Here is a 72,089-nt window from a genome sequence, read left to right as displayed (position 1 = left end):
GAAAGTCGAAAATTGTCAAATAGTTGTTCTGATCCATTCGTGTTAGTACGAGGCAAGTTCATAAGTAAATAAATATTGTTAAATTCGATTGTATATGCATTATATGTGCTGAATCGAATTATAATAAATATATGTGTATATGCCAAAATGAATTAAGCATTAGAGAAGTAGTTACGAGCTTGAACCGATCGAATTACGATGTCTGAAAGCCCCATACGAACCATAGGAATAGTTAGGATACATATGTCATGACATAGGATTTTGATATGTGTTATTGAGTAAGACACGTCTAGAACGTTGGCATTGATTTGAGATTTACGTGTAAGACCATGTCTGAGACATTGGCATCGTATATGATTTCATGTAAAACTCTGTCTGGGATAGTGGCATCGATATTTGATTACATGTAAGACCACGTCTGGGACGTTGGCATTGTACAAGCTTTGAGCTATCCAAGTATCCTTATTGATTCCAAACGGTTCAACAGGCATTCTAAAAAATGAATAACTATGTGAAAGTATATTCGATTCAGGTACGTATGTTTTGTTTATGAAATTCAGAAATGAAAGGTGAGTATGTATCTAATGATTATATGTGAAATACATGACAATGAATGATTAATGTATATAAATGAATTATGAGTAAGTGAAATAGATGTAATGTATGGGAATGATATGTGCTTTTGTGCAAGTGAATATGAACAAATGAGCTAGATGAATCAAGTATGTATGAGATTTATATGTTTATTGAGAAATGAGGTAAATGAGGTTACTTAATGTAATCTTATGAATTTATGGGTATGATGAATGTATATGTGGTTAAGATTTGTTAAATTTAGCCTAGTTAAATTGAATTATACATATCATTGAGTTGACTTTATTTGCTTATGGCTTACTAAGCTTTTAAAGCTTACTTTGTGTGTTTTTCCTATGTTTAGAGAGTTTCGGAGACTTGCTCGGGTTGGAAGTCGTAGGAGACCTCATCACACTATCCAGTTTTTGCTTCTGTAAATAAATTCTTTGAGATTTGGTTATGTGGCATGTATAGGCTAGTTTTGATATATTTGGTTTTGAAATTTATGTATATATATAGCCATGCGAAAATGGTTTGGTCATGAGGCTAATGTTGGTATATATATATATTGGTCATGTTATAAACTTAAATTGGGAGGTATATTTCATGGTAAATATGTTGTGATGATAATTATATGATTCGGCATTGAGAAATGGTAAGTATGATGTTTATTCGGCTTATTAGTTAGCTCATTTTAGAAGCATAAGAAGTGGTATAATTTGGATTGGTAATATGGTAAAATGATGATTATATTTTGGGTATTGTTGATGGTCATTTGAGTAACTATAAGTGACATATTGTTTTAATGTTAAGATATGAGATAGTATGTTTAGTTTAAAATTTGAGTGATAGAAATGTTATTACTTATTGAGGTTAAATTTGATAACCAAATGGTTATCTATTTCAATTGTTGAACATATGAAATATGAATACATATGCCTATGACATGTTTGCTTGTAGTTCGATTTTAAATAAAAATCAAATTGTTGGTTCAATAAGTAATTATAAAATGTGATATATATGTGGTAATAAATTCGACTTTGGTATGTGGTTCATGTGTGTGGTTGAATATAACATGGTCAAATATGTTAATTAGCTTGCGAATTAGGTATGGTATGACTTAACATTTGTGTTAAAAAATGGTTAAATTTGATTTGTTATAATGCACATAGGGTAATAATGTTTAAAATGTTATGATTGGTAATTGTAATTAGAAATGGCTTTTGGCTTTTGTGTGTTATGCGCACGATATGATAAATTTAAAAGTATAGTTGGTTATGTTATAAAGTTATCTAATGTTTTATGTGCAAATGAATATTTAAGCCATGAGATATGGCCAAATTGATTTAACAAACGCATGTATAATGTTTATTAGATGTTATGTTTGCTATTTAGCTAATGATATGGGTTGAAACAACTTAGTATGCATTGTACTTAGGTTTATAAAATGGCATGATCATTAATTTGCTATGAAATAGATGCATACAAATGGATGTTCTGATATATGCTTGGTATATGAAATGAAATATGTTTGGTTATGACTTGAGTAATCGAATGTTTTGGAAATGATGGCCATATGGTTCGAATTTTGTAATTATGAAATATGTTCAATTTGGTTTTGATATTTGATAGTTTGGTTCGAAATTTTTATATAGGCAAACGGAATTGAAATGGTTAAATATTGAAACATAGTTCATACAAGAGAGTGTTCGATAAAGCATGAGTTGTGTGGTTGGCTTTGTGTTTTAAATATACGAATTTGATTTTATGAATAAGAGGTTGGTTTATTAATTTAATTTAGAAAAAAATTATAAAGGAGAATGCATTACTGGGTGCATGAAGTGTAAAGAATGTTAGTTCTGAACTATGTTTCGATATGTCCGATAATGCCTCTTAACCCTAGTCCGGCGATGGATACGGGTTAGGGGTGCTACAATCCTAGTTCGGCGATAGATACGGGTAAGGGGTGTTACACACACGCCCATGTCTCTGCCCATGTGGACAAAAATAGGCCATTTACCAAGCCATTTTGCCACCCATTTTGCACATAACTATACAAGATCAATTGGTACCATTTCAAGACACAAATATGCAGCCAAAAGTCATCAACCAATACACAATCATACTATATCCATGTCAACCATTTCAATACTCAATTCAATGTCATTTACCTATTCAAGTACCTATCAACTCAACTTGTTTTACCAGACATAATTCACATTATAATTCATATGGTTAAACCATTCCAACATGCATTATCTATAACATCCCTAACCCATATCCGTCGCTGGATTAGGGTCCGGAGGCATTACTGGACAAGAACACAACTTTGAACATTCACATAAGTCATATTCATATGCATATACGAATGTCCAATTAAATATTAATCATACTTTTATTACTACATAATATACAAATACAAATCAAATAAATTCTAATTCATTTCATTTTAATCATTAGCATACACGGCATTCATAACTTCACAAATAGTCAAATATGTTTCATTAAACAAATAAACCTTATACACATTTTAACCTTATTGAATATGAACTATTATCTAACATCAATAACGAAACTTATCAAGCTTAGTTCACAAATTAAAATCATACTCAATCCTTTATTATAGTTGACTATTTTATAACACAAGTAACGACATGAAATGCCCTTATTTCACATGCCAAAAATGCATATACGCAACTAGTCTTTTTATTACCAATTCGGACATTTAAACATTACATAAAATGCATATAATATTGAATATCACTTGTCTAATACATATTATACCTTAGTTAGCTTATAACCATTATTTATCTTGTGGCCGAAGCATACAAACCAACCTCCACAACATTACATATCTTGGAGACACTTCCTATATAAGTCCAAATCAAAGTAAAATATATATACTCAACCATAAGCATTATAATCAATCGTATTCATTATCTCATTTTAACAAGCATATCAACAAACTTCACACATATTTTAATATATAAATACCATAGTCGAATCAACTAATATACTTATGAACATGTATATTTATTCGTACCATGACCGATATATCATATACTTAGATATAAAGATGCAATAGTCAAATCATCAATCAATTAATTCAAAACATAAATTCAACATCACACTGAATATACTTGACAACCAAATTTAACCATTACTATCATCATAAATCATAACCAAATCATTTTAACTATGAGGGACACAAGAACATAATTCATACCATATGTATACTATGTCTGACCCTTTCAAACCATATCCAAATCATCAAGTAATTCCAATGTACAGGCACATATCACATAAACTTCTATCCATAGATAACTTTAGTCGAACCATTCACATGCACTTCCTAAGTCATCAACCATTTTTAAAGCATATAGTACCTAACAAAAATATTATACATTCATAGTACATAACCTCATGACTAAGATGAACATAAAGCATACTTAGCATAACTGAAGTCAAATATAAAAGATTAGCCATTTTCACATGGCTTAGATTACACATCACCAAAATCCAACATTTCAAAACGTAACCTAGCCTATACATGCCATAGGTCCAAATATTTAGCTTATAAAATATCGAAGACAATCAATAGTGTGATAGACTTGGCTGACGATCCCCGAGCTCATAACTCGAATCCAAAATCTATAAAACAGAAACACGCATATACACAGAGTAAGCTTTTATAGCTTAGTAAGTCATAAGCAAAAAAACAAACTAATGATTTTATCAGCTCAATTAAACTAAACCATAATATGTTATCGTTACCACATTTAGTCCCAAACTACCAAGTCTCATAAATAATACATTTTCATACTCAAACATCACATTGGCTGAATACTCATATAATCAAAATAATTAATTATCATTCAACCTTCAAGCCAAAATGTCAGTATGTAACCGAATATACATACACTTATATACATAAGCTCAAAAATCATAATATAACATCATGTACATGTACTATCTATATGGCCGAATATACATGGTCTTGTATACACATATTCAAAAACTAATTCCATAATATTCATATAATTCATTCATAAGACCGAATACATATATCATAATCACATATATCCTTTATTTGCATCACACATGATTTGTAACAAATAATCAAGTTACTTACTTACCTTATTTTAGGTAGGTAACAAACTAATTCATACATGGTCATATCAACTCATTTTACACTTTTGATCACAACTTATCGGTGCCCGATGAACCATTTGGAATTGGATAGGACACTCAGATAATCACACATATCGTACAATGCCAACGTCCCAGACGTGGTCTTACATGTAATCACACATCGATGCCATTGTCCCAGATAGGGTCTTACTCGCACACATATATCAAAATCACATATCGATGCCATGGTCTTACACGCACATCACATATCGGAATCCTATGTCATGACATATGTATCCTAACTATTCCTAAGGTTCATACAGGGCTTTCGGACGTCGTAACTCAGTTGAAACAAATACATGAACATGGTAGCCAAGCTTATACACATTCGACAATAGAATATATATATTCTCATATTTCAATTCAGCATTATAATTTGCATTTAATTAAAATTTAGTACGTCTATTTGCTTATAAACTAACCTCGGACGATGTAAACCGGAACAGGATGACTAGTCGACAACTTTCGTTTTCCCCCAATCCAAATTCGATTTCTTTGGTTCTTGATCTAAACATATTCAAACATATTTTCATTCAATTTAGTCCAAAAACACATAAATAGGAAAATTACCGTTTTACCCCTTACATTTATACTTTTTATAATTTAGTCTCTATTGCAAAAAACACAAAATATGGAAAGTTTCAACACACCCATGTTAGGCTGAATCTTACCCATATTTATAGAATTCTATATATTTCATTTATTTCACATTTTAGTCCCTAAAATTATTATTTTTTCAATTTAGTCCTAATTACTCAAAATCACCAAAAACTTTGATACAAAACATTGTAATCGAAAACATATCTTTCATATTTCATCATCAAACGAAAAAAATCACAAGCTTTCAACAATGGCATAACTCAAAATATTCACCAAAATAAAAAATTCAAGCATGGGTTTGTAGTATTCGAAGCAACGATCTCAAAAACGTATAAATTATCAAAAACTGAGCTAAACACATACCTTAATCAAGCTTGAGAAGTAGTCAAACCCTAACTTCTTTTCTTTTTCTTTCTTGTTTAAATTTCGTTCAAGAGGAAAATATAATGAATATGGCTTTAGTTTATGTTTTATTATAATAAATGTTAACATATAACTTAATTACTTATTTATAATAAATTATCAAACAATTATAAACAAGGGCACAACCGTCCATCACACATGACTATGGTTTATTTACAACATAAATACATCAATTTAAAAAGCCACTAGAAATTCTGCCATTATGCTTTACACTATCAAGTTTTCAATTTACGCAATTAAGTCTTATTATTTAATTGGGCACTCAAACGATAAAATTAAATCACGAAAACTACACAGATATAAACTCACACATAATAAACATAGAAAATAATTTTAAAATATTTTTCTGACTTGGATTCATGGTTTCGAAACCACTTTTTTGACTGGGGTCTAAATCAGGTAGTTACATTTTCAATTCAACTTTATTCACTCAATATAGGTCAATTACCTAAATCAAAACAAAGCCATTTACGCAACTCAATACGTTAATAAATTCATTATCACAAGCCAACTCAAATGGCCTAGAAACACATGTTCATCAAACATTCTCAAAATGACTCAAGCTTATACATGCCATATACCATATATACATAACTTCAAAAGTACCAAAATAGATGTTCGATAGTGCGATGAAGTCTTTGACGATCCCCTAATCCGAGCTATCTTCGATATCACTATAAAACACGGGAAAATACACAAAGTAAGATACTAAGATTAGTAAGCTCGTATGATATAAACTTAACAAATCACAAATACAACATTCATCAATCTAAACATATTATCATGTACTTTATGATTACTAACAAACCTTTCACCTGCTTATTCATAAGCTTATATACAAACTTTAAAACTTCTTCGATTTTAAGCTCATAATATACATGTACATATCTGTACCGATCCATAACAAGTTCATACATACACAGAATGCTATTGAATACTCAATGCCTCGCACACAAAGTGCCATACTCGATATCTCGCACACTAAGTGCCACACTCGATATCTCGTACACTAAGTGTCGTACATAGCCGAAGCTATCTCAAATCGCACACTAAGTGTCATATATAGCCGAAGCTATGTCGAACTGCACACTAAGTGCCACAAATAGCTAATTCGTCGTCGAACATAATTGTAGTCCCGTATATACAATTTATGCAATATCAAAGCACTACAAGCATAACATTTACAATGCTTAATACATACGAACTTACCTCGAATGCTAAAATAGCGAATCGAGTCGATTAGTCGATAACTTTATCTTTTCCCCAATCCAAGTTCGTATTCCACTTTTCTTGATCTAATTATATTCAAAATTAACTTATTCAACCATCTATTCATTCAGTTTAGTCAAAAATATACTTTAAAACACATTTACACTTTTGTCCCACAGATTTCACATTTTTCACATTTTAGTCCTTATTTCACAAAATCACAAATTAATGAAATTCAAGACTAACCCATGCTAGTCGAATTACCATAGTGCCCCTAGCAGCTCATAATTTTCATTTATTCAAACTTTTAAACATTACATTTCACATTTTCTCAATTTAACCCCTTTTGGAATTTTTGTAAAAAATCACTTTACAAAAACTATCAGTCTAACATTAAACCTTCCAAATCTATCATTAATCATCAAATTACTCAAACATTCAACAATGGAAACATGTTAAATCTTTAAAATTTCAAAATCTAGGGTACGGGCGAGCTAGAATACGAAGCAACAATCTCAAAAAGCTTACAAATCATTAAAAATCAACAAAAATGGACTTACATGCTTGAGATTAGTGTAGCTGAATGTTAAAGCTCCTTCAATGGAGTTTTCCACCCTTATTTTTGGTAGAAAGATGAACAAAACAAAGTGATTCTTTTGTTTTCTATATTTTATTATCTTTTATTTATAAATTACCATATTAAGCTTAATTAAAAACCACCAAATTTCATGATATTATGCCCATTATTGTCAAATCAATTTAATTATGGTCTAATTAAAACATAAGGATGCCTAATTTAATGATCCATAGCTATTTAATACATTTAAGTAATAGAACTCAAGTTTTACGCTTTACGCGATTTAGTCCTTTTTACCGAATTAACCATTCAAATAGTAAAATTTCTTTACGAATCTTTCACACATACATACTATCATGCTGTAAAAAATTAAAATAATATTAAAATAATTTTTTAAACCTCAAATTTGTGGTTCCAAAACTACTATTCTGATTTAGCCAAAATCGAACTATTACACAATAGGTGCTGAATTTAAATGGCCATCCTAGGTGCTATATAAACTGTGTAAAAGGTCCTTTGTGAGGTTACCATACTTTTGAATTAAAATTTATCTTTTTGAGATTTTCACTCTAAGGTTCTTAACTAAACTTAATTCAAACTTATCAAACTTTCATGAGTTTGTGGCATTCACCAATTGTCTTATCATCCAGTAATCCATCCTGGGGTGTGCCGACTTCTATTATACCAAGGTTTGAGTATTTGTCAAGTTTAAGCGGGTCGAATTCTCTTATAAATTTAGTTCCTTAAAGCATTCAAGTGCTTCGGGTCAAGGTTTCCACCCTTTGTTTAACCATTCAAGATGATCCTTCCAATTCAAGCAATTTTTCGAACAATCCAAGTCCGAGAAATCACATCATATCTAGCATTTGCCAAATATGAGAAATTTACATGTCAAGTATAAAGGTTCTTTGGAGCCTATTCTATTCACCAAGTTGGGTGTACTCCTAATTTATATAATGGTTGTTTGGGATTACTTGGAATAATTTAAAATGTATCATCCATCAGAATAAGTTGTGATCTGGGCCAATTAAGACATAATCTAATTGGTACATTTGAAAACTTTCAATTTACTACGAGAATTCGCCAAAGGTATAATCCACATAAAGTTCATCTTAAGAATCCGCTAATATGAGTGTCCGCTAAGAGAAATCTCTATAAGTATACTATTCTAGAGTATGTAACACCCCTTACTCGTATCCAAGGCCGGAACAGAGTACGAGGCATTACCAAACTTAACAATACACAGACGAAAACGAGGCCATAAAATTTCATTTAATTCAAAACTTTTCGAACACATGCATAACAAACAAAGCTAACTATATCATCACATCAAAGCGTAGGACATGGCACGATTAATTAAACTTATAAACCACAATGGATAAGGACCACATCTCATGATCATATACGATAACTCAATGCAGACTGATACGTAAGGTCAAAATCATAATAAAATTACATATCACAAACCAACTTCCTATACATGTCACTCACTTGATATTTCTAATATTTGAATTAATTTTCCCAAAAATGATAGTTTGATAGTTTGATTTTACCTCCGACGATCTCCAACCCTGAGCCGACCTGCCAATACTAAAGAAATGGAGAGTATGGGTAAGCTCTACGCTTAGTAAGTTCATATGAAAATAATAAGCAATTACTAACATGCTTTTCAAGATAAAACACTACAATTGTACAATTACACATATTCAGGTTAAGATGTGTTATCGAGTTACAGTTACTAAATCATTCATATCTGAAGCTACAAAACTCCAAATTTATTTTTGTTAATTTTCCTTGAAACTAGATTCGTATATATTTCTCCCATAAAATTTCCAAAATTTTTGGTTTAGCCAATTAGTACAGTTTATTAGTTAAAGTCTCCCCTATTTCAGAGTATGACTACTCTGACCTCTGTGTACTACGAACCAAATTTCTCCCTGTAAAGAATTCCAACGACCATGAAGTTTGTTTCCCTTAAAAATAGACTCAATAAGGAATTCATCCATGTAAGGTATGACTCTTAATAATTTTTTTACAGTTTATGGTGAATTTCTAAAGTCAGAAATGGGAATATCAAATTCATTCAGACCCTGTTTCACAAGAATTCAGATATCACACAATATAGAATTCTTTCGCTTCCCCTGTTTCTTTCATGTGAAAATAGACTCATTAAGCTTTATTTTAATATATCATTTTCATTTTTATTCAACTTCCAAAATTTTTAGTGAATTTTCAAAGTCATGCAACTGCTGCTGTCCAACACTGTTTTACCACTAAAATTCATTCTTACATAATTCCACTTAATCCATTTTGTCTTATCGAAATTCACCCAATTATCGAGCACATTGCTCATAATTTTTCATAAACATATACCTACACTTATTCATCATATAATCATGTTCAATTGTATTTTTACTTAATCGATTTTCCCATTGAAGAACTCTTTGGAATAATAACTGATACTCAATTGCTTGCACATATTTTCACACTTGTAGCCAAAGCTATCTGGTACGCATAGTAGCCTGGTACGCATAGTAGCCTGCACATAGTACTACACATGCGACCAATTATCCGGTACACGTAGTAGCCTGCACTTAGTACTACACACGTGACCAATTATCCGGTACACGTAGTAGCCTGCACTTAGTACTACACACGTGATCACAGTTTTCGGGTACGCATAGTAGCCTGCACTTAGTACTACACATGCGACCTCACAATAGATCATTCGTATCGTTTTTATTCCGAAGGTTCAATCGGGAAATTCCTCACTTTTCAACATTTTACTAAATTTTTCGTAATCAATTTAAATTCATAATTTACATCAAATAACCATTTGATAGGTAGCCACATTTTATATGATATCAAAATATAATAACATAAAAAGAATCGATAGATTATTTATGTACGAATTTACTCGAAGTGTTGATCTCACTATCCATAGTACCAATTGTCCATTCATAGTATAATAAGACACAACTCAAATATCAAATCAGCTTTTAAGAATTTACATAACATATATCACATATTTCATATATCACTTGTCATGTATCTTCATTTTCTTGCATTTCATGTAACATTCTTTCATGCCATATTTCCACATCATAAACACCATTCCATCAACTTTTCCAATATATTAAATCATAAAATATATGCAATAATAGTAAGAAATATAATTCAAACATAACATTGCATTATTATTATCATACGAACTTACCTCGATCCGAAACAAACAATTTACCATTTTAGTCCATAACCTTGTATTTTCTCGATTTAAGCACGAATCTCGATTTACATCACCTATAATATCACATTTAGCCTAATAATTAGTCACACTATTCATACGGGTCCAAAATCATATTTTTTAAAATTTTCATTTTGACCCCTAAACTTTTGCATATTTGCACTCTTTCCCCAAGGTTCGGAAATTAAACTTCATCCTATTTTCTTATGTTTTATGACATGCTGATCATTTTTCCCTTCTATGGCAACATCAAATTCTCACTCTAACATGTACTTATGACTATTAGGTATTTTTACCGATTAAGCCATTTTTCTCGTTTTCACTTAAAACCGAGTAGCACAAGTTGTCTAACATAATTTAAAATCTCATATTCTATCATAAAACACCAAAATACACAAATTTCACCTATGGGTATTTTTCCAAATATGAACCCTAGGTTGAATTATTGCTAGCATAAGCTAAATCAAGTTACCGGGACTCAAAAAACGTAAAAATCATTAAAAACGAGGCTAGAACGGACTTACAATCGAGATTGGAAGCTTGGAAACCCTAGCCATGGAGTCTTACTTGGTATACACGTCCATGGTGAAGAAGATGAGCAAAATTGGCTTTTAATTTTTTATTTTAATTCATTTTACCCCTAAATGACCAAAATGCCCTTACTACTAAACTTTCCAAAAATTCCATTCATGTCCAATATTTGTCCATAAACTTTGAAATTGGTCAAATTTCTATTTAAGACCTCCTAATTAATACTTCAAAGCAATTTCATACTAGAAACTTCTAGAATGCAAGTTTTACAACTTATTCAATTTAGTCCCTAACTTCAAATTAAGCACTTTATGCATAGAATTTCTTCACGAAATTTTCACACAATCATGAAATCATATCATAGACCTCAAAATAATCATAAAATAATTATTTCTATCTCAGATTTGTGGTCACGAAACCACTATTCCGATTAGGCCCTAATTCGGGATATTACAGAGTAAGTGTTCAACAATAGTCTAAATGATGATCCCCAAAGGGTAAAAATGGTATTTGTGAGTACCCGTCTTGGGGAAAAGTATTCAACATTTGTTTGAAGGAGAATCTGTTGAAAGTAGGCTCTGTATAGATATTCTTTCTTAAAAGTACATTTGATTTTTTGAAAAAAAATGAGACCTATAGTGATTGATGAAATCTGTAATCAGTCCAAATAGGGACTAGTGAAAGGATTGGTAAGGTATGGAAGTTGGTGAATATGTATACGCCGATATAAGAAAGTATCCACCAAAGACTAAAACAAAATTTGAAACCTTCATGATGAGGAATTTATCTAGAAATGCTTCAAGGTAATCTGGGTTAAGACTCACTAAGTTCACTTGAACTTATAAGTGTTTGTTATGATGCAGGTTCTATTTAATGAATGGGTAATTTAAGAGGGACCAAGTTAGAAGTGAGCAAGGTAGCGGTTCGAGTTGTGATATTATGCATATTGAGGGCACCAAGAAGTATGGCATTTAGTTCACCATGCCATGTAGAGTCTATCTATAACAAGGGCTGAGTTGTCAAGTCGTTTACTGTTTTTGAACTTTGATGTAATTATATAATATATCCTTTCATTTTAAGAACATCATGAAAAGAAATAATAAATAATTTCTCTAGAATACTTGTATGCCAATTGTAATAATTCTGTTATATTTTTGGGGTGTAACATCCGGTATCTGGATCCAATGGTTCAGGTTGGGTAAAGGGTGTTACAATTAATTGGTAGCAGAGCTTTTGATTTAGCCAATCCTATGACAGTTAAGTGAGAGTCAACCCTATATGCATAATTCATTGAACTTGACTTAGTCCCTCAAGCAAGCTAAGGACCTTTGTGTAAAAAGCACTTTGGTAAACTATTAATGATAGGAAAGTGGCAACAAGAAAGTGAAGAAATTGCATGAGCTTAGGATGGGTTTGAGGGCAAATTTTGATAAGACTCATGCTTTAAATAATTATGATTTCTATATATTGGTAAGGTTTGGTTATACACACTATTAAACAAAGTTTTTACGGTTTAAGAATATGTTATTCTCATTTAAAAATTGTTCTGAGAAGTGAAGAAGAAGAAGAATTGGTAAACAAATGCTTAATTTGTTTATTGAAAACTGCTACCGAATGTTTATGGTATCAGCTTATAAATACTAAAGTAAAACTGCCTAAATGGTGAGTTTTGAGGTTTTAACTCCAATTTCCTACCTAAATCTGTGTCTAATTAGCATGCATCTCTCGACTATAGAGCATTTTGATTCAACTTCACATTTAGTTGGTCATTTTGACTTTAAACTATTTGTTGGTGTTGAATGAAGCTGATGCTACTTGACTTAATGATGTCCAATTATGTCTACTCAATTATGCTTATAATGTAACACCCCTAGCTTGCATCTATCATCAGATTAGGGTAACGGAGCATTATTGGAAGATAACATCATACAATAAACATTTATTCACCTTATTCAAAACACAACATAAAACATAGCAATGTTTTTCAAACTCATGCATATAGTCCATTTTTTGAGGCCCTAAGGCCCTTAAAACACATTAGAAGCAAGTCGAGATTAAATCGGGAACATAGAGAATTTTTTGAAAAAAGATACAAAAATTTGAAACTGCAGGGGTCACACAGGCGTGTGACTAGGCTATATGACTCACACAACTGAGACACACGCCCGTGTCTCTGGCCGTATGGGTATTCATAGTAAGGACACACAGCCGTGTCCCAGCTCATGTCCATTCCCGTGTAACTCTCTGAATTGGGTCACACAGCCAAGCCACATGCCCATGTGTAGGTCGTGTACCCCTCGAAATGGCCTTACACGATCGTGTGTCAGGCCATGTAACAACCTGACTTGCATCCCTTTGTAAGCTATAGGGGACACACGGTCGTGTCGCATGGCTGTATGTCACAAACAATTGAGACACACACCCGTGTCTTTGACAGTGTGGACGAAAAATAGGCCATTTCCAAGCCATTTGTCTCACCCAAAGTCTAGCCACTTTCAAAACCCAAATGTACCTATATTCATGCATTCAAAACACACCTAATATATGGATATACAAGCGTAAACACCATAAAAACTAACATTACAACCAATATGCCAAAATGGCATCTCAATCTCAACAATCAAACTTGATTAAACACTTATTAAATTCATCCATAATTCAATCAACCAATCGCACAACTTAAATACTACATTTACCATAATGTTCACATACCATTTCCATGCACAACAAATACCATTATGACCATTTCCATATCTAACATCTATCTTAATAAATTTACCAAATGCCAAAAACATTCAAGGCTACCAAAACTAGCCATTAACAACTTAATGTACTACCTCATTCCATAGCAATAAACATTTTGTAGCAAACCACTATAATCACCATTTCACTACCATCATTTCAGTACCTAAATGCCAAAATAACAACCATTTAAAATACCATATATAAATGATATCATATCAACTATTTCATCAACCAAAATAGCAAATTTACAAGACACACATAATGGCTAATTTCATCAAACAAAGACACCTATACATGCCATTATAACCTTTATTCAAAATCATCAAAATCTACCGATATAGCTGATAGATAGTGTGATGGATCTCTGACAAGCTTCCAAACCGAACGAGCTTTCGATTATCTAAAAAAATGAAAGAAATAACACAAATTAAGCATATAATGCTTAGTAAGTTTGTAAATCATAAACAATGCTTACCATTTCAATATATAAGCTTAAAAGTAAGTTTGAATTAATCCAACATAGCTTGAAACAAGCCTAAGCACCAACCACAACTCAAATTAGTGATAAACACATAACTTAGCCAAGTTGATCATACAACAATAAAGCTTTCATGTACTTAACATATAAGCATTCATACTATTATGAACATAGTTAGGCAATCATGAATCACCAACATACCATACCTTGTTCATGCTTTCATGGCATTACTAATTGAAGCATTCATCGATCCTTCCTTTTGTATACCTATTGAACCATTAGAATAATATCGGATACATGGGAATCTCACACACTGTGTGTTAACATATGGTCGAAACCATCACTTTCTCTTTTCTCATATATATGCTCTCTCTTGAGCCATAAGTGGCTCTGCTCACACAAGTTATCGGTTGGAACATAGCTACACGATGCTGCTCACACAAGCTGTCAAGTAACCGCAACACATGCCAGTAACTCAGCCACTGGTAGGACGTTCAGGACCAACATCTAAAACATGGCAACCCTAATGACATGTCATTTGTGTCCTATATATTCTTAAGGTTCAAACGGGGATCAATAATCATCATATGTCGTTGCACTTCCATCGTTTCTTGACAAAATAAATTAAAAAATAATATACATATTGATTCAATCATAATAGAATCACGTGCTAACATTCAATTAATCAACATTATATGGAATTCAGTTCATATGAACTTACCTCGATCACAAACGAAGAAATACGATCGGCTAATCCAACACTTTTTCTTTTCCTTGATCAAAATTTGTATGATGCTTTTCTTGATCTAAATAATTAAACTCAACTCATTCAAAAATCATTCTATTCAATTCAATCCAAAAAATCATATTTTTGGAAAAATTACATTTTGCCCCTACAATTTTGAATTCTTTACAATTTAGTCCATAAGCTTATAAAATGAAATTCATGCAATTTGGTGCCAACCCACTATAACTAAATTTTACTTAAGTCCTTAACAAGCCCTACATTTCATTTTTTTCACAAATTCACCATGAATATTTTTCTATTTTTCAATTTAATCCCTAATTGACATATTAATCAAAAATCTCTTAATAAAAGTTGTTTAACTAACAACAAACATTCATTTTCTTCCATCAAACATTACAAACAATACATATACATTCATGGTAAAACCCTATATTTTTAACATTTTTGCAAATTAGTCCCCAAGCTAGCTAGATTAAGCTACAATGACTCCAAAAACATAAAAATCATTAAAAACGAAACAAAAATGCACTTACATGCATAGATGGAATATGGCCGAACCTTTCAAAGTCTTTAATGGCTTCCTTAGGTGAAAAAAATTTGGTTGATGAAGAAGAAGAAATATGATATCTTTCTTTTACTTATTTTATTTTAAGTTGTTTATTAATTTACCAAATTAACCTTATACATTAATCTTATAAATTACATTAATGATGTCCAACTTTGTCCATCAATTATGTTAATGGTATAATTACATTTAAGGTCATTCATAGTAATTTGACACCTTTTACTATAGATCTCTAATTTTGCACACCTTATGCAATTTATTTATTTTTTTATCAAATTTAGCATGTAAACGATAAAATTTCTTAACGAAATTTTTATACGACACTACTAACATGCTATATGATGTGATCTGGCTCTGGCGGTTGAGTCGAATTCACGTAGTTGCCCGATCGTAGACGAAAAGAGTCGTTCATGCCTTGATTTTGGAAATAGAAATGAATGGATAGGTTTGAATAAGCGGAAGGTTTCAAATAAGTGTAAGAATAGTGATAGGTTCGGCTAAGGGTACAAAAGATGGTTGTTGGAAGGGTGGTTCGATTTTGGTAATGAAAGAAAGAAGTTTCAGAAAGTGGAGATGGATTAACGAACTTAACGTCAGGAATGATTCAACACTAAAAGTGTCACCCCGGCTCCTATATTGTTAAGGTGAAAGGATGGAATAGAAGATAGGTGAACGCCACACCAAGAATGGTGATAAGTTCAAACAAGGTCGATTGACGCCACTAGCACAAACTAGATAAGTCTTTCGAAACTTGTACGAGATATGAGAGGAAGCAACCTCACAAGAACAATGTTCATTAACAAATTGGCAAAAGTCCTTTTTACAAAGAAATAAACAAACTATTTATAGTCTAACAAGTGATAGCCGAATGGTCAAGTTATCTAGCTTAAAGGCTAAGTAATTTAGCTAAGAATACACTAGAATATTCTAGAAAAAATCATTAAAGGGCTAAGTCCACATTCAACTGATTGGAACTTCAATGGGTAGCTTCATGGTTAAACAAAATTGACTTGGATGAATGTGAATGAATGGCAGCTCAACAGCTTCGTCCATGGATTGATTGGAGCATTAAAGAAGTGTCTTTTGGCCGAATAGACACCTAGGGGAGTCATTTGGGCAACAAACGATTCATGTATCAAGAACTAGATGCATTCTCCAATTCGTTGTAGCTTGCTGTCCATGCATCTTCTTTTAGGCTTCATTCATGAAAATTCAATTAATTTGCAGCTACCCTTTGGCCGAATAAGCACTTAGGAACACCAATGGTTCATCCACATACATTCGGCCATGCATGGAACTAGAAGGGGGACTTAAATCTAGCCGTTCATGAACATTCATTAAATGCTTTCCATTCATGCATGTGTGACGTCCAAAGTGAATGTATCTTCATAGATTCGTTGTATCATCCAAGTGGGAATGTATGGCATTAATCCATATACATGTATCCAAGCCGTCCATGAACATGAACTTAATTCCTCCAAACATTGAACCGAAACATGCATGAATTTCCAATGCATTGAACTTGTTCGTACATGCACCTAGCTTTTAATGTACCTTCATAATCGGCTAAACCTACAAAGACATGAACACATTTAATTATATCATTTAATCATAATTAAACAGCAACTAACAACTTAAATAACAAGTTAACTAATTAGGACAAATTAAATTAAAATTAACTAGCTTATTAATTCAGCTAGCTCAAACTAAATGAAAACATTTAATGAACTTATTTGAGCTAGGATTTTCGTTATTGAGCTGTAGCAAACTAATGAGTATAAAACTATAACTTAGTTTAATTTATTGAAATAAAGAATGAGCTGAAAGTAAGCTCGGTCGAGCTCAAACGAGCTGAAATGAGCTCAAATGAGCTGAATTGAGCTGGGTGGAGCTCGAAAAGCTGGAAACGAGCTAGGATCAGCTTGCCAACAATGCCTGGGTTCTTTGGATAGTTGCTTCAAGCTAATTTTGTGAGCATTGGGCCTTTTTTTGAACCAAGGTGTTGCACTAGAAGCTAAAACAGCTTCTAGGAAATGCTTAGCACAAGCTCGAGTTATAGGTGCTTTTGGAAGCTCAATTGAATCTTGATATGCACTTGAGGGAGCCCCAGGCATGCATACATCACTATAGACATTAAAATATTAATAAAATAAATATTTTGACGTCGGATTTGTGTTCCTAAAATCACTGTTCTGATTTCATTGAAAACGGGCTGTTACATATAATGCGTTCAAACACAGTTGATAAATTATGTTTCTTAAATGAGTTTACGGTGTTAATTGGGTTGTTTATGCATGGTATTATAGTGTGTAAATCTGTTGCTTAAATATATTTAAATTTTTGTAATCATGTCGTTCCAAATGTTGTTAAAATGTTTCCCTTTTTTTGGTATTTATGCTATTCCGAAATGAGCTTAACATGTTGTCCAGTTTGTGTTAATTATACTATCCTAAAATAACATTTTTATTTTGACCATATTTTAATGTTGAAATGTAACACCCCGAACCCGAGACCATCGCCGGTGTCGGACACGAGGGGTTAACAAGCCAAGTTCATTGTTTTGCCCATCCATTTGACATTTCCAGTCAGGCTGGAAAACTGCATCACTGTCGCCTTAAAAATCATATCTCGAGTTTCAAAACTCGGAAACTGGTTTCGTAAATTTTCCCTGAATTTATACTCATATATCCATCCATGGATTTATTTCTAGAATTTTTGGTCAGGCCAATTGGTACAGTTTATTAGTTAAAGTCACCCATGTTACAGGGATCGACTGCTCTGACCTTCGCGCGGTATAACTTGAATATCTCTCTGTACAAGGCTTTAATGCTGGTGCCGTTTCTTTCTAATGAAACTAGACTCAAAATGGAATCTGTCCATATAAGGTATGTCTCCTAATTCTTTTGTGATAATTTATAGTAAATTTTTAAAGTTGCGACAGGGAACCCAGAAACCGTTCTGGCCCTGTCTCACAATAGCTTTAATATCTCTTAACATGTAACTCCTATGACCATTTCGTTTCTTCCATATGAAAATAGACTCATCAAGGTTCATTTACATAGCTTATTCACTATTTAATTCCATTCCTACGAATTTTGGTGATTTTTCACATTCACGTCACTGCAGCTGGCAGCATCTGTTTTTAAGGTAGGTCTTACCTATTTGGTAGTCTCCATGAACCAACTAGTCTTGCCATACATAGGTTCATATATGATCATTTTAACCATGCCAATGGCTGATCATATGACCAACATTCCCATTTCCAAGCCATAGCCACATCATGACACCAAATATATACATACAAACCACAATTAGTCTAAGTTGATACTTCACTATTACGAGCCATTTTCGCATGGCCGTACACATATACATCATAACATTTTTAAACCAACAAGGGGTAGTCCTATACATGCCATTTCAAGTTCAACCAAGAATTTATACCAAAATGGGGGGTTGATAGTGTGGATGACTTCGACTTCAATGATCCCGAATCCGATTGCTATCGAGCGAAATCTAGAAAACTGAGAGCCAAAGCAGCGGAGTAAGCATTTTTATGCTTAGTAAGTCTCAAGGAATATAATCAACTCTAATTACAGCAATACATTCACATAGTTAAATGCATCATTTCATTAATGCACATTCACATAATCATACTTACTTCACCATCCCAACTCTTATGTTCATACACAAATAACGGCTTCATTAAGGCCGATAACTCGTTCCATCATAGGAGCGGATATTCACACGCTCTTACTCCTAGCGCGCAAAGCACACACCGCACTTACCTTGTCATTGGGAAATTTCACAAGTGCATTAGCTGAAATTTTCCAGCAAGCTTATAATTTTCAAATCACATACCTTCGAGTTTAACCGGATGTCGCTACTCGATCAATCGCCGGGACATAGCCCGGTTATGGTAACCCGCACCAAGGCCTACGGGACTTAACCCGGATATCACGATTTGCACAAATGCCTTGGTCTTAGCCGGATAGAATGACTTCGCACGAATGCCTTGGTCTTAGCCCGGATGTAGCCACTAGCACAATTGCCTTCGGTCTTAACCCGGTTATAATTTCCAGCATAATTGTCTTCGGGCTTAGCCGGATATCATTCAATTTCTCATGCACACATACATCAATAATCATTGGACATACATATTTATTTTCGTTACTAAGGCTCAAACACAATTATAATCACTAACATAATCGCCTTGGGACTTAGCCCGGGTATCATTCAATACTCATACACACATAAATCAATAATCAATACATCCATATTTCATTCCACATAATTCAAGTAAGGTCACTTCTTGAGGACTTACCTCGGATGTTGTCGAACGGCTTTTACGGCTATTCGATTACTTTTTCCTTCCCCTTGTCCAATTGTGGCCCTCTTAGCTCTTGAGCTAATTCAAACAAATTCAATTTATCAAAACCTCATTGTGCTAGCTTATGGCCAAATATGACAAGGAATTTAAATGGTCATATGGCCACCCTTTAGCTAGAATACACAATGGTCATGCACATTTTATACTACATCAAGCAATTCAATACAATTTATTCGAGCATCAAGGAAAAGCTAAGGCCTTCAATAGGCTACCCAAGGCCGAATATACTTGTCCATGTTGAGGCCAATTATGCACTTAATACCACACAAAACAGCATGCATTTTACTAGTTAATGCTTTGCATATTGTAGCTCAAAACTTACAATATAGCATCAAGCACTCATATGTGTGCTAGGCGAATGTGCTTACAATTTCACAATTATTCTTCAACGTCTTCTTCCTTAAACAAACTTATTCATCACTTCCTTCATAACCAAAACATCATGTGCAAACATATATATACATATATGAGCATGGCGAATTTCAAGGTGTCCATAGCCATCCAAAACACAAATTTTAACTAACATGCAAGAAGCATGAACCATGCTCATGAATGCATCATGGCGAATATGACAATCATGCTCCTTTTCAACTTCAATCATGATAAAACAAAAGAAAGCTCAAAATCTTACTCAAGAGTAGACAATCCATCATTGCATGCATCATCATCAAGCTTCACACTTAGCATGCAATGGCTTTATCACCATAACAACTTTGGCCAAATACCATTTCCATGGCTTAACAAAGATTTGAGCCATGGCTAACATGCACATCAAGTTAGCAACCAAAACATGCATGAAACTCCTAATGTAACCTCATACATACCTTAATCTTGATGCAAACTTAGCCAAATCTCCTTCTAGATCTCTTCCAAACCAAGCATGAAGCAAAAATCCTCCTTCTTCCTTAGTTTTGGCTTAAAGAAAGGATGAACAAAATTTTTTCTTTCCTTCTCTACAACTCACGGCAATGGGGGGATTACCACACTCACACACATTTTTTTTTCATTTTTTATCACCCATACACCTTTGTTTATTATTTCACCCTAATGCACCAACAAAACATGTTTCATGACATGTTTAGCCCATCCTCCTTGTCATGGCCGCCACCACCTATAAAAGGGGAATTTGACATGCAAGTCCATTATTTTGCATGCATGCTTTAATTAGTCATCACACATTTCCTATCATACTTTCAAAGTTCATTACTAAGTCCTTTCTTGTGGAATTCACCCTTATAACACTAAATCAATCATCATAAAATGTCATACATGAGCACACACATATTATAGGCATCAAAATAAATTTTTAATTATTTTTATGCCTCGGTTTTGTGGTCCCGAGACCACCTTCCTACTAGGGTCTATTTTGGGCTGTCACAACTCTCCCCCAGTTAAGAAATTTTCGTCCCCGAAAATCTTACTGGTAAATAGGTTTGGATATCGCTCTTTCATAGAATTCTCGGTCTCCCAAGTAGCTTCTTCTATCCCGTGCTTGAGCAATAACACTTTCACTAGCGGAACCCGCTTGTTTCGCAACTCTTTCACTTCTCGTGATAGGATACGAATTGGTTCTTCCTCATAACTCATATTAGCTTGAATTTCAATTTCTGATGGACTAATCACGTGCGATGGATCGGATCTATAGCGTCGAAGCATCGAAGCGTGAAAGACATCGTGAACCTTTTGAGTTCGGGGGCAAAATCAAGCGATATGCCTTTGGACCGACTCGCTCGATATCTCATATGGCCCAATGAACCTCGGGCTCAACTTGCCCTTACGGCGAACACGAGTATCTTTTTCCAAGGCGATACCTTGAGAAACACTTTATCACCCACGATACTCGATATCCTTACGCTTCAGATCCGCGCACGACTTACGACGATCGGAGGCTATCTTGAGACTTTCACGGATTACTTTCACTTTACATTCAGCATACCTAATCAAATCCACCGAAAATCTTGCTTTCACCGAGCTCGGTCCAAAACAATGGTGTACGACATTTACGACCGTACAAGGCCTCGTAGGGTGCCATCTTAATACTTGATTGAAAGTTGTTGTTGTAAGCGAATTCAATCAACGGCAAATACCGTTCCCATGAACCACTAAACTCGAGGACGCAACATCTTAACATATCCTCAAGTATCCGAATTATCCGCTCGGATGGACCATCGGTTTGGGGTGAAAGGCGGTGCTGAAATGCAACTTGGTACCCAAAGCTTCTTGCAACTTTTTCCAAAATCGCGAGGTAAATCTCGGATCTCTATCCGACACGATGGAAATAGGCACCCGTGTAATCTCACAATCGAGAAGCGTACAATTACGCTAATTTGTCAATTGAAAAATCCGACGTCACGGGGACAAAGTGGGCCGACTTAGTCAATCGATCTACCACGACCCAAACCGCATCCTTCTTACTTGCGACAATGGCGATCCGGATACAAAGTCCATTGTGACTCGATCCCATTTCCACTCGGTATCGTGATTGGTCAAGTAATCTCAAGGCACCGATGTTCCGCTTTCACTTGTTGACATATTAAACATCTCAAACAAAGTCGGAGATGTCTCGTTTCATACCATGCCACCAAAACCGACGTTTCAAATCATTGTACATCTTCGTACTCCCGGGTGGATTGCCATTCGGCTACAATGGGCTTCATTGAATTATCGAAATGAGTTCAATTCTTTGGAACACACAGACGACTTTTGAACCTCAAACAATAGTCATCATCGATTTGAAACTCGAATCCTTGTTCGAACACACTCGGCCCGCTTTTGCGCCAACTCGTCGTCGACTTTCGAGCTTCTCGAATCGATGTATCAATAGTGGTTTGGCTTTCAATTCAGCTACTAACACACTATCGGATCGAGCAGACAAGTGCACGTTCATCGCTCGTAAAGCGAATAATGATTTACGACTCAAGGCATCCGCAACCACATTCGCCTTTCCCGGCGATAGTCAATGACCAGCTCGTAATCCTTTAACACTCGAGCCAACGTCTTTGTCGCAGATTTAAGTCTCTTTGGATCATCAAATATTTGAGACTTTTGTGATCCGAGTATACATGGCACCTTTCACCAAATAAGTAATGTCGCCAAATCTTTAAGGCGAATACGATGGCGCCAATTCGAGATCATGAGTCGGATAATTTTTCTCATGTGGCTTTAATTGCCTCAAGCATAGGCCACAACTCGACCTTCTTGCATTAATCGCAACCTAACCCAAGTAGAGAGGCGTCGCTATAGATGACAAACTCTTTGCGGACTCGGGTTGCACTAGAATTGGGGCTTCAATCAAATAAGTTTTCAGTTGATCGAAACTTTTTGGCATTTCTCCGTCCATTCGAACTTAACATCCTTTTGGAGTAAGCCGTCATCGGCGTGGCTATCGTTGAGAAGCCTTTACAAATCGTCGGTAATAACCTAAGCAAGCCCCAAAAAGCTCGAACCTCGAAATATTTCTGAGGCTTCCAATTAAGTATGGCTGAAATTTTATTCGGTCGACTCGAATACTCGATCTGAGATACCACATGACCCAAGAAGCTAACCTCTCTTAACCGAACTCACACTTGTTGAACTTAGCATATAATTGCTTATCCCGTAAAATTTGCAAAGCACTAACCGCGGTGTTCAGCATGTTCGGTCTCATTTCTTGAATAGACCAAGATGTCATCAATGAACACGACTACGAATCGATCCAAATCTGGTCTAAAGATCCGATTCATTAAATCCATAAATACCGTAGGGCATTAGTGAGCCCAAACGGCATCACTAGGAACTCATAGTGACCATATCTCGCTCAAGGCGGTCTTGGGTACGTCCGAATCTCGATTCGCAATTGATAATAGCCCGATCTCAAATCTATTTTCGAGAACACCGAGGCTCCCTTTAGTTGATCGAACAAGTCATCGATACGCGTGGCAGCGGATATTTGTTCTTTATTGTCGCTTTATTAAGTCGACGATAATCGATGCTGCAACCGCATGGTTCCATCCTTCTTTTCACGAACAACACCGGCGCACCCAAGGCGAAAAACTCGGCGAGCAAAACCTCTATCCACCAATTCTTGCAACCGAGCTTCCAACTCCTTTAATTTCGTTGGTGCCATACGATACGGAGCTATCGAAATTGGAGTGGTACCGGTACCAATTCGATGCCAAATTCTATTTCCGAACGGTGGTAAACCCGGCAATTCTTGGGAAAACATCCGGTATTCACAAACCACGCGCAGATTCGGGTTTCTTTTCGATTCCTTGTCATCGAAAGCACGACGCAAGGTACGCGCGCCCTTTTCTTACATATTTCTAGGCCAACATCGCCGATATTACGGTGGCAACCCTTTAAGTCCGTAGACTCAACCCGAATTATTTCATTATTCACGCACCTCAAATCGATAGTCTTGCTCTTGCAATTTACAACCGCATCGTGCATGGTCAACCAATCCAAACCAAGAATAACGTCGAACTCATCGAACGGCAAAAGTATCAAGTCCGCCGGAAAACAAGAACCTCGGAACACTAGGGGACTTTTCTTGCACACTTTGTTGACAAGCACGTAATGACCCAAGGGTTTGACACCGAATTACAAACTCGATGAGACTCAATGGGCAAAGTCTTACTGGATGCTAAGGTTTCACATATATATGAATGAGTAGAACCAGGGTCAATCAAAGCAATCACATTTGTATTGAAAAGAGTGAAAGTACCGGTAATAACATCTGGAGAGGCAGCATCCTCGCGTGCGCGTATGGCATAAGTCCTAGCAGAGCACGAGCCTCGGATCGATGGTAGCATCTCTAGATCCTCTCGACCGCCATCGACATTGCCCATATTTCTAGGTGGCCTACCTCGGCGATGGTAGCACCCGGGTTTCCACTCGACTCACATTCTGCTCAAGCATCCTCGGGCAATCCTTCATAAAGTGGTCGGCCGATCCACACTTATAGCGGGAGCGATCACGAAACCAACACTCCCGAATGCCATTTGCCACAATGTGGACACTCCGCCTCTCTCGGCGATCATTTCCACCATGGCGATCGAAGTGACTCGTGTGGTCACAGGGGTCGATCGCGTCCTCGTCTAGAAAAGCCCAAACGCCTCTAGACCGGCTCGCATCATCTCGAAATCTCTTCGATGCTTGTTGAAGAGACTTTCCGAGGACCTCTTCGAATCCTCCGTTCCCACATCGACTTTTTGTTTCTCCTTTCTAAGCTCTTGACTTTACAAGCTCGCTCAACAAGTACTACGAACTCTCGTATCTCGAGGATGCCAACAAACATCCTTATATCATCATTCAGCCCATCCTCAAGCGTTTACACATATGACTTGGACGAAATGCATTTGTCGGGAATGGAGGTTGTGGGACGGTAGTGTTAGTTCGAATGTATTGATTAAACCATTCGTTCATCACACTATAAAAGGCTTGCCTAGCCTCATCATTTGGATTGCTGGCCATAGGTTGAGAGTCCCTTGGCTGTCCCTTGTCTTGGGAGCAGCGCCACACTCTCCACATCATCAGCTATTGCTCGGTTGGGATCGGGATCCATTGCTATAAACAAACTCAAAGTCAAATTGTCGTAAATCACCACACTATCGATTCATCATTTAATGGCATGTATAGCTAGACCCCAAACACCTCACGGTAGTCCTAGAATCGACTAAACCTGGCTCTGATACCAATAAAATTGTAACACCCCGAACCCGAGACCATCGCCGGTGTCGGACACGAGGGGTTAACAAGCCAAGTTCATTGTTTTGCCCATCCATTTGACATTTCCAGTCAGGCTGGAAAACTGCATCACTGTCGCCTTAAAAATCATATCTCGAGTTTCAAAACTCGGAAACTGGTTTCGTAAATTTTCCCTGAATTTATACTCATATATCCATCCATGGATTTATTTCTAGAATTTTTGGTCGGGCCAATTGGTACAGTTTATTAGTTAAAGTCACCCATGTTACAGGGATCGACTGCTCTGACCTTCGCGCGGTATAACTTGAATATCTCTCTGTACAAGGCTTTAATGCTGGTGCCGTTTCTTTCTAATGAAACTAGACTCAAAATGGAATCTGTCCATATAAGGTATGTCTCCTAATTCTTTTGTGATAATTTATAGTAAATTTTTAAAGTTGCGACAGGGAACCCAGAAACCGTTCTGGCCCTGTCTCACAATAGCTTTAATATCTCTTAACATGTAACTCCTATGACCATTTCGTTTCTTCCATATGAAAATAGACTCATCAAGGTTCATTTACATAGCTTATTCACTATTTAATTCCATTCCTACGAATTTTGGTGATTTTTCACATTCACGTCACTGCAGCTGGCAGCATCTGTTTTAAGGTAGGTCTTACCTATTTGGTAGTCTCCATGAACCAACTAGTCTTGCCATACATAGGTTCATATATGATCATTTTAACCATGCCAATGGCTGATCATATGACCAACATTCCCATTTCAAGCCATAGCCACATCATGACACCAAATATATACATACAAACCACAATTAGTCTAAGTTGATACTTCACTATTACGAGCCATTTTCGCATGGCCGTACACATATACATCATAACATTTTTAAACCAACAAGGGTAGTCCTATACATGCCATTTCAAGTTCAACCAAGAATTTATACCAAAATGGGGGCTTGATAGTGTGGATGACTTCGACTTCAACGATCCCAAATCCGATTGCTATCGGCGAAATCTAAGCGAGAGCCAAAGCGGTGAGTAAGCATTTTATGCTTAGTAAGTCTCAAGGAATATAATCAACTCTAATTACAGCAATACATTCACATAGTTAAATGCATCATTTCATTAATGCACATTCACATAATCATACTTACTTCACCATCCCAACTCTTATGTTCATACACAAATAACGGCTTCATTAAGGCCGATAACTCGTTCCATCATAGGAGCGGATATTCACACGCTCTTACTCCTAGCGCATAAAGCACACACCGCACTTACCTTGTCATTGGGAAATTTCACAAGTGCATTAGCTGAAATTTTCCAGCAAGCTTATAATTTTCAAATCACATACCTTCGAGTTTAACCGGATGTCGCTACTCGATCAATCGCCTTCGGGACATAGCCCGGTTATGGTAACCCGCACCAAGGCCTACGGACTTAACCCGGATATCACGATTTGCACAAATGCCTTGGTCTTAGCCGGATAGAATGACTTCGCACGAATGCCTTGGTCTTAGCCCGGATGTAGCCACTAGCACAATTGCCTTGGTCTTAACCGGTTATAATTTCCAGCATAATTGTCTTTGGGCTTAGCCGGATATCATTCAATTTCTCATGCACACATACATCAATAATCATTGGACATACATATTTATTTTCGTTACTAAGGCTCAAACACAATTATAATCACTAACATAATCGCCTTGGGACTTAGCCCGGTATCATTCGAATACTCATACACACATAAATCAATAATCAATACATCCATATTTCATTCCACATAATTCAAGTAAGGTCACTTCTTGAGGACTTACCTCGGATGTTGTCGAACGGCTTTTACGGCTATTCGATTACTTTTCCTTCCCTTGTCCAATTGTGGCCCTCTTAGCTCTTGAGCTAATTCAAACAAATTCAATTTATCAAAACCTCATTGTGCTAGCTTATGGCGAATATGACAAGGAATTTAAATGGTCATATGGCCACCCTTTAGCTTGAATACACAATGGTCATGCACATTTTATACTACATCAAGCAATTCAATACAATTTATTCGAGCATCAAGGAAAAGCTAAGGCCTTCAATAGGCTACCCAAGGCCGAATATACTTGTCCATGTTGAGGCCAATTATGCACTTAATACCACACAAAAACAGCATGCATTTTACTAGTTAATGCTTTGCATATTGTAGCTCAAAACTTACAATATAGCATCAAGCACTCATATGTGTGCTAGGCGAATGTGCTTACAATTTCACAATTATTCTTCAACGTCTTCTTCCTTAAACAAACTTATTCATCACTTCCTTCATAACCAAAACATCATGTGCAAACATATATATACATATATGAGCATGGCGAATTTCAAGGTGTCCATAGCCATCCAAAACACAAATTTTAACTAACATGCAAGAAGCATGAACCATGCTCATGAATGCATCATGGCGAATATGACAATCATGCTCCTTTTCAACTTCAATCATGATAAAACAAAAGAAAGCTCAAAATCTTACTCAAGAGTAGACAATCCATCATTGCATGCATCATCATCAAGCTTCACACTTAGCATGCAATGGCTTTATCACCATAACAACTTTGGCCAAATACCATTTCCATGGCTTAACAAAGATTTGAGCCATGGCTAACATGCACATCAAGTTAGCAACCAAAACATGCATGAAACTCCTAACACAACCTCATACATACCTTAATCTTGATGCAAACTTAGCCAAATCTCCTTCTAGATCTCTTCCAAACCAAGCATGAAGCAAAAATCCTCCTTCTTCCTTAGTTTTGGCTCAAAGAAAGGATAAACAAAATTTTTTCTTTCCTTCTCTACAACTCACGGCAATGGGGGATTACCACACTCACACACATTTTTTTTCATTTTTTATCACCCATACACCTTTGTTTATTATTTCACCCTAATGCACCAACAAAACATGTTTCATGACATGTTTAGCCCATCCTCCTTGTCATGGCCGCCACCACCTATAAAAGGGGAATTTGACATGCAAGTCCATTATTTTGCATGCATGCTTTAATTAGTCATCACACATTTCCTATCATACTTTCAAAGTTCATTACTAAGTCCTTTCTTGTGGAATTCACCCTTATAACACTAAATCAATCATCATAAAATGTCATACATGAGCACACACATATTATAGGCATCAAAATAAATTTTTAATTATTTTTATGCCTCGGTTTTGTGGTCCCGAGACCACCTTCCTACTAGGGTCTATTTTGGGCTGTCACATGAAATTTCAAAATTTAAATTCTATGTTTTAAAGATGTTTTAAAGATGTTTCAAGCTTGCTGGAAAATGCTACATCTGTATACACTACTTGCTGGATATAATTAGTATTGGTAAGTTCTCTATTTTCTTCCTTAGTTGTTTTACTATATGTTTAAGTTGTTAAGAGTGATTGTATTAGGAGAATATGGGTAAAATGCTTGGTCATCGAGGAAGCTGCCAATGCATGCGGCTTGTGTGCATGCGGTCGATATCTTTAGCCCATTAATATGAGTTGCACGATAAATCTTATTGTTGTTCAAAAAGATTGTTCAATGCTTATGTAATTTAAAAAGGGACTGATTAATAAGAAGTTAATCGTTATATGTTGTAGATCGTGATGTTCGGTAGGTAGTTAAAGGATGCTCTAATGCTGAAATTTATTATGTTTGAAGTGTAACATGCTGTAAATAATAATATCGAAATGGTAAAATAATGATATTTGGATCCAGTGATTCATGTTGTGTAAAGGGTGATACAACATATCCTAAAATAAATGTTTTCACAGTATACTGAAAGATAACTGGATTGTGTGTTCTTCGACTTGATCCGATTGCCCGGTTCCGCAAAACAATATCTACAAGAAAACAGGAAAAACGACATGAGCAAGCTTCAAAGAGTTTAGTAAATTCATAGGTCGAAAACATATATATACATTATCTAACCCCCTAATGTAACACCCCACACCCAAGCCCTACGCCAGGACGGAATACGAGGCGTTACCACACTTAATCACATGCATACAATCATTTCGATGTCATTAAGACTTGGTCAAATTAAAAACTTTTTCAAACTTTGTCTAAACCCCTTAATATGGGCTTACGAGGCCCCAAACATCCATTGGAAACCATTTGGGACCAACTCGGGTCCTTTAACTAACCTAAGAAAAATAACTCTTAAAACAGGGCACACACCCATGTGGTCATTATAACATGGTCGTGCTAATGGCCCGTGTGACACACACAGCGTGTCCCATGCCGGTGTAATATCCTGAATTAGGGCCTAATCGGAATAGTGGTTTCGTGACCACAAATCTGAGATAGAAATAATTATTTTATAATTATTTTGATGTTTATGATATGATTGCATGGTTGTGTGAAAATTTCGTGACGAAATTCTATGCATAAAGTGTTTCAGTTGATATTAGGGACTAAATCGAATAATTTGCAAAACTTGTATTCTAGAAGTTTTTAGTATGAAATTGTTTTGGAATATTAATGAGGAGGTCTTAAATAGCAATTTGACCAATTTCTAAAATTTTGGAAAAAAATGGACTTGTACATAAAAATTTTCAAAGAAAGGTATTAAGGGTATTTTACTCATTTTGTAATTAAAATTAATTAAAGGGGAAAATAAGGCCAAAATGTGTTCATATTCTCCATGCCTTGGCCGAATCTTACCTCTCTCCATAGCTAGGGTTTCTTCAACTTCCAAGCTTCATAGTAAGTGATTTCAAGCCTCGTTTTTAATAATTTTTATGTTTTTGAAATCCCGGTAGCTCGAATTAACTTATGCTAGCACTAATTCAACCTAGGGTTCATATTTGGAAAAATACCCATAGTTAAAATTTGTGTATTTTGATGTTTTATGATAGAATATGAGGTTTTAAATTATGTTAGACAACTTGTGCTACTCAGTTTTAAGTGGAAACGAGAAAAAGGGCTTAATCGGTAAAAATACCTAATAGTCATAAGTGCATGTTAGAGTGTGAATTTGATGTTTCCATAGAAGGGAAAAGTGATCAGCATGTCATAAAACATAAGAAAATAGGATGAGGTTTAATTTACGAGCCTTGGGGAAAAAGTGCAAATGTATAAAAGTTTAGGGGCACAATGGTAATTTTGTCAAAGTTCGTACTAAGGGTTGTCTTGATGAATATATGTATTAAATGAAATTAATTTGGCATTATAGATCAAGAGAAATGAGATTCGAGTCGCGATCGAGGGAAAAACAAAGTTTACGAGGAATAGGCTCGATTGCTAATATTTTGTAGCGAGGTAAGTTCATGTGTAAATAAGGTAACATAATTTTATTTTAAGTGATTTAATGATATTTGTATGATATGATATTTATTATCATGAAATATTGTGCTTTGTGAACTATTATTTGGTAATATGCAAATTATGTGAACAACTTGACAAGTATGAGATGTTAGCAAGTATCAGTTTTTACATTTCGGAGAAGGCGATCAAAATGTGTAATTGAAAAGAATCCCATTTGAACCTTGGGAATAGATTAGGGTACAAGTGACATGTCACTAGGATGGTTGAGTTCTGAACTTGTTGAGTTGAGTCCGAGTTCGTGAGATGTAACTAGGCATCCGAGCTCGTTGAGTTGAGTTCGAGTTCACTTATGGATGCGAACGCCCGAGCTCGTTGAGTTGAGTCCGAGTTCGTTTATGGGCGGGTTGCATGGTAGCTTGGCTACATAGATTTCAAAAGTAATTGAGCTTGTTTAGCTATGAGTATAGCACTTATGTGCACATTATCCGTGTATCCAAAATCATATTCTGATGTGTTCAACGGGAGATCTCTAATAGAATAAGGAAAATGCCTAATACGAAGGTGATGTGTTGGTAAGTGTGATGAATAAGAAAATTTGACAGGTATGTGTTTAAACCCTCGGGTTGAGAACTTAGTATGATGAAATTGTAGTAAGATATTAAATGCAAATGTAACATGAATGTCTTGGTGTTGTTTATGCAAATAATGTTTATGTTGAATGGCATGATTATGTTACTTGTTATTTGCATGTGAACTTACTAAGCATTTATGCTTACTCCCTCCTTTTCCTTCATTGTAGTTTTTGACAAGCCGGCTTGAGAATCGGGATAGGTCGAAGGCTCGTTCACACTATCCGAAGACCTAAATTGGTAAAATGGCTTGTATGTTATGAGCGTGGCATGTATAGCAATATACTCACTTTGTACAAATGATCATATGATATGGTTATGGTTTGGCAAGAAAAGGGTTTGTAAATGATTAGCTATTGGAATGGCTAATCAACTTTATATATGATAACATGTATGCTTTATGTCTTAACTAAACCATGAAAATCCTTTGAATGGTAAAATTGGCCATAAAACAGAGTCATACAGCAACAGTGATGTGAATTTGAAAAATCACTAAAAATAGTATAAATGGAATTAAATGATGAATAAGTTATGAAATTTAAGCTTGATGAGTATATTTTCATATGGATGGTACAAAACAGGTAAATGAGTTATATTTTATGAGATATTTAAGTTTTGGTGGAACAGGGTCATAGTGGTCTCTGAATCCCCTATTTTGAATTTAAAAATTCACCATAAATTGTAAAAAAATAATTATAAGTCATTCTTTATATGTATAGATTCCTTATTTAGTCTAGTTTTATTATAAATAAACTTCATAATTATTGAAACTCTGTACAGGGAGATATCTGATTCATAATACACAGGGATCAGAGTAGTCAAACCCTAAAATAGGGGAGACTTTAATCAATGAACTTACTAATTAGCTTGACCAAAAATTCTAGGAAACACTTAGTAGATAGATTTATGAGTCTAGTTTCAGTGAAAATTTATGGATCTTAATTTCGAGTTTGGGAACTCGAGATATGAATTTTTAAGCGATTGTGACGCAGTTAGCCATCTTGTCTGGAAATTCTAAAATAAATTGTTTAAGCTGTTTAATTAATGAATTAAGTTTAGTAACACCTCGTACTCGACTTCGGTGACGGTCTTGGGTACGGGGGCATTGCATTTGGTGGTAACAGAGTAGGTTTAGTCGGTTCTCAGATCAACGTGTTGTATGTACGGGTTTTGCTATACATGCCATATATATATTGTGATAGTGTGACGACTTCTAACCTTTTAAATGATTTTTTTTATAGTAAATGGATCCCGATCCAGCTGTGGCTGATGATGTAGAGAGTAATGCACCAGCTCCAGCTGAAGGGGCGGTGCCAACTGAAAATCCACCTCCTACTGTTGGTCAAAGAGGAGGAGAAGGGGCTCGGGAAGCCTTTCTCCAGATGATGAATGTCTGGTATACTGAGTTCGTTCGTACGAACCCGAATGTACAACCTCCCCCACCTTCCCTGATTCCTCAACCTATACCCCCGATGCCTCAAAGTGTAGATCTGATGAAATTTCACAGAACTCAGTTGACAGAATATGTAAGCAAGGGGCCAAAGAATTCAGGGCAAATGTTGATGATGATGCTGAGAAAGCAGAGTTTTGGCTTAAGAATTATATTCGGATATTTGATGAATTGTCTTGTACAACTGAGGAATGCTTGAAATGTGCTATATCATTGTTGAGGGATTCAACCTATCATTGGTGGAAGACGTTGATTTCAGTAATACCGTAAGAGAAAGTAACTTGGGAGTTCTTTCAAGAAGAATTTCGAAAGAAATACATCAGTGAAAGATTTGTTGATCAGAAGCGTAAAGAGTTTCTTGAATTGAAGCAGGCAACAGGGGCGATTCTTGAATCTGAAAAGGAGTTCGTCAGGTTGAGTAAGTATGCTAGAGAATATGTTCTACAGAGGCTAAAATGTGCAGACAATTTGAAGACGGACTCAATGAAGACATCAAAGTATTTGTTGGGATTCTTGAGTTAAAAGAAATGGTAGTACTTGTTGATCGGGCTTGCAAGGCTGAATAACTACTTAAAAAGAAGAAAAAAGTAGAGGCTGAGACTAGAAATTGGAATAAAAGATCAACGAGCAGTTCATTCTCACAGAAATCTAGAAAATCTAGAAATATGAATCCTCGTTCTCAGGTTTCGGTCGAACAATCATATGGAAATTTGAGATTTGCTAAGCCCGAGTGCCAGCGGTGTGGTAGATATCATTTTTGTGACAACCCTAATTAGACCCTGGTCGGAATGTGGTTTCGAGACCACATTACTGAGCCAAAAATTTATTTTTGTGTTTTAATTAAATAAATTTTGTGTGACAGTGAATATATGAGAAATTAAATGCTTAATATTAGCTTTAGGAATATGAATTAATTGAAAAGGACCTAGTTGACGAACTTAGAAAAGATGATAGATGAATTATAAGGAGTAATTAATAATAGGGAGAGGAAGCATGGCTTTGCATGTCAAATTACCCATAAAATACATGGTGGCGGCCAAGGAGTGATGATGCTCCACTCATTCTAATTTAATATGTTTTTTTAGTTAACAAATGATGGGAATAATAATAGGAAAGTGAACAAAAAAAAGGGTGTTCATACTTGCCATCTCCTAGCCGAAAAACCAAGAAAAGAAAGGAGAAAATTTTGAAGAAGTTCAGCCATTGCTTGTATCTAGGAGGAGTGTTTGATGTTGTGGCATGAAAATGAGGGAGTTTGAATGCTTAATAAGGAGGGAAGAAGGAGTGTTCATGTTTTCTTTCTTTTGCAATTGTCGTAACTAGAGGAAGAAGAGGAAACAAGATTCGCCAAGGTGGTCCTTTAGATCAAGGTATGTTCAATGATATTTTGGAAGTTTACACAACCTTTGGGTGATGAGTCTAAATTCTATCTATCCCATGGTTGGATTTGGGGTTGTCGGAGAGTTAGGCTTTGACTAAGAAGCTTAAAAATTTTAGTTGATACCTTGATGCTATTAACATGTTAGTTATATGTTTGTGTTAAATTGCTTGTTATGTTAGCATGAAAGTTGAAGTTGTTAAGTCACTTTGTTGGAGGTGCCGAATTTAGGACTAAGAAGAGAATGAGTATTCGGCTAACATGGTTGAAAGGTGGATGTGCCGTTTTTTTTAGATTTAGACTATGAGAATGTCTATAATGGGCATTAAGATGTGGAACTTAAGAAATGTAGTTATATGTGGATTTACATGATGTTACAAATAGATGTGAAAATATGCTAGATTAGGAAAATTCAATCAAGTGTTCATGAGATGAAATTAGATGTTTAAATGATGTTATAGTTGACATTGTACATACATTCGGCCATCTAATTGAGTATGAAGGTGGTGTTAAATCTAATTGTGATGCCCATTCGTGAGGTTACCTTTGATTATGTGTATAATCGACTAAATGGGTAATTAGTGAGGATGGTTGCCGAATATACTAACATACATATGCATGTGTAATTGGATTATAAATATTTAGCAAGGTGGTTAAACTAGTTGATTTATTGATTAAGCTCAAGGAGTTAAAGGAGGAGAATCAAGCAAAGGCAAAGAAAAGATCATCGAGTAGCCGAGTTGGAACCGTCTTACCCAACACAAGGTAAGTCATTAAGCATATATTTTGTATTAATTTAAATGGTCATAACGTCTATGTAATGATGCTGAATGGAATGATAAATATATATATATACATGTATGCATGGGGTGATGAAAGTATTGAATGAAAAGAAAAGAGGTGAGATGTCTTGAGTTGTTGGTTTCGCACTAAGTGTGCGGTGTAAACATTCATGATCATGAGATTGGCACTAAGTGTGCGGGTTCAAATTGTATAGCACTAAGTGTGCGAGTTTGATTATATAGCACTAAGTGTGCGAGTTCGACTATTAAGCACTAAGTGTGCGGGCTTATTATACATTCTCTAATAAATATACATGCTCTAAGTGTGCGGCCTTATCGAGTCAATCATGGACAATGATGCGAGTAAACACCTTGAGCTCATGAGGAATAGACATTTTATTTATATTTGGGATTGAGCTTGGTAAGTCTTGAACCTATGTGGTGATTATACTTGAAGATAAATGCATCCAATGTCATATGGTGTAATGTATGAAATATCAAAGTAGGGCTTGGTATGAGATCGAACCGAAATGCCTAAGGAATTATAGCACGCTTTGGGTATGGATGGAGGATTTTAATCCGCATTATTTATTTTCTCTTATGATATATTATTACTGAACGGCAATGTAATGCTTATGACTTCTTGAGTTATATACTCGCTCGGTGTTTTCTTGTCACCTACTTTAGGTTTCTTGGACTCGTCTTTTTGCGTGTTTCGGATCATCATCGAAGTCATCACACCGCTAGCAACTTTTGGTATCTTCTTTTAGTCGGTCTAGGAGAACATTTTGGCATGTATAGGCTAATATGTTTTGTTGAAATTTGGTATGTAAACTTTTAGCCATGCGAAAATGGCATAAATGTTCGGTTGGATTTGGTTCTATAATGTTAGGTCGCAAGTCTTGGTAATTGATTTTTATGCCATATGTCATGGTTGATTATTTTGGTGTTAAAATTCATGATATGGCAATAGTGTAGTAGGGAGATGTTTGACAATGATTAGCCTTTGGCATGGCTAGTCATGATCATAATTTGTGATATGTATGATGAATTACTAGTTAGATCAAGGAGAAATCACGAAATAGGCATAGTTGCTTTAGTAACAGGTGCTGGCAGCAGCAGTGACGTGAGATTGAAAAAAATAACTAAAAATAGTAGGAATGGAATTAAATAATGAATAAATTATGTAATCAAAGATCGATGAGTCTATTTTCATATAAAAGAAACGAAACAACCATATGAGCTGTATGTTAGGACATAATTAAACTCTTGTGAAACAGGGCCAGAGCAATTTCTGGATCTCCTGTCCCGACTTTAGAAATTCACCCTAAATTAATCAGAGACAATTAGAAGTCATGCTTTATATGTATAGATTCCCTTTTGAGTCTAGTTTCATTAGAAACCAACAGCATAAGTATTGGAGCTCTGTAAAGGGAGATATCTAAGTCGTAATGCACAAGGGTCAGAGTAGTCGAACCCAGGAACAGGGACGACTTTAACCAATAAACTGTACCAATTGGCCCGGCCAAAAAATTCTAAAAAAATTCTACCATATAGATATATGAGTCTAGTTCCGGGGAAAATTTACGGAACTAGATTTTTAGTTTCAGAACTCAAGATATGATTTTTAATGCGACTCATATCCAGATTGGCAGCTTGTCTGGGAAATTTCTAATAAGTGGTTTGAAGTCTGTTAACACCTCGTGTTCGACTCCGGCGACGGTCTCGGGTTCGGGGTGTTACAATTTTGGCCCGTGTAGAGTGAATGAATGTTTTTGGTGTGGTTATCCGGATCATTTTATTAGAGACTACCCAGAGAGAGTTGAGAAAGAAAAATTTCAGAGTGTAAAAGCTAGTGGTGCAGACTCGAGGGGAAGATATTCGAGAAAAGCTGGAAATGAAGCAAGCAGCAAGAATGTAGTCAAAGATTTAGCAGCTAAACCTGAAGCAAGGGCTCCAGCTAGAACTTATGCCATAAAGGCATGTGAAGATGCTTCATCACCTGACGTGATTACTGGTATATTTTCTCTTTATGATGTTAATGTTAATGCTTTGATTGATCTCGGTTCTATTCATTCATATGTGTGCATGAAATTGGTGTCTAGTATGAATATACCTGTTGAGTACACAGAATTTATGATTAGAGTGTCGAATCTATTAGGCAGATGTGTGATAGTTGATAAAGTATGCAAGAAATGTCCTTTAATGATTCGAGTTCATTACTTTCCGACCGACTTGATGTTGTTGCCTTTTGATGAATTTAATGTTATTTTGGGTATGGATTGGTTAACATTGCATGATGCTATAGTAAATTGCAAAGAAAAGGTTATAGAATTAAAGTGTGAAAGTGGTAAAATTCTGTGGGTTGAATCAGGCAAATCAGAGGCATTATCTAGTTTGATTTCTTCGATGTCAGCTCAGAGATATTTGAGGAAGGGTTATGAAGCTTATTTGGCATATGTAATTAATACGAAAGAAATTGAAAAGAAAGTTGAATCAGTGCCAATTGTGTGTGAATTCGCGGACATATTTCCAGAAGAGTTGTCGGGTTTGCCTCTAGTCAGGGAAGTAGAATTTGGTATTGAGTTGATACCGAGAACAATTCTGATCTCAATTGCTCCGTATAGAATGGCACCAGCAGAGTTGAAAGAATTAAAGTCGCAATTGCAAGAGTTGACTGATAAAGGCTTTGTGAGACTGAGTTTTTCACCTTGGGGTGCTCCTGTGTTATTTGTGAAAAAGAAAGATGGTCCTATGAGATTGTGTGTTGACTATCGGCAATTAAACAAGGTGACAATCAAGAACAAGTATCCGTTACCGAGGATTGATGATTTGTTTGATCAGCTAAAAGGAGCAACATGGTTTTCAAAGATTGACTTGAGATCTGGATACTACCAGCTGCAAGTAAAAGAGTCGAATGTACCTAAAACTACTTTTAGAACAAGGTACGGTCATTATGAATTTTTAGTCATGCCATTTGGGTTAACAAATGCTCCTGCTGTGTTTATGGATTTGATGAATCGCATATTTCGGACATACTTGGACAAATTTGTTGTGGTATTTATAGATGACATATTAATTTATTCGAAAGATGAGACCGCGCATGCCGAACACTTGAAGATAGTTTTGCAAACTTTGAGAAATAAGCAGTTACATGCCAAGTTTAGTAAAAGTGAATTTTGGCTTCGGGAAGTTGGATTTTTGGGTCATATTGTTTCAGGTGATGGTATACGGGTTGATCCTAGTAAAATTTCAGCCATTGTTGATTGGAAACCACCGAAAAATGTAACCGAGGTTAGAAGTTTCTTGGGGCTAGCTGGGTATTATTGGCGGTTTGTAAATGGATTTTCTATAATTGCTGCTCCTATGACTAGACTACTCTGAAAGGATGTTAAATTTGAGTGGACGGAAGAATGTCAATGAGTTTTGAAGAATTGAAAAGTTATTAAGCTGAAGCACCGGTGTTGGTACAACCCGAATCAGGTAAAGAATTTGTGGTGTGTAGTGATGCTTCTCGAAATGGCTTAGGATGTGTACTTATGCAAGAAAGAAAAGTGGTGGCTTATGCTTCAAGGCAATTAAAATCTCACGAAAGGAATTATCCGACTCATGATCTGGAATTGGTTGCTATAGTGTTTGCTTTGAAGATTTGGCGACATTATTTGTATGGTGAAAAGTGTCGAGTATATACCGACCATAAAAGTCTTAAGTACTTGATGTCACAAAAAGACTTGAATTTGAGACAGCGAAGATGGTTGGAGTTATTGAAAGATTACGAGCTTGTTATTGACTACTATCTGGGAAAAGCGAATGTGGTTGCCGATGCTTTGAGCAGAAAGTTGCTATTTGCTTTAAGAGCTATGAATACTCAGTTAAAGGTATCAGATGATGATTTGATTCTAGCAGAGTTAAGAGCAAGACCGATGTTTTTACAAGAGATTTGTGAAGCTCAGAAAAATAACCAAGATTTGCAAGCCAAGAGAAAGTAGTGTGAAGCTGATATGGGAATCAGATTTCAGAATCGATTCTGATGGTTGCTTGATGTTTCAAAACCAGATTTGTGTACCGAAAAATGATGAATTGATTCAAAATATTTTGCATAAAGCACATAATGGTTGCTTGGCAGTTCACCACGGTAGTACTAAAATGTATAATGACTTGAAGAAAATGTATTGGTGGAGTGTAATGAAAAGAGATATCTCTGAGTTTGTATCAAAGTGCTTAATTTGTCAACAAGTGAAAGCTAAACACCAAGTACCTTCGGGACTACTCCAACCTATCATGGTTTCTGAATGGAAATGGGATCAAATTACTATGGATTTTGTGTCAGGGTTGCCGTTAACTCCAGGGAAGAAAAATGTCATCTGGGTAATAGTTGACAGACTAACTAAATCGGCTCATTTTATTCCGGTACGTACGGATTATTCTCTTAATAAGTTGGCTGCATTGTATATCAGTGAGATTGTTAGACTTCACAGAATACCTTTATCAATCATTTCGGATAGAGATCTGAGATTTACTTCGCGGTTTTGGCAAAAGTTGCAAGAGGCATTAGGTACGAAGTTGAATTTTAGTACTACCTTTCATTCACAAACTGATGGACAGTCAGAGAGAGTGATTCAGATTCTTGACGACATGCTCAGATGTTGTATATTGGAATTTCAAGGTAATTGGGAAAGATACTTACCATTGATAGAATTTGCTTATAATAATAGTTATCAGCCGAGTTTGAAGATGGCACCTTATGAAGCATTGTATGGTTGTAAATGTCGGACGCCATTGTATTGGACTGAACTCAAGGAAAATCAGAATTATGGAGTTATCTAATAAAAGAAACCGAAGAAAAAGTGAAAGTGATTCGAGATTGTTTGAAAGCTGCATCGGATAGACAGAAATCTTATGCGGATTTGAAACGAAAGGAAATCGAATTTCAAGTTGGTGATAAGGTATTTTTAAAAGTGCCTCTGTGGAAGAAAGTTCTTAGATTTGGACGGAAGGGCAAGTTAAGTCCGCGTTTTATTGGACCATATGAAATAATTGAAAAAGTTAGACCAGTAGCTTATCGGCTAGCATTGCCATCTGAATTACAGAAGATACATGACGTGTTCCACGTATCTATGTTACGTCGGTATCGTTCGAATCCTTCACATATAATTTCACCAACAGAAATTGAGCTACGACCGGATATGACTTATGAAGAAGAACCGATTAAGATTTTAGCTCGAGAGGTCAAACAACTAAGAAATAAAAATGTCGCTCTTGTGAAAGTATTGTGGCAAAAGCACAGGGTAGAAGAGACTACATGGGAACCTGAGGAAACCATGAGAAATTAATACCCACACCTGTTTATCAATAAGATTTTCAAGGACGAAAACCCTTAAAGGGGGGGAGAGTTGTAATATCTCGAATTAGGGCCTAATCGGAATAGTGGTTTTGTGACCACAAATCTGAGATAGAAATAATTATTTTATAATTATTTTGATGTTTATGATATTATTGCATGATTGTGTGAAAATTTCGTGACGAAATTCTATGCATAAAGTGCTTAAGTTGAGATTAGGGACTAAATCGAATAATTTGTAAAACTTGAATTCTAGAAGTTTTTAGTATGAAATTGCTTTAAAATATTAATGAGGAGGTCTTAAATAGCAATTTGACCAATTTCTAAAATTTTGGAAAAAAATTGGCTCGTACATAAAAATTTTCGAAGAAAGGTATTAAGGGTATTTTACTCATTTTGTAATTAAAATTAATTAAAAGGGAAAATAAGGCCAAAATGTGTTCATCTTCTCCATGCCTTGGCCGAATCCTACCTCTCTCCATAGCTAGGGTTTCTTCAACTTCTAAGCTTCATAATAAGTGATTTCAAGCCTCGTTTTTAATGATTTTTATGTTTTTGAAATGCCGGTAGCTCGAATTAACTTATGCTAGCAATAATTCAACCTAGGGTTCATATTTGGAAAAATACCCATAGGTGAAATTTGTGTGTTTTGATGTTTTATGATAGAACATGAGGTTTTAAATTATGTTAGACAACTTGTGGTACTCGGTTTTAAGTGAAAACGAGAAAAAAGGCTTAATCGGTAAAAATACCTAATAGTCATAAGTACATGTTAGAGTGTGAATTTGATGTTTCCATAGAAGGGAAAAGTGATCTGCATGTCATAAAACATGAGAAAATAGGATGAGGTTAAATTTATGAGCCTTGGGGAAAAAGGGCAAATATGTGAAAGTTTAGGGGCAAAATGGTAATTTTTCCAAAGTTCGTACTGAGGGTTGTTTTGATGAATATATGTATTAAATGAAATTACTTTGGCATTATAGATCAAGAGAAACAAGGTTCAAGTCGCGATCGAGGGAAAAACAAAGTTTACGAGGAATAGGCTCGATTGCTAATATTTTGTAGCAAGGTAAGTTCATGTGTAAATAAGGTAACATAATTTTATTTTAAGTGATTTAATGATATTTGTATGATATGATATTTATTATCATGAAATATTGTGCTTTGTGAATTATTATTTGGTAATATGCAAATTATGTGAACAACTTGATAAGTATGAGATGTTAGCAAGTATCGGATTTTACATTTCAAAAAAGGCGATCAAAATGTGTAATTGAAAAGAATCCCGTTTGAACCTTGGGAATAGATTAGGGTACAAGTGACATGTCACTAGGATGGTTGAGTTCCGAACTCGTTGAGTTGAGTCCGAGTTCGTGAGATGTAACTAGGCATCCGAGCTCGTTGAGTTGAGTCTGAGTTCACTTATGGATACGAACGCCCGAGCTCGTTGAGTTGAGTCCGAGTTCGTCTATGGGCGGGTTACATGGCAGCTTGGCTACATAGATTTCAAAAGCAATTGAGCTTGTTTAGCTATGAGTATAGCACTTATGTGCACATTATCCGTGTATCCAAAATCATATTCCGATGTGTTCAACGGGAGATCTCTAACAGAATAAGGAAAATGCCTAATATGAAGGTGATGTGTTGGTAAGTGTGATGAATAAGAAAATTTGAAAGGTATGTGTTTAAACCCTCGGGTTGAGAACTTAGTATGATGAAATTGTAGTAAGATATTAAATGCAAAGGTAACATGAATGTCTTGGTGTTGTTTATGCAAATAATGTTTATGTTGAATGGCATGATTATGTTACTTGTTATTTGCATGTGAACTTACTAAGCATTTATGCTTACTCCCTCCTTTTCCTTCATTGTAGTTTTTGACAAGCCGGCTCGAGAATCGGGATAGGTCGAAGGCTCGTTCACACTATCTGAAGACCTAAATTGGTAAAATGGCTTGTATGTTATGAGTGTGGCACGTATAGCAATATACTCACTTTGTACAAATGATCATATGATATGGTTATGATTTGGTAAGAAAAGGGTTTGTAAATGATTAGCTATTGGAATGGCTAATCAAGCTTATATATGATAATATGTATGCTTTATGTCTTAACTAAACCATGAAAATCCTTGGAATGGTAAAATTGGCCATAAAATAGAGTCATACAACAACAGTGATGTGAATTTGAAAAATCACTAAAAATAGTATAAATGGAATTAAATTTAATCTTGATAGTCTATTTTCATATGGATGGAACAAAATAGGTAAATGAGTTATATTTTATGAGATATTTAAGTTTTGGTGGAACAGGGTCATAGTGGTCTCTGAATCCCCTATTTTGAATTTAAAAATTCACCATAAATTGTAAAAAAATAATTATAAGTCATTCTTTATATGTATAGATTCCTTATTTAGTCTAGTTTTATTATAAATAAACTTCATAATTATTGAAACTCTGTACAGGGAGATATCTGATTCATAATACATAGGGGTCAGAGTAGTTGAACCCTAAAATAGGGGCGGCTTTAATCAATAAACTGTACTAATTAGCTTGACCAAAAATTCTAGAAAAAAATTAGTAGATATATATATGAGTCTAGTTTCATGAAAAATTCACAGATCTTAATTTTAAGCTTTGGAACTCGAGATATGAATTTTTAAGCAACTGTGACGCAGTTAGCCAGCTTGTCTAGAAATTCTAAAATAAATTGTTTAAGCTGTTTAATTAATGAATTAAGTTTAGTAACACCTCGTACTCGACTCCGGCGACGGTCTCGGGTACGGGGGCGTTATAACCCATGTGAATTAAATTCTAAATTTGAACCTAAAGGGGTTTTCACACGGCCTGACACACGCCCTACCTATGGCCCATGTCCCTCACACGGCCATGACACGTCCGTGCCCTAACCCGTGTCTAAAAACCTTGACATTCTGTTTCTAACGTCAGCATCCAATAAGGGGTACACGGTCAAGACAAACGTCGGTGGCCAGAGGCCATGTCCTCCACACAGTTGAGACACACAGCTGTGTCTCTGCCCGTGTGTTTACTACCATGCATACTGACTTGCAAATCTTACATGCAAGGGACACATGGCCAAGCAACACGCCTATGGGACTAACTGTGTGTCACACACAGCCTAAACACACGTCTATGTGTCTACTCGTGTGGACAAAATAAGGCTATTTACCAAGCCTTTTTGCCACCCTTACTTGAACACAACTTTTACAAAATGGTCTCTTAAGCCATTTCCATGAAAAACTACTTAGTAAAAGTTGTTTACTATCATTTAAACTCTCATATTCCTCCATAAATCATCAAAACACAAACATCTCATGCATGGGTAAATTTTTTAACATGAACCCTAGCTTGAAATATGGGTAGAAATAGAGAGAGCATGTTACGAGGATCTCAAAAATACGAAGAACATTAAAAACGGGGCTAGGAAGCACTTACTATTGAGCTTGAAAATGTTGAAAACCCTACCTATGGAGATCCTTTAATTTTTGGTAGCCATGGAGAAGAAATGGCTAAATTTTGCCTCCTTTTTCCCGTTTTATTAATTTTATTACCAAATGACCAAAATGTTCTTCCTTACTAAACTTTCAAATTTTTCCATGCATGCCCATTTTTGTCCAAAAACTTAGAAATTGGGAAAATTACTCTTTAAGGACCTCTAATTAACATTCCAAAGCAATTTCATACAAATTGCTTCCAGAACCCAAGTTTTGCAATTTATTCAATTTGGTCCTTAATTTCCAATTGGACACCTTACACATAGAATTTCTTCATGAAACTTTAACACATGCTTATTTTAATATCCTAGACCTCATAATGATCATGAAATAATTATTTTAACATCAAATTTGTGGTCCCGAAACTACTATTTTGACTAGGCCCTATTTCGAGATGTTACAGAGAAATATTGTTATAATATGAATATATGTGATTTGCATGTTAAGCATGCATATGTGATTTTAAGTGATAAGTAATATAATGAGCATTTCTTACATGCCAAAGTGAAAAATTGATTTTTAAGTGAAAAAGTGATTTTTGTGGTCATATCACATGTGTTATAGCTCGTTTTTAGTGAAATTGAAACAGTAGTTTAGAGACTACAAATTTGACAAGTATTTTATTTTGTTATCATTTTAATGTTTATGGGATTGTATTAGGGTCGTGTTAAATTTCATTAAGAAATTTTAATGTTTGCATGATTAATAAAGTGAAAAGGACTAAATCATAAAACGTGTAAAAGTAGAGTTCTATTAGTTAAAAGGGTCAAATGGCTATGAAACTTTAAATTGAATGGATTTAAATGGTAAATGTACCATTTTTTAAGGGTAGTGGACAAATATGGACATAAATTAAGTGAATTCTTATGTTAATAACAAATGTTAAACTAGTAATTTAATAAATAAAAGTAAATTAAAACAAAGTAAAGATGGCATCATCTTTCTAATTGGTTTCTCCCAATGAAATATTGAATAAAAACACCACTTTTTGTGCTTTAAAGGTTTGACTAGCTTTGTTCTTGCATGTGGCTATTTTTGAGGTTATTTTTAATTAATTTTATATTTTTGAGGTCGTTCTAGCTTAATCTAGCTAACCTTCTAACATCAGCCTTCTACTACTAGTAGATACAGCTAGCTATACAAAAGCTGGAGCATGGCTCTCGGCTCCCTCGGACTCATCTTGTGCTTGATTGGAAGACATTTACTAAATTCAAAACAATTTAAACAATTAAGAGATGTCACACTATCAACACTCGAATAATGGCATGTATAGCGAACTTTAACATCCTCTACGGTAGTCCTAGAACCGACTAAACAGTAGCTCTGATACCAATAAATGTAACACCCCTAACTCGTATCCAACACCGGGACAGGGCTCGAGGTATTACCGAAACTTTACACTTTCAGTATACGAACTCAGGTCACAAAATTTCATTTAAATTTAAAACTTTTCAATCATGAACATCACGTCACTTGTATAGGATTTCGATACCTACAACATATCAGAAGGTAATGCGAGACAAATACCGGTGCGTTCGATTAACCTTGGGCTTCTTACAAAATTTTTCTTAACATAAAGGGACACACGCCCGTGTAGATTGGGTCGTGTGGACTCACACGCCCGTGTATCTTGAGGCACGCCCATGCCCTTCAACCGTGGGCAACACTGACTTATCAACACGGCCATGGAAACACGCCTGTCCTGCCTGCCCGTGGACGAAACTGTCATTTTAACACGACCATGATGCACGCCCATGTGGCCTACCCGTGTACAACTTTGAGCTAAAATTTTAAGTGTAGGGGACACACGACCATAGCACACACCCATGGAAGGGAATCGTGTGTCACACACGGTCTAGACACACGCCCGTGTGTCCAACCATGTGGACTTTATTAGGCTATTTTCCAAGCCTTTAGTCACCCCTTTCTACTACTTGTGTTTAGTGGTTACCAAGTTTGAGAGAAAACATAATTTTACGCTTGTAAAAAACCTTAATGAAAATAGTTGTATGGAGACCTCATATCATTGGTTTCATACATAAATGGGTATTTCCTCTTTAGTATCATGGGTTCCCGTGTTACATTAATCCATCCGAAATTGGCTAATTCATGTGACTCATTTCCAATTGATAGCAACCCATCATTAGTAATTAAAACCATGCATAAAATCGTAGGTCATAGCCTACTTAAATTAAGCCAATTTTCATGGCCATGTACAAAGAGATAAACATATTTCTACATGCCTTTACTTGGCAAATCAAATCACACATATAATAAAATACTCAAAAGTACTATACATGCCATTTAACAAAATAAACAGAGTCTACCAAAGCTTGTTTAGTTGATAGTGTGTTGACTCTCCAATTTTTCTCCAATCTTTTCTAGTCCTCGAGCTCTATGAGACAGGGAAAAAGAGAGGGGTAAGCATTTACATGCTTAGTAAGCTCTAATAACCGGAAAGTAAACTTACCGAGTAATTAGCATACATCCATACTTAACTCATGAAATCATCCATTATGAAATGATTTCCTATCACATGCACTCAATTAATGAGTTAGTCACATAATCATATAATTTAACTAGATGAGCTTATCATTCAACATTTCATTCACATATATATATCCCATGTTAATCTCGTTGAGTTTCTAGGAAATCTCGATGGAATACCTATTATCCGTCAATTCTTACGAATGATCATTTCACATATATGCACTCCCGCGAACCTCACATCATATGGCGGGATTACTAGTCTAGGCTAAATCGCCATTATATGAACTCGTAAGGTGATGTCGGGATTACCAATCCAGGCTAAATCCTTTATAGCGACAAACACCCTTAATGAGTTCAGATCTGAATTACCAATCCAGGCTAAATTCAGACCCAATTCAAATTACCCATCCGGGCTAAATCCAGTGCACATATATTCTTCGGGAGGCTCGATCATTCAAGGAACACCCGTCCAGGCTAGATTCCTTTCCATATTTGAGATCATAGATTACCCGTCCGGGCTAAATCCTTACTGCAACACATGCAGGATCTCAATTCACATGTAAAACATGGTTTATCCATCAAATTCCCTTTTTAACCTTAACCGAGACAGTTATCAACAAGTCATTACCAAAGGTGCATTTCATGCATTTTCATACCATCAATAAATGCAAATATCATGTATTCATAAATCATACAATTATGTATATTAAGGGTTTACTTTAAGTTATCCGAACTTACCTAGTATTCTTTTCGGGATTGTGTTTCGGTTATTTCGAAACCTTGCGTTTACCACAATTGACCTCTGAAATTTCTTCCTTGGGGTCTATAATAGCAAAATCAACTCATTAATGCACTAATTATGCATTCCAAGTTTAATATCTACCCTGGTCCAAATGATCGTTTTGCCCCTAACCTTTCACATTTTTACGATTTAGTCCCTAGGCTCGGATAATGAAACACATGCACTTTCTATCTTACCCGAGCCTAGCCGAACACTTTTCCTTCTTATGGTAGCCCACATTATCCATTATTTTCTCATTTCTACCACACATTTACATCTTTTGCAAAATGGTCCTTATAAGGGTTTCTCATGAAAATCAACTAGAAAAAGATGTGTAACACACATTAATCTTTCATATTCCTCTATAGTCCGTCAAAACACAATCAAATCATGCATGGGTAAATTTTTAAACATGAACCCTAGCATGAAATATGGGTAGAAATGGAGAGATCAAGCTACCGGGATTTCAAAAATACAAAGAACATGAAAAACGGGGCTCGGGGGCACTTACTATTGAGCTTGAAAATTGAAGAAACCCTAGGTATGGTGTCCTCCAAATTTCAGCAGCTATGGGAAGAAGATGAGCCTATTTTTGCTCCATTTTTCTCTTTTTATTTCATTAAAATGCTTAATGACCAAAATGCCCTTATGCCCTTTCTTTAAAATTTCATCCATGCAAGCCCATTTTTGTCCAAAAATTTAGAATTTGGAAAAATTGCTCTCCAAGACCTTCTAATTCATAATCTAAAGCAATTTCATACAAATTGCTTCCAGAAACCAAGTTTTGCAATTTATTCAATTTAGTCCCCAATTTCCAATTAGACATCTTATACTTAGAATTTCTTCATGAAACTTTAACAAATGCATATACTCATACTCTGGGCCTCATAATAACCATAAAATAAATATTTTGATGTCGGATTTGTGGTTCCGAAACTACTATTCTGACTAGGCCCTATTTCAGGATGTTACACAAACAATACCTTCTCTCAAGGCCTCCGCCTCAGCCCACCATAAGAAGTACGCATCGATGGTGCTAGCTACTTCGGTACTCTCTCTCCTTCCAATCAAAGTGTGAGCCAAGATGGCATGAATGTAGTGTAGTGCTAGAGGTAGAGAAGTCGCCTTCGATTGACTTGCATCATATGGAACCGTGCTCGCCATAAGGTCAGTCCAATAGCAAGATGGTGAATAGTGTATGTAACGGTGAAGCTGTAGGAAATTCTCTGAAGCCATGAACTCCTCTGTGTAGAGGCCCAAAGTAGCTCCAAACTCAGGTACACTCATATGCCTAACAAGTCCACCAAGTCTAAAAATGATGATACCAGCCTCATCATGTGTATTCATCACGTGTTGTAGGTGGAAAGTAGTGCAGAATTTCAATGTCAACTCTGAATATCTGGGCTTGATGATTGCAAAGAACCAATCCCATGGCACGGTATCGATATGAAAGTGGACAAGGTGAGCTAGTTGGACCTGCTCTAAAGCGGCCCAATCAATGCATCGGCCCACTCCCAATGATCGTACTCGAAGAAGCTGGAACAAGTCATCCTGTGGGCTGAGGAGAATCAAAGCAGAGGATGACGAGCTTCAGTCGAGGCGCTCGAGGAGGTTGCGCCAAGACCCTTTCGCTTTTTCAAAACGGGGATAGCAGTTTTCTTACCTTGTCTATTTGTCATAATCAATCTGAAAAATGAAGAGCATCAAGCAATAAATAAGGAAGTATGTAATTAAAGGTTCTGGTATGCCTAGATCAATAGTCCTGAACAAAAAAACTTAAAACTAGAATGAAAATAAGATAGCAAAATAGTTCCTAGCTAAAAACTACTAAGAATAATAGACAAAATAATTGACTCATAACATATAAGCAAAGAATTGAAAATAGTAGCCTGTGATGAATCAAAACAGTGAAAGAAACACTATGGTTGTAACTAAACATGAAATGAAAGTAAACATAATTATATTGTAGAAAATAAAAGAGAATGGCATTATTAAAATATGGAGAACTAATTATAATTATCTAAACATCTCCTAATGCATAAGTTGGAAATCAAATAATAAATAAACAGTAAAGAAAGAAAATAAATGATGAATAAAAGAGTGGAAAAAATGAAGAAAGAATAAGGACCTGACGGGGCAGTGGTCGGTCGGAAAGGGGGCATGGTCGTGTGGAGTAGGCCGTGCGGCGCACGATGTTTAAGAGAGAAATGAGGAGAAAAGAGGAGGGAAGAAGAAAGGGAAAGAAGGAGGAAAGAAAGAAAGAAGAGAGAAAGAAAGAAAAGGAAAGGAAGAGAAGAGAAAGGAAGGGGGTTCAAACGGTGGTGGGTGATGGCTGGAGGAGGGGGAGGCACGGTTGTGGGGGAGGTTTTTGAAGGCTTGTGACGGCTAGGGTTTAGGGAGAATTTGGGGAAAAGAAAAAGAAAAGAATTTAGGGTTTGGGGGGACTTAAAAAGGGACACAGTCGTGTGAGACCCGTGTTGGGCCACACGGCCATGTCACACGCCTGTGTGGGTAGATTTGAGCCCGTGTTAATCGTGAAAATTTTATGACTATTCGTCACACGGCCTATGGATACTCCCGTGTGGTGTCTCACACACCCGTGTGTCTGAACACATGGCCGTGTGTCTCGCTTGTGTGGCTCTCTGACTTATTTAAATTTGAAAATTTGGCTCCAGTTTGCACACGACGTAGGACACGCCGGTGTGTCCAGGCCGTGTGCGTCACACAGCCATGTCGCACGGCCATGTGAATCAAGTTAATGACCGTGTGGCTCAATATTTTGGGGATTTTGTACCCCTATTTCCACAAGGCCAAGGACACGCCCGTGTGTCTAGGCCGTGTAGGCAACTGTACTTGCACAAAAACATTAAAAATAGCAAAAATGAACTAGTTAGTGGTGTTAGTGCTCGGGTTGCCTCCCGAGAAGCGCTTATTTAGAGTCTAAGCTTGACTTACCTCTCCGTTGCATGGTATGGTGGTTCGAGGAGTTTACACTCCTCATTCCTGCTATGAATCTTATCAAAATAAGGTTTTAGACGAGTATTATTTACCTTAAAAGTGCTGACTTTGGAATGAGTTACCTTGACTGTACCGTATGGAAAAATGTTAAGTACCGTAAAAGGGATTGCTCCATTAGGTTCAGAAGTGACAATACGAGGGTCTGCTGTATCTAATAGTACTTTGTCTCCACCCTTAAGTTGATTTGATAAAACATTGAGTCCATCATGGCATGATTTTGGTATATCGTGTGTTCTCGATTTCTGTGTCCGTCATTCATCTAGTTCCTCGATCTGTAGCCTTTGCTCTTCATAGATGGGTCCTTTGTTGTTACTTAAACATGGCTCATTTATGCTCTTCGAATGTGTTACCTGCAAAGAAAGTTGCACCACATGATCAGTATTAGTAGCTTGATTTATACAACCACCTTCAATATTCGATGTGTTACTAAAATTACAAGCTTGAAGAGTGATCGTTTCATCACCCACACGAAGTGTGAGTTCACCTGTACCAACATCAATAATAGTTCTAACAGTTGCTAAAAAAGGTTGTCCTAAAATCAAAGGCACGTCACTATCTTCTTCCATGTCTAGAATAACAAAATCAATTGGGAAGATAAATTTATCGATTTTTGCAAGTACATCTTCAATGATACCCCTAGGAAATCTAATGGTTTTATCTGCTAACTGAATGCTCATCCTAGTTTGTTTGGGTTTCCCAAGACCTAGTTGTTTAAACATTTTATAGGGCATGACATTAATGCTCGCCCCTAAATCAGCCAATGCATTATTAACATCTAAACTACCAATTAAACAACGAATCGTAAAACTCCCTGGATCTTTCAATTTGTTGGGTAGCTTATTCTGTAGAATGGCTGAGCAAACTATGCTTAACTCTACATGCGACGTATCATCCAACTTTCACTTATTTGCTAAAAGCTCCTTCAAAAATTTAACTGCGTTTGGCATCTGCGAAATAGCTTCAATAAACGGTAAGTTAATATGTAATTTCTTTACTAATTTAAGGAATTTACCAAATTGTTCGTCTGTGTGGTCTTTCCTTGTCGCATTGGGATATGGTACACAAGGTTTATATTCTCTACTTATAGATTTTTGCTCACTATGGTCCACCTCATCTTTACCTTTACTTACCACAAATCTGTGTTTCGGTTCTGGTCCAAGTTCAACTAACCCTTCTTCATCTCGAACAGTAATTGCATTAAGCTGCTTTCTTGGATTATTTTCAGTATTACCCAGCAAGCTACCTTGTGGTCGTTCGGAAATCATCTTTGCCAACTAGCCTATTTGATTCTCGAGCCCTTGAATTGATGCTTGTTGATTTTTAAGAGCTGTCTCAGTGTTTTGGAAACGTGTTTCAGATACCGCTACGAATTTCGTTAAGCTGCTCCTCAAGGTTCAGTTTCTTTTCCTACTGGTAAGGTGGTTGTTGAAAACCCAGAGGATGTTGTGGCCTTTGATTTCCTTGACCACCCCACGAGAAATAGGGATGGTTTCTCCAACCTGCATTATAAGTGTTACTATACGGGTTATTTTAAGGTCTAGAGTTATTACCCATATAGTCGACTTGTTCCTCCTTGGCGCCAGGGTTGAAGGGTGGGTAATCTGGGTTGTGCATTCCTCCATTTGAATCACACCTCAACACTGGATGTACCTGAGTAGAACCATATAAGCTATCAATCTTTTTATTTAAAAGTTCTACCTAGTTTGATAGCATAGTGACCGCGTCGAGGTTGAAAGCACCAGCTGCTTTTGTCATCTTTGTTCTCATGACTTGCCACTGATAGTTATTTAGTGACATCTCTTCAATAAATTCATAAGCCTCTTCAGGTGTTTTGTTGTTAAAAGTTCCACTGGTGGTTGCGTCGATAAGTTGCCTTGTTGAGGGGTTCACACCGTTGTAAAAAGTCTAAACCTGTAACCATAAAAGTAACCCATGGTGAGGGCACCTTCTCAATAGGTCCTTGTATCTCTCCCATGCATTATAAAGAGTTTCTAGATCCATCTGCACAAAAGAAGAGATATCTTTCCTCAATTTAGCTATTTTAGCCGGTGAAAAATATTTAAGTAAAATGTTTTCGGTCATTTGTTCCCAAGTAGTGATTGACCCTCATGGTAACGAGTTCAACCACTATTTAGACTTATTCCTTAATGAAAAGGTGAATAACCGAAGGTGAATGGCATCATCAGAAATGCCATTAATTGTAACACCCCAAACCCGAGACCATCGCCGGTGTCGGACCCGAGGGTCAACAAACCAAGTTCACATGTTTTTGCCCACCAATTTGACATTTCCAGTCAGGCTGGAAAACTGCGTCACTGTCGCCTTAAAAATCATATCTCGAGTTTCAAAACTCGGAAACTGGTTTCGTAAATTTTCCCTGAATTTAGACTCATATATACATCCATGGATTTATTTCTAGGATTTTTGGTCGGGCCAATTGGTACAGTTTATTAGTTAAAGTTACCCAAGTTACAGGGATCGACTGCTCTGACCTTCGCGCGGTATAACTTGAATATCTCTCTGCACAGGGCTTTAATGCTGGTGTCGTTTGTTTCTAATGAAACTAGACTCAAAATGGAATCTGTACATATAAGGTATATCTCCTAATTCTTTTGGATAATTTATAGTGAATTTTAAAGTTGCGACAGGGAACCCAGAAACCATTCTGGCCCTGTCTCACAATAGCTTTAATATCTCTTAACCTGTAACTCCTATGACCGTTTCGTTTCTTCCATATGAAAATAGACTCATCAAGGTTCATTTACATAGCTTATTCACTATTTGATTCCATTCCTATGAATTATGGTGATTTTTCACATTCACGCCACTGCAGCTGGCAGCATCTGTTTTAAGGTAGGACTTACCTATTTGGTAGTCTCCATGATTCAACTAATCTTGCCATACATAGGTTCATATATGATCATTTTAACCATGCCAATGGCTGATCATATGACCAACATTCCCATTTCCAAACCATAGCCACATCATGACCCCAAATATATATACATACAACCCACAATAAGTCTAAGTTCATGCTCCCTTTTTGAGCCATTTTCGCATGGCCATACATACTTACATTACAACGTATTTAACAAACAAGAGGTAGTCCTATACATGCCATCTCAAGTTCAACCAAAATTTATACCAAAATGGAGGCTTGATAGTGTGGATGACTTCGACTTCAACGATCCCAAATCCGATTGCCTCGGCGAAATCTAGAAAACTAAGAGCCAAAACAACGGGTAAGCATTTTTATGCTTAGTAAGTCTCAAGGAATATAATGAACTATAATTTACAGCAATACATTCACATAGCCAAATGCATCATTTCATTAATACACATTCTTACTTCATACTTCATCATTGTATAAGTTCGCAAAGCATCAATCAATTCAATAACTGAAATTCATTAGTCGATTGAGCGAATGTTGCTCAAACACGTCGACTTTCCAATGCACATATAACGTACCTTATCCTTTGGGCTGTCCGAGTGTACTAATTAAATTCATTTCAGCAACCAACACTCACCTCCAGCCCAAGATTCTTGAATATAACCGGATATAATCACGTGCACAAATGCCTTGGTCTTAGCCGGATAGAATAACTCGACGAATGCCTTGGGCCTTAGCCGGATATAACCACTAGCACAATTGCCTTGGTCTTAACCGGATATAATTTCCAACATAATTGTCTTGGGCTTAGCCCGGATATCATTCAATTTCTCATGCACACATACATCAATAATCATTGGACATACATATTTCATTTTCGTTACTAAGGCTCAAACACAATTAATATCATTAGCATATTCGCCTTGGGACTTAGCCGGGTGGAATTCAAATACTCATACACACATAATCAATAATCATACACATCCATATTTCATCTCACATAATTCAAGTAAGGTCACTTCTTGAGGACTTACCTCGGATGTTGTCGAACGGCTTTTTCGGCTATTCGATCACCTTTTCCTTCCCTTGTCCAATTGTGGGCCTCTTAGCTCTTGAGCTAATTCAAACAAATTCAATTTATTAAAACCTCATTGTGCTTGCTTATGGCGAATATGACAAGGATTTTAAATGGTCATATGGCCACTCTTTAGCTTGAATACACAATGGTCATGCACATTTTATACTACATCAAGCAATTCAATACAATTTATTTGAGCATCAAGGAAATGCCAAGGCCTTCAATAGGCTACCCAAGGCGAATATTCATGTACATGTTGAGGTCAATTTTGCACTTAATACCTCACAAAAACAGCATGCAATCTACTAATTTATGCTTTGCACATTGTGGCCCAAAACTTATAATATAGCATCAAGCACTTATATGTGTGCTAGGCAATTGTGCTTGCAATTTCACAAGCATTCTTCCACATTTTCTTCTTTAAATCAATATATTCATCACTTAGTTCATAACCAAACATAATGTGCAATCATATATATGCATATATGAGCATGGCGAATTTTCAAGGTGTCCATAGCCATCCAAAACACAAACTTTTAACTAACATGCAAGAAGCATGAATCATGCTCAAGAATGCATCATGGCCAAGTATGACAATCATGCTCCTTTTCAACTTTAATCATGATAAAACAAAGAAAACTCAAAATCTTACTCATGAGTAGAAAATCCATCATTGCATGCATCATCATCAAGCTTCACACTTAGCATGCAATGGCTTTATCACTATAACAACTTTGGCCAAATACCATTTCCATGGCATACCAAAGATTTGAGCCATGGCTAACATGCACATCAAGTTAGCAACCAAAACATGCATGAAACTCCCAACACAACCTCATACATACCTTAATCTTGATGCAAATTTAGCCAAATCACCTTCTAGATCTCTTCTAAACAAAGGAAATGAAGCAAAAAAAATCCCTTCTTCCTCTTAGTATTTTCGGCCAAAAAGGGAGAGAGCAAGCATGAACAAATTTTTTTGTTTTTCTCTTCTTGGTTGCACGGCAATGGGGTATGCTACTCTCTCACACACATTTTTTTTTTTTTCATTCTTTTCTTACCCATGCTTATTTGTTTACTATTTCTCCCTAATACCCAACAAAACATGTGTCATGACATGTTTAACCCATATCTCTTTGTCATGGCCGGCCATTACTTGTAGAAAGGGGGAATTTGACATGCAAGTCCATTATTTTGCATGCATGCTTTAATTAGTCATCACCTATTTCCCTATCGTACTTTCAAAGTTCACTACTAAGTCCTTTCTTATAATTTAGCACCTAATTAATAAAAATCGAGACACGAAATATTTACGCATACCAATTCCACATACAATAAGTACGGAATATAACACTTAATTATTCTTGTGACTCGGTTTCGTGGTCCCAAACCACTCTCCGACTAGGGTCACATTCGGGTGTCACAACTCTCCCCACTCAAGAGATTTTCGTCCCGAAAAGCTTACCGTAAATAGGTTCGGATATCGCTCTCTCATTGAGTTCTCGGTCTCCCAAGTAGCTTCTTCTATCCGTGCTTGAGCCATAACACTTTCACTAGCGGAACCCGCTTGTTTCATAACTCTTTCACTTCTCGTGATAGGATACGAATTGGTTCTTCCTCATAACTCATATTAGCTTGAATTTCAATTTCGATGGACTAATCACGTGCGATGGATCGGATCTATAACGTCGAAGCATCGAAGCGTGGAAGACATCGTGAACCTTTTGAGTTCGGGGCAAAATCAAGCGATATGCCTTTGGACCGACTCGCTCGATATCTCATATGGCCCAATGAACCTCGGGCTCAACTTGCCCTTACGGTAGAACACGAGTATTTTTTCCAAGGCGATACCTTGAGGAACACTTTATCACCCACGATACTCGATATCCTTACGCTTCATATCCGCGTCGACGACGATCGAAGGCTATCTTCAAACTTTCACGGATTACTTTCACTTTCATTCGGCATCCCTAATCAAATCCACCGAAAATCTTGCTTTCACCAAGCTCGGTCCAAAACAATGGTGTACGGCATTTACACCCGTACAAAGCCTCGTAGGGTGCCATCTTAATACTCGATTGAAATTTGTTGTTGTAGCGAATTCAATCAACGGCAAATACCGTTCCCATGAACCACTAAACTCGAGGGCGCAACATCTTAACATATCCTCAAGTATCTGAATTACCCTTTCGGATTGACCATCGGTTTGGGGGTGAAAAGCGGTCTTGAAATGCAACTTGGTACCCAAAGCTTCTTGCAACTTTTTCCAAAACCGCGAGGTAAATCTCGGATCTCTATCCGACACGATAGAAATAGGCACCCGTGTAATTTCACAATCGAGAAACGTACAATTCCGCTAATTTTTCCATTGAAAAATCCGTGCGTCTGACGGGACAAAGTGGGCCGACTTAGTCAATCGATCTACCACGACCCAAACCGCATCCTTCTTACTTGCGACAATGGCGGTCCGGATACAAGGTCCATTGTGACTCGATCCCATTTCCACTCGGGTATCGTGATTGGTGAAGTAATCTCAAGGCACCGATGTTCCGCTTTCACTTGTTGACATATTAAACATCTTGAAACAAAGTCGGAGATGTCTCGCTTCATACCATGCCACCAAAATCGGCGTTTCAAATCATTGTACATCTTCGTACTCCCGGGTGGATTGCCATTCGGCTACAATGGGCTTCATTCAGAATTATCGAAATGAGTTCGAATTCTTTGGGACACAGACGACTTTTGAACCTCAAACAATCGTCATCGTCGATTTGAAACTCCGAGTCCTTGTTCGAACACACGCAGCCCGCTTTGCAACCAACTCGTCATCGACTTTTCGAGCTTCTCGAATTTGGTGTGTCAATAATGGTTTGGCTTTCATTTCAGCCACTAACACACTTTGTCGGATCGGATAGACAAGTGCACATTCATCGCTCGTAAAGTGAATAACGATTTACGACTCAAGGCATCCGCAACTACATTCGCCTTTCCGGGTGATAGTCAATGATCAGCTCATAATCCTTTAATGACTCGAGCCAACGTCTTTGTCGCAGATTTAAGTCTCGTTGGGTCATCAAATACTTGAGACTTTTGTGATCCGAGTATACATGGCACCTTTCACCAAATAAGTAATGTCGCCAAATCTTTAAGGCGAATACGATGGCGCCAATTCGAGATCATGAGTCGGATAATTTTTCTCATGTGGCTTTAATTGCCTCGACGATAGGCCACAACTCGACCTTCTTGCATTAATCGCAACCTAACCCAAGTAGAGAGGCGTCGCTATAGATGACAAACTCCTTGCGGGACTCGGGTTGCACTAGAATTGGGGCTTCATCAAATAAGTTTTCAGTTGATCGAAGCTTTTTGGCATTTCTCGTCCATTCGAACTTAACATCCTTTTGGAGTAAGCCGTCATCGGCGTGGCTATCGTTGAGAAGCCTTTACAAATCGTCGGTAGTAATGTAAGAAGCCCCAAAAAGCTTGAACCTCGATAATATTTCTGAGGCTTCCAATTTAGTATGGCTGAAATTTTATTCGGTCGACTCGAATACCGATCTGAATACCACATGACCCAAGAAGCTTACCTCTCTTAACCGAACTCACACTTCTTGAACTTAGCATATAATTGCTTGTCCGTAAAATTTGCGGCACTAACCGCGGTGTTCAAAGATGTTCGGTCTCATTTCTTGAATAGACCAAGATGTCATCAATGAACACGACTACGAATCGATCCAAATATGGTCTAAAGATTCGATTCATTAAATCCATAAATACCGCGAGGGCATTAGTGAGCCCAAACGACATCACCGGGAACTCATAGTGACCATATCTCGATTCAAGGCGGTCTTGGGCACGTCTCGAATCTCGGATTCGCAATTGATAGTAGCCCGATCTCAAATCTATTTTCGAGAACACCGAGGCTCCTTCAGTTGATCGAACAAGTCATCAATACGTGGCAACGGATATTTGTTCTTTATCGTCGCTTTGTTAAGGTCGACGATAGTCGATGCATAGTCGCATGGTTCCATCCTTCTTCTTCACGAACAACACCGGCGCACCCTAAGGCGAAAAACTCGGGCGAGCAAAACCTCTATCCACCAATTCTTGCAAGCGAAGTTTTCAACTCCTTCAATTCCGTTGGTGCCATACGATCACGGAGCTATCGAAATTGGGGTGGTACCGGTACCAATTCGATGCCAAATTCTATTTCTCGAGCAGTGGTAAACCCGGCAATTCTTGGGAAAACATCCGGGTATTCACAAACCACGACGCAGATTCGGGTTTCTTCTCGATTCCTTGTCATCGAAGTGCGACGCAAGGTACGCCGCACCCTTTTCTTACATATTTACGGGCCAACATCGGCGATATTACGGTGGCAACCCTTTAAGTCCGTGGACTCAACCCGAATTATTTCATTATTCGCGCACCTCAAATCGATAGTCTTGCTCTTGCAATTTACAACCGCATCGTGCATGGTCAACCAATCCAAACCAAGAATAACATCGAACTCATCGAATGGCAAAAGCATTAAGTCCGCGGAAAACAAGAACCTCGGAACACTAGGGGACTTTTCTTGCACACTTTGTTAACAAGCACGTAATGACCCAAGGGTTTGACACCGAATTACAAACTCGATGAGACTCAATGGGCAAAGTCTTCTTGGATGCTAAGGTTTCACATATATAAGAATGAGTAGAACCGGGGTCAATCAAAGCAATTACATTTGTATTGAAAAGAGTGAAAGTACTGGTAATAACATCCGGAGAGGCATCCTCGGCGTGCGCGTATGGCATAAGTCCTAGCAGAGCACGAGCCTCAGATCGATGGTAGCATCTCTAGATCCTCTCGACCGCCAACGACATTGCCCATATTTCTAGGTGGCCTACCTCGGCGATGGTAGCACCGGGTTTGCACTCGACTTGCATTACATTCATGCATCCTCGGGCAATCCTTCATAAAATGGTCGGCCGATCCACACTTATAGCGAGAGCGATCACGAAACCAACAGCTCCCGAATGCCATTTGCCACAATGTGGACACTCGTCCTCTCTCGGCGATCATTTCCGCCACCGCAATCGAGGTGACTCGTGTGGTCACAGGGGTCGATCGCGTCCTCGTCTAGAAAATCCCAAACGCCTCTAGACCGGCTCGCATCATCTCGAAATCTCTTGATGCTTGTTGAAGAGACTTTCCGAGGACCTCTTCGAATTCTCCAATCCCACATCAGCTTTTGTTTCTCCTTTCTAAGCTCTTGACTTTACAAGCTCGCTCAACAAGTACTACGAACTCTCGTATCTCGAGAATGCCAACAAACATCCTTATATCATTATTCAGCCCATCCTCAAGCGTTTGCACATAATAGCTTTGGACGAAATGCATTCTCGCGTCTGGCTAAGCCTCACAAACTTTCGTTCAGTAGTCGGTAGCGGACATAGAACCTTGCTTAAGATCAAGGAACTCCCTCCGCTTTTGGTCGATGAATCTCGGTGATATACTTTTTGAACTCGGTTAGAAAGAATTCCCAAGTCACTTGCTCTCTAGGCACCACAGTCGAGTACTCCACCAATAGTAGGCGGACTCGCGTAGCAAGGAGATGGTACACTTTAAGCACTCATCGGGTGTGCAGGATAGCTCATCAAGCACCGGATAGTGTTATCTAACCATAATTCAGCTCGCTCGGCATCATCATCATCCGTAGCCTTAAATTCAGTGGCCCCATGTTTTGAATCCTATCGATTGGGGCTTACGACCTTATTGGGTCGATCACGGAGGTATTGTAGGTGCGGGGTTGCATTAAATCGGGAATGGAGGTGGTGGAACAGTAGTGTTGGTTGAATGTATTGATTAAACCATTCGTTCATCACACTATAAAAGGCTTGCTTAGCCTCGTCATTAGGATTGCTGGCCATAGGTTGAGAGTCCTTGCGGCGCTGTCCCTTGCGCGGAGCAGGCGCCACACTCTCCACATCATCAGCTATCGCTTCGGTTGGGATCGGGATCCATTGCTATAAACAAACATGAAGTCAAATTGTCGAATTCATCACACTATCGATTCATCATTTAATGGCATGTATAGCTAGACCCCAAACACATCACGGTAGTCCTAGAATCGACTAAACCGTGGCTCGATACCAATAAAATTGTAACACCCCAAACCCGAGACCATCGCCGATTGTCGGACCCGAGGGTCAACAAACCAAGTTCACATGTTTTTGCCCACCAATTTGACATTTCCAGTCAGGCTGGAAAACTGCGTCACTGTCGCCTTAAAATCATATCTCGAGTTTCAAAACTCGGAAACTGGTTTCGTAAATTTTCCTGAATTTAGACTCATATATACATCCATGGATTTATTTCTAGGATTTTGGTCGGGCCAATTGGTACAGTTTATTAGTTAAAGTTACCCAAGTTACAGGGATCGACTGCTCTGACCTTCGCGCGGTATAACTTGAATATCTCTCTGCACAGGGCTTTAATGCTGGTGTCGTTTGTTTCTAATGAAACTAGACTCAAAATGGAATCTGTACATATAAGGTATATCTCCTAATTCTTTTGGATAATTTATAGTGAATTTTTAAAGTTGCGACAGGGAACCCAGAAACCATTCTGGCCCTGTCTCACAATAGCTTTAATATCTCTTAACCTGTAACTCCTATGACCGTTTCGTTTCTTCCATATGAAAATAGACTCATCAAGGTTCATTTACATAGCTTATTCACTATTTGATTCCATTCCTATGAATTATGGTGATTTTTCACATTCACGCCACTGCAGCTGGCAGCATCTGTTTTAAGGTAGGACTTACCTATTTGGTAGTCTCCATGATTCAACTAATCTTGCCATACATAGGTTCATATATGATCATTTTAACCATGCCAATGGCTGATCATATGACCAACATTCCCATTTCCAAACCATAGCCACATCATGACCCCAAATATATATACATACAACCCACAATAAGTCTAAGTTCATGCTCCCTTTTGAGCCATTTTCGCATGGCCATACATACTTACATTACAACGTATTTAACAAACAAGAGGTAGTCCTATACATGCCATCTCAAGTTCAACCAAAATTTATACCAAAATGGAGGCTTGATAGTGTGGATGACTTGACTTCAACGATCCCAAATCCGATTGCCTCGGCGAAATCTAGAAAACTAAGAGCCAAAGCAACGGGTAAGCATTTTATGCTTAGTAAGTCTCAAGGAATATAATGAACTATAATTTACAGCAATACATTCACATAGCCAAATGCATCATTTCATTAATACACATTCTTACTTCATACTTCATCATTGTATAAGTTCGCAAAGCATCAATCAATTCAATAACTGAAATTCATTAGTCGATTGAGCGAATGTTGCTCAAACACGTCGACTTTCCAATGCACATATAACGTACCTTATCCTTTGGGCTGTCCGAGTGTACTAATTAAATTCATTTCAGCAACCAACACTCACCTCCAGCCCAAGATTCTTGAATATAACCGGATATAATCACGTGCACAAATGCCTTCGGTCTTAGCCGGATAGAATAACTTCATACGAATGCCTTCGGCCTTAGCCCGGATATAACCACTAGCACAATTGCCTTGGTCTTAACCGGATATAATTTCAGCATAATTGTCTTCGGCTTAGCCCGGATATCATTCAATTTCTCATGCACACATACATCAATAATCATTGGACATACATATTTCATTTTCGTTACTAAGGCTCAAACACAATTAATATCATTAGCATATTCGCCTTGGGACTTAGCCGGGTGGAATTCAAATACTCATACACACATAATCAATAATCATACACATCCATATTTCATCTCACATAATTCAAGTAAGGTCACTTCTTGAGGACTTACCTCGGATGTTGTCGAACGGCTTTTTCGGCTATTCGATCACCTTTTCCTTCCCTTGTCCAATTGTGGGCCTCTTAGCTCTTGAGCTAATTCAAACAAATTCAATTTATTAAAACCTCATTGTGCTTGCTTATGGCGAATATGACAAGGATTTTAAATGGTCATATGGCCACTCTTTAGCTTGAATACACAATGGTCATGCACATTTTATACTACATCAAGCAATTCAATACAATTTATTTGAGCATCAAGGAAATGCCAAGGCCTTCAATAGGCTACCCAAGGCCGAATATTCATGTACATGTTGAGGTCAATTTTGCACTTAATACCTCACAAAACAGCATGCAATCTACTAATTTATGCTTTGCACATTGTGGCCCAAAACTTATAATATAGCATCAAGCACTTATATGTGTGCTAGGCAATTGTGCTTGCAATTTCACAAGCATTCTTCCACATTTTCTTCTTTAAATCAATATATTCATCACTTAGTTCATAACCAAACATAATGTGCAATCATATATATGCATATATGAGCATGGCGAATTTTCAAGGTGTCCATAGCCATCCAAAACACAAACTTTTAACTAACATGCAAGAAGCATGAATCATGCTCAAGAATGCATCATGGCCAAGTATGACAATCATGCTCCTTTTCAACTTTAATCATGATAAAACAAAGAGAAAACTCAAAATCTTACTCATGAGTAGAAAATCCATCATTGCATGCATCATCATCAAGCTTCACACTTAGCATGCAATGGCTTTATCACTATAACAACTTTGGCCAAATACCATTTCCATGGCATACCAAAGATTTGAGCCATGGCTAACATGCACATCAAGTTAGCAACCAAAACATGCATGAAACTCCCAACACAACCTCATACATACCTTAATCTTGATGCAAATTTAGCCAAATCACCTTCTAGATCTCTTCTAAACAAAGGAAATGAAGCAAAAAATCCTTCTTCCTCTTAGTATTTTCGCCAAAAGGAGAGAGCAAGCATGAACAAATTTTTTGTTTTCTCTTCTTGGTTGCACGGCAATGGGGTATGCTACTCTCTCACACACATTTTTTTTTTTCATTCTTTTCTTACCCATGCTTATTTGTTTACTATTTCTCCCTAATACCCAACAAAACATGTTTCATGACATGTTTAACCCATATCTCTTTGTCATGGCGGCCATTACTTGTAGAAAGGGGAATTTGACATGCAAGTCCATTATTTTGCATGCATGCTTTAATTAGTCATCACCTATTTCCCTATCGTACTTTCAAAGTTCACTACTAAGTCCTTTCTTATAATTTAGCACCTAATTAATAAAAATCGAGACACGAAATATTTACGCATACCAATTCCACATACAATAAGTACGGAATATAACACTTAATTATTCTTGTGACTCGGTTTCGTGGTCCCGAAACCACTCTCCGACTAGGGTCACATTCGGGGTGTCACATTAATTTTAAATGTGTCGCAAAGTTCCAGAAAATTTGCTAAATGAGTGTTTGGATCCTCGTCCTGCAAACCATCAAACTGAACAAACTGTTGTATCTTTTGAATCGTGCTAGGTTTTAGTTCAAAATTATTTGTAGCAACAGCAGGTCTAACTATACTCGATTCAATTCCTGTTAAATTAGGTTTAGCATAATCATACATAGTACAAGGAGCAGGATTCTGATTTACTGGATCAACAGCAATCACAGGAGGTAGCAGATTTTCCTGATTTTCAACCATCTCCTCGGTTGTGGTGTGAATATCATCCTCTCGCTCTTGCTCTATGTATCTTAGGCTTCCCCTTATTTCTCTTCGATTTCTACGAGCTGTGCTTTCTATCTCACTATCAAAAAGTAATGGTCCCGACGGGTTTCTTCTAGTCATAAACTATAAAAACCTGTCAGAAGAAAATAAAAGAAAATTTAGTAAACTAAATTAAATAAAATTAAAAAATAATGGCTAAAGTAATAAAAATTAAGCGTTCCTAATATCTTAGTCCCTGGCAACGGCGTCAAAAACTTGATGGTCGTGTAACTAACTAAAACTTTGACTTAAGGCAAGTGTACCTATCGAACAGTAGTATAGTTATGGTGAGACCAAAAATATCGAATCCACGAGGACTAAAAGTACTAGTAATTACTATCTTTTTATTATCTAGCCTAAGAATTAAAATGTGTTTTTAAACTAAAACTATTTATCTAATTAACTAAGATTACGAAAAAAAATGAAGTTTAAAAAATACTTTGAGAAAAACCGATAGAGAAGACAATACCCAAGGAAGAATCCAACTAGACTTCACTAATTACTTCTGAATTAGACAATTTATTCACTTAACTTAATCCGTAGAAATCCCTAATTTATGTTAATATCTCTCTCAAAACTAAGAACAACTGACTTTAGGTTGATTAATTGAAATCTCTTTCTAATTAAAAACCCTATTGTCGCATTAACTCGATCTATGGATTCCCTTATTAGATTTGACTCTAATCCGATAGATTTATGTCGTCCTATCTCTAGAATTGCATTCAACTCCGCTTAATTATGGATGATGTACTATTAAACAGGGACTTTTCCTCTACTTAATAAGCACATCAAAACCTGAATTAATACCCTGGAATATTAAAATAAGAATTTAGAACTCACAATTAAAAATAAGAATAAGTCTTTATCATATAATTCAAATAGTAATAAGATTCGTCATAGGGTTCATCTCCCTTAGGTATTTAGGGAGTTTAGTTCATAATAATAATGGAAAACATCTCAAAGTTTGGAAAACAACAAAACATAAAGAAACCTAAAGAACTTCTAGGAAATTGGATGGAAATCTTCAGTCTTGATGTAGATCCTGGCTCCGAGGTGATTCTAATGGCTTTTCTTGAGTACTTTCTGCCTCTAACTCTCTGTGTGTCCCTCTAATCCTCTTTTAGGGTGTTTATATAGGCTTTAGAATGCTTCAAAACCCTCAAAAGTGCCTTTTTCTGAATAGAACTAGCTTGGGCTCGGCAGAGACATGGCCGTGTGCCATGCCCGTGTGAAGGTGCTCAGGTAGTGTGAAATACTGAGTTGGTTCTTAGTCGACACGGCCATGACACACGGGAGTGTGGTCTACCCGTGTGTCACACACGGGCGTGTGGATAACTCATGTGGAAGTGCCTAGGCCGTGTGAAACATTGATTTAAGCCCAATTTCTCTATTTTTGGCCCATTTCTTGCTCCTTTTGCTATCCTAAGCTCTCTTGAGTATAAAACATGAAATTAAAGGATTAGGAGCATCGAATTCACTAAAACCAAGGAGAAATCATTCATAAATATGCCAAGCATGGGGTAAAAATGTGTATATATTATGGTTTATTAGTGTTCGTCGTGCTCGTGTGGCACGTGCACAGCCTACTTTATCGACCACACAGCCGTGTCTCGCCACACAGCCTCCACATGGGTAGTCCACACGCCCGTGTGGCGTCGATAGTAGCATTTTTGAATTTCGTCGAAATGCGATATCAGATTGATTAGAGTACACACCTGGTTTTGATTGAAGCCTAATGCAATCCCGACCACTACAGAACCTATATTCAACAATGACAAGACCCATTTCAGTCACTGAAACAATTTTTGATTGAAACAAAATGAGGTATTCCGCCCCGAAGTCGTTAAGTTTCTTACCTCGAGCGAAAACCAGTGAATGCTACGTGCTTAATTCACTGTTCAGGAATAAAGAACAGCCCCTTGATCAGTACCTAAACACCTAATGAAGGTTCCCCCTTAATCTCTTAATCAAAACGATGTTTACAAAAAACAAGCAGAACTTACTAATGAGGAGAACGTTAATGAATCACAGAAGCCCGTTAATACGAAATCAAAACAAATGGAAGGAAGGCAAAGGAAATTTCGGCGAAAAAAAAAGAACATGGAGAGGGGAAAAATAGTAGAGAATTTCGGCAGAGAGAGTTCTTTTAAGGAAACTACTCAGAAAAATCTAATATACCCTATCACTTCAGTGTTTTAGTTCACCTCTAATTCTATCACGGCCTTAGTGGCAAAAATAATGCCCAAGCCAAGATTCGAACATATGACCTCTAGCATAAACCCTTGCCATTTAACCACTAGACCAGCATGCCCATTTTGTTAAGTTTTTACCAATAAATTCTTATAAGCCCATTAACCAAAAGCCAGGCTTTATTTAAATAAAAAAAACCAAGATTTTGCCTAAGTTGAGACTTGAACTTGGGACTTCCCTAAGACACCCCCAAAACACTTAAACACAAAAGCAGACAGATATTATGCAAATTCATGCAAAAACATATTCAGATATTTTCCTATGCTACAATTTCTCAAAAGCCAAAATTACAGAAATTTGGGGTGTTACAACTCTACCCCTTAAAGAAAATTCATCCTCGAATTTTACCTGGTCAAAAAAGGTGAGGATACTACTGACGCATTGAATCCTTTGGCTCCCTAGTAGCCTCCTCAGTGCTGTGATTCCACCATAGCACCTTCACTAAGGGAATAGACTTCTTATGTAGAACTTTGACGTCACGATCCAAAATTTGAACTAGCTCCTCCTCGAACGTCAGATCTAGTCTAATCTCAATTTTCTCCACAGGCATAATGTGCGTGGGATCAGAGCGGTAACGTCTCAACATCGATACATGAAAAATATCATGAATACGATCTAACTTTGGAGGTAACTCCAACTAATACGTGACTGGACCCGCTCGTTTTAGAATTCGATACGGCCCAATAAACCGTGGACTCAACTTACCTTTGCGACCGAACCTCAGAACCTTCTTCCATGGTGAGACCTTAAGGAAAACCAAGTCCCCCACAGAATACTCAATATCTTTCCTTTTCAAATCAGCATAGGACTTCTATCTATCACAAGCCGCTTTCAGTCGATCTCGAATCAAACAGACCTTATCCTCAGTCTCTGAAACCAAATTCGGACCCAGAACACGTCGCTTACCCAACTTAGTCTAGCACAAAGGGGTGCGACACTTACGAACATAAAGTGCCTCATAATGTGCCATCTGAATACTAGACTGATAGCTGTTATTGTAATCGAACTCTGCCAAAGGCAAGTATTCCTCCCAACTACTTCTAAAATCCATAACACAGCCCCTCAACATATCCTCTAGTATCTGAATCACCCTCTCTGACTGAGGATAAAATGCAGTATTGAAGTCAAGTTGTGAACCCAAAGCCTCATAAAGCTTCTGCCAAAATCGAGAAGTAAACCGAGGACCCCTATCAGAGATAATCGACACTGGAACCCCATGCAGTCTTACTATCTCTGAGATGTAAAGTTTAGCCAACTTCTGTAAAGAGAAGTCTGTGCTAACAGGAATGAAGTGTGCAGACTTGGTCAATCGATCCACGATGACCCAAACAGAATCCTTCTTAATGGGTGTTAGAGGCAACCCACTAACGAAATTCATCATCACTCGCTCTCATTTCCACATCGATATCTTAACCGACTGTAGCAACCCCGAAGGCAACTAATGCTCAGCCTTAACCTGTTGACAAGTCAAGCAGCGAGCAACGAAATCGGTCACCTCACGTTTCAACCTTGGCCACCAGTGCAACTCTCGAAGATCTTTATACATCTTATTTCCACTAGGATGCATAGCATACGGACTACTATGCGCTTCCCTCAAGATCGATAGCCTCAAATCCTCATCATTAGGTACATAGATCTTACCCCGGAAACACAATACCCTATCATTATTCAGCCCAAAATCTGTAGTAGTCTCAGTCTTAACCTAACGAAATTGCATCTCGAGAGTCTTATCCTCTAACTGTTTAGCTCTAATCTGCTAAATCCATGTCGGCTTCACTTGTAGCTCTGCCAGAAGACTCCTATCATCATAAATACTCAGTCGAGTGAACAACGCTCTCAAATCAGCCACAGCCCTACGGCTTAATGTATCGGCCACCACATTGGCCTTTCCAGGGTGATACTCTATACTGCAGTCATAATCCTTAAGTAACTCAACCCATCGTCATGCCTAAGATTTAACTTCTTTTGAGTGAGGAGATACATGAGGCTCTTGTGATCAGTGTAGATGGTACACTTCTCACCTTACAGATAGTACCTCCAAATCTTTAATGCAAAGACAACTGCAGCCAACTCCAAATCGTGTATCGGATAATTAGCTTCGTCAGTCTTAAGCTGTCAAAACGCATAGGCAACTACCTTACCGATTCACATGTGACGTATCACTATAAACCACAAAGTCCTTACCAGGCTCAGGCTGTATCAGAACTGGAGCCTGAGTCAAAACTATCTTGAGCTTCTCAAAGCTCTCCTACTGTGCGTCAATCTAAACAAAAAGAACTCCTTTACATAGTAACTTAGTCAACAGCGCTGCGATCAGCGAGAACCCTTCTACGAAGCGTTGGTAATATCCTGCCAGTCCCAAAAAACTACGAATCTCCAACATATTCTTAGGTGTTTCCAATCCAACACAGCCTCAATCTTATAAGGATCAACACGAATCCCCCCAGAAGACAGCACATGTCCTAAAAAGATTACTCCCTGAAGCTAAAACTCACATTTAGAGAACTTCGCATAAAGCTATTTCTCATGAAGGATCTGTAGAACAATCTTGAGATGTTCATCGTGCTTGTCCTCAGACTTAGAGTAAATTAAGATGCCGTCATAAACACCACCACGAACTGGTCCAAGTAGAGCTGAAACACATGGTTCATCAAGTCCATGAATGCCGCTGGTGCATTAGTCAATCCAAAGGGCATAACCAAGAACTCGTAATGTCCATAACGAGTCCTAAATGTCGTCTTATGCACATCGGCCACTTTAACCCTTAACTAATGATAACGTGATCGTAGATCGATTTTAAAGAACACAGAAGCCCCTCTAAACTTGTCGAATAAATCATCTATCCTTGGAAGTGGGTATTTATTCTTAATCGTCAACTTATTCAACCAATGATAATTGATACACATCATCATCGTACCATCCTTCTTCTTTACAAACAGAACAGGTGCTCCCCATGGAGACACACTGGGACGAATAAACCCACAATCCAATAGCTCCTGGATTTGAGCCTTTAGTTCTACCAGCTCCTTTGGTGTCATTCGATAATGGGAGATAGACACCGGAACTGTACCAGGAATCAACTCAATCCCAAATTCTACCTCACAACTCAGAGGCAATCCAAGTAGTTCTTTTGGAAAAACATCTGGAAAGTCCTTCACAGTACGGATGTCCTTAACCGAATAGTCCATAGAATCAGAAACACTGATGTAGGCCAAGTATGCCTCACATCCCTTTCTCACAAGCTTCTATGCCACCAACGCAGATATCACATTACTCAGATAATTCCGTCGTTCTCCAATCACGACTATCTCATTACCTCCTCGATCCTCAAAACAACCCTCTTTTCAGCAAAATCCAGACTTACACGATGCTTCACCAACCAGTCCATACCCAGAATTAAGTCGAACTCCCCAAACAGAAGTTCCATTAGATCAGCCAAGAATACTATTCCTTGGACTTCCAACGGAATGTCTCTAAATAGTTTACTGACCCTAATAAACTGCCCCAACGGACTCACTACTGAAATCTCACTAGAAGTGCTCTCACAAGGAATTCCAAAAGTCTCAGACACAAAACATGCCATGTAACACCCTGAACCCGAGACCGTCGCCGGAGTCGAACACGAGGTGTTAACAGGCTTCAAACCACTTATTGAGAATTTCCCAGACAAGCTGCCAATCTGTGTACTAGTCGCTTCAAAAATCATAACTTGAGTTTTACAACTCGAAAATCAGTTTCGTAATTTTTCCGTGAAACTCGACTCATATGTCCATCTAAAGATTTTTTTCTAGAATTTTTGGTCGAGCCAATTAGTACAGTTTATTAGTTAAAGTATCCCATGTTACAGGGATCGACTACACTGACCTTCTTGTGTTACAACTCTAATAACTCCCTGTGCAGGGCTTCAATACTGATGCCGTTTGTTTCTATAGAAACTAGACTCAAAGAGGAATTTATAAATATATGGTATGACTCCTAATTATCTCTGGTTAATTTATAATGAATTTTAAAAGTCGGAACAGGGAATCTAGAAACCGTTCTGCCCCTGTTTCACGAGAACTTTAATATCTCTTAACATATAACTCATATGAAAGTAGATTCATAAAGTTAATTTACATAATTTATTCACTATTTAATACCATTCCTACTATTTTTAGTGATTTTTCACATCCACATCACTTCTTTGTCAAGATTCCGCCTTTAAGGTAGGCTTTACCTATTTCATGATTTCCATGATTCAATTGGCCCTTTTTACATACATAGCACAAAGTGTGATCATGATTAACCATTCCAATGGCTAATCGTTTCAAAACAATTCCATACCTCATAATGATCAACATACAAACGATTATGGTACTATGCTAAAAACGTATATAAGCCATTTTCGCATGGCCATCCAAGTTTACACAAAACCGAAAGGTACATGACCTTCAACAAAAGGGTAGTCCTATACATGCCATTTCAAAGTTCAACCAAAATTGTACCAAAATGGGGGCTTTGATAGTGTGGGAGACTTCGACTTCCAAAAATCCTGAGTCCGATAGCTGACGAGCCAAAATCTATAAACAAAGAAACAGAGAAAACGGAGTAAGCAATTTATGCTTAGTAAGTTTGAGCAAGAAATTCCAGCACAACAAAAACATAGCATTCGTAAAGCTAACGGATAATTTCATATGCACAAATTCTCAATATCCTACTCATTTCACATCCCAACCCCTATGTTCATACATAAGGGATCATCTTAACCAAATACCAGAAACTCATTACTCGACTGAGCGAATATTATTTGAAGGGAATCAACTAATTCAAGCACATACGAACATACCTCATTGCTGGAATTTTTCAAGCGTATTAACTGAAAATTTTACAGCAAGATCGCTCATTCTCGAATCATGTACCTTCGGAATTTAACCGGATATAACGACTCGCTCAAATACCTTCGGGACGAAGCCCGGTTATAGTGACTCGCACGAATGCCTTGAGACTTAACCCGGGTTTAGTAACTTGCACAAATGCCTTGAGCTTAGCCGGATTTATTAACTCGCATACGAATGCCTTGGATCCTAGTCCGAATATAGTCACTTAGCACAAAGCCTTGGGACTTAGCCCGGACATCATTGAATAACCGAGCACAATTATCAATCAATTATGACACATTCAGTATTTCATTTTCAATAGCAAAACTCAAACACAAGGCACTTTTCACACTTGCAATTTAGGCTCAATAGCCACACACAAAGAGCATGATTTTAATTTGCTTTAAACATGATCTAATCAATTGAATTTAAGCTCTATTACTCAAGAACTTACCTAGGATGTCGTCAAACGATTTCAATGGCTATTCGACCACTTTTCCTTCCCTTTGTCGGATCTAGTTCCCTTTGCTCTTGAGCTTAATTTAACAAATAAATCGATTTAATCATTTGAGTATCGAAGAGGAATTCAAGGTACTTAGTCAATATATATACTCATTAGGCATCAAAGTCGCATATGTACGAAATCATGAATCGAACTCAACACATTAGTTAATATTCCTCTTAGCGAATCTTCTAAGCCAAGAATAGGC

General features: G+C 37.0%; 1 non-coding gene across 1 annotated transcript; it reads left to right on the top strand.

Annotated features, from left to right (window-relative positions):
* The first annotated feature begins 52,562 nt into the window (after window positions 1–52,562).
* On the top strand, window positions 52,563–52,669 carry LOC128292130 (small nucleolar RNA R71). The gene has a single exon (XR_008282115.1). It is a non-coding gene; the product is annotated as a small nucleolar RNA R71 (small nucleolar RNA).
* The last annotated feature ends 19,420 nt before the right edge of the window (window positions 52,670–72,089 follow it).

Source organism: Gossypium arboreum, chromosome 4 (assembly GCF_025698485.1).
Source record: "Gossypium arboreum isolate Shixiya-1 chromosome 4, ASM2569848v2, whole genome shotgun sequence".
Lineage (NCBI taxonomy): Eukaryota > Viridiplantae > Streptophyta > Magnoliopsida > Malvales > Malvaceae > Gossypium > Gossypium arboreum.
This window is presented reverse-complemented; position numbering and strand designations above follow the sequence as displayed.